General features: G+C 42.3%; 1 protein-coding gene across 1 annotated transcript; it reads right to left on the bottom strand.

Moving 5' to 3' along the window:
* Positions 1-12,163: 12,163 nt before the first annotated feature.
* On the bottom strand, positions 12,164-35,648 carry UPK2 (uroplakin 2). Its single transcript, XM_053691306.1, has 5 exons — positions 35,490-35,648; positions 22,507-22,644; positions 19,865-19,994; positions 13,514-13,590; positions 12,164-12,892 (listed from the first exon to the last, which is right to left on the bottom strand). Exons 1-5 carry the CDS (start codon positions 35,548-35,550, stop codon positions 12,765-12,767), a joined length of 534 nt encoding a protein of 177 aa, XP_053547281.1. The 5' UTR covers positions 35,551-35,648; the 3' UTR covers positions 12,164-12,764.
* Between the last annotated feature and the right edge of the window lie 36,441 nt (positions 35,649-72,089).

Genomic DNA, 72,089 nt, shown 5'->3' on the forward strand with positions numbered 1-72,089 from the left:
AAATTGCTGCCCTACCTACCATCCACGACTCATATCTGCCAGCCTGTCTGCCAGGCCCAAGTAGCCAATTAGTGGCACCAATCACAATTCTTGTAACAGTAATAAAAAAAAACAAAAGCATAATTTTTTGGACTGCAAATATTCAGTCTCTTAGGGCCATTGAATTTCATTTACCTCCTGCCTGCCACTGCCAGCCTTTTGTGCCAGGCCGTCTAGCCAACTATTTACACCAATCATAATTGTTGTCACAGTCAGACAGTATAGTTATTAATTTAAATACAATACCAGAAGTTCGAGTCCGCGGTTCGCGAACCGAAAATTTTAGGTTCGCGACATCACTACTGCCACAATCTCTAGGGATTCCACAAGAGGAGCTACCAATTAGAATTGAAAGGGTGCATAGAATAGGCATTAAGAGACCAGAACATAAACATACAAAAGCCAGACCAATCATAATTAAAGTTCTGAACTTCCAGGACAAGGTCAATATGCTAAGACAGTATCGTAAGCAGCAGGAATTTAAAATAACGAGTAGTAGGATTTTTATGTTTCAAGATTTCTCAGCAGAAACGAGTGGCAAAAGGAGGGAGATGGCACCTTATTGTACCAAACTTATTGAAGCTAAATGGCCAGCTAGGATTTGTGTAGAGGTCCACGGTACAATGAGGAACCTTCTCACGGCCATAGAGGCTAAAAGTTTCTGCCAGGAACATGGATTAGTGTAACCACTAGGCAGGGATCACCGTTAGTCCCAAGTGTAACAGGATGACCCAACTGTTTATTTTTATTTATTCTTTTTTCCACAAATGTATGATTGTATGAGGTTTATATTATCTATGTTTAGAGTGCCAGGGAGGAGGGGGGGAGCGGGAATACAGTCAGAAATCCCGCCCACATATAAATTTAGAGGTGATGAGAATCCTAAAAAGGATGACAAGATAAGGAAAATGGCTGATAAGATCAATATCCTATCCTGGAATGTGGGAGGGATTACCTCCTCCATTAAAAGGAAATCAATCTTAAAACAACTAGGTCACCTCAAACCCAGTATTGTGCTCTTACAAGAGACACATCTCAATCATACTGAAACTGAGAAGCTGAAAAAGTAAATGGGTGGGAGAGGTATTAACTACACCATATTGCGGCAGGAAAAGGGGGGTAGCAATACTTTTCAATAGGAACCTCACTTATAACATAATAGCACAGGAAGTGGACAAACAGGCTAGGTACATAATTTTAAATCTACAACTACACAAACTGAATCTGGTCATATGCAATGTTTATGGTCCCAATAAGATGGACCAGGAATTCTGGGAAGAGCTGAACAACAAACTTATAAAATATATGGGGAAAAATATAATCGTAAGAGGGGATTTTAACCTAGCACCAGTTCCCCTAGTGGATAGATTTAAATGCTGCCACTCTAGAGATAATTAAAAAGAAAGCAGAATCCTGAAAACCTTTACCAAGGGACTCAAACTACAAGATATTTGGAGAAGTCAGAATCCAGATACTCTGGCATCTACATGCCTATCCAAAACATTTAACACATTCTCACGTATTGACCTCTTTCTAATCTCAGAAATCTGTTGGGATTGAATATAAGGGCAGATATTAAAGATATCTGTATTTCAGATCATGCCATTATCACATTAGAGATACATAATACAGCATAAACTAAGGGGGGCAATAACAGATTCAGGTTCCCTATATATCTAGAAGGCAACATACATTTTAAAAATCATATTAATGAAAAATGGAAAGAATATAAGAGGTTCAATAAAGATTATGTAGGGAAATGGGAGATATATTGGGAAGCAGCTAAAGCTTTCATTAGAGGAGTTATTAAAGCCTACATGTGCAAATGGAAAAGGAAAAATAGAGAGAGAGATCGACAATTATCTAATCAATTGAAAAATACCTACAGCGCCTATATTAATAACCCTACCCCCAGGCCTGGATCAAATATAGAAACAGCAAGCAAGAGAGGGATCTTTTTTTTAAAACAAATCAGTATTCAACAAGATAAGAAAGATAGAGCCCTATATAGAGGTTATTATGGGAGATCGGCCAAAAATCTAGCTAAGCTCACCAAAAATAATAGGCAAAGAAACCATATATTTTCAATTAAAATAGGTACGAAGAGAGTAGCTACGACTAAGGAAGTGAAACAGGCAATGTATGACTATTTTTTAGAATTATATACAAATCCCGCAGTGAACAATCAGAGTAAAATAGATTTCTGGGACCAAATAGATGTCAGGAAATTTGAAGAAGAAGACATTGCCTCCTTAAAGCTAGCTATAACAGAAGACGTAATCCAAACGATAAACCAGACAAAAGCCAATAAAACCCCTGGACCAGATATGATTCCTGCAGAATTTTATAAAATGCTAGCTAGTGAAATTTCCCCCATCCTCACAAAACTATATAATATGTATTTCGTTGGAGGGGAAATGCATTCAAAATACTTTGCGGCATCCTCTATAACATTAATCCTGAAAAAAGGTAGAGACCCAGAAGATCCAGGGTCCTACAGACCAATATCATTGTTAAACAATGATTATAAAATACTAACGACCATTATACCAAATAGACTTAAAAAGGTCTTACATAAAGTAATACACCCAGATCAAACTAGATTTATGGTGGGACATAACCCAGCTAGGAATACCCACAAAGTATTTACAATGCTAGAGTACTGCTGGCAACAGACTAAACAGGGTTCAAGAGAATGCAACGCAGATATAGCAGTGCTGGCGGTAGACGCTGAAAAAGCATTCAATTCCATAACATGGGGCCATCTATTTACAGTTATGGATAAGTTTGGGCTGCAAGGAAATATAAATGCTTTTATAAAGTTAATGTACTAGGACCCGACCTCTAATCTAATTAAAAATAATGAAACCATACCGAACATTCAGCTCAAGAAGGGAACAAGACAAGGCTGTCCTCTATCGCCTATGCTCTTTAATCTGTCAATAGAACCTCTAGCTATCAGGCTGAGAAAGGAACTAGATGGCATTAATATCAAACAACACAAGGTAGTATCTCTTTTTGCAGATGATCTTTTAATATTCTTAACCAACACATCGCAGAGTATTAACCAGTTCCTAGCTATAACTAATCAATTTAGTGCATTCTCAGGTTATACGATTAATGCAGTCAAGTCAGAAATTATGTGATTGTGTGGACCAAACATTGAACATAGGGAGTGCCCATTTAGAGACGTAGAAGAGATCAAGTATTTGGAACTTGTTATTACTAAAAACCCTAGACAATGGTACGCTAAAAATCTTACAGTATGCTTAGATAAATGTGAAGCAGACTGTAAGAGATGGACAGCCTTGCCTATTTTGATTTTGGCTAGAATAATGCTAATTAAAACAATATCTTTCCTGCGCATATTATACATACTACAAAATACGCCTTTAATTTTAAAACTAAAAGATATTAACAAGTTTATTAAGATATGTGCAAGATTTGTGTGTGTGTGTGGGGGAAACAAGATGTGCAGCAGAAACATTAAAGGGACATGAAACCCAACATTTCTCTTGTGTGATTCAGATAAAGAATACAATTTTAAACAACTTTCCAACTTACTTCTATTATTTAATTTGCTTCCTTCTCTTCTTATCCTTTGCGGAAAGGTTTATCTAGGCAAGCTCATGAGCAGCAGAGAACCTAGGTTCTAGCTGTTGATTGGTGGCTGCATATATATATATCGATTGTGATTGGCTCACCCATGAGTTCAGTTAGAAACCATTAGTGCATTGCTGCTCCTTCAACAAATGATACCAAGAGAATGAAACAAATTAGATAATAGAAGTAAATTAGAAAGTTGTTTAAAAATGTATTCTCAGGGAACTTCCGGGCGGCGGCCATGATAAGTCGCAGTTTTGTGTGCTGCTCCAGCCTTGATAGAATTGACTTGACAAAACACTGGAATAAGTCGCCATTTGGCAAGAAACTATACTTGTTACAATCAAGCTAATCATCCTCTACCTGACGATCCTAAACTCGTTGAAATTGCTGTTCAGAAAGGACCTCAAGACCTGGCTCTTCGACTGAACTGCAACCCTCAGCGCCTTGAGACCCTTATGGGTGAATAGCCGCGCTTTACAAGAACCCAATAGCACTGGAGCTTACACTGAGGTTGCAGCCTCCAACTAAACCCCCCGTAGAGATTCCTTAGGGCTCTACCATTGCACAACGCCCGTGGTTGCGTTGCAAAAACCTATCATAGAGCTCTTCAAGAACTTTATCTAACTAACTATTCATAGCTATCACCAACATTAATCCCATTATAAATCTGCAAGTTGACTGCAACTGATTGTCCCCTAACATGGATGTGTCTTCCATGGAGGCTGCGCATTTTATCGGAGAATTCAGCAGCTTGCTCTCCTACTATCAAGAGGTCTTCTCAAACGCTCTTAGAAATACACTCCGATCTCCTCCTGAGACTTTTACTATGAGTACATCACTGACCTCTCTTGTCGGTAAACCTTATGAGAGCGGTGAAGCTACAGAGCCAGATGGCCATCTAACACCCTTCCAGATAACCACGCACGGGAGGCCCACATCTTTGCCAGCTACGGAAGCAAAATCAGATGGCGCTGCAGAAAATAAAGGACCCCATGCAGTGCTTACCTCCTGCTATACTAATGATACCGAGCACTTGAGCGGAGATTCAGCAGCCTTTGTGCCGTTCCATGATGGTGTGGCGGTCCAGGAGTGCCTTGCCCCGCTCTGGAGTTTTGCCCTGATGGAGCCGGGTTTGTTGCTGTACGGTCAGACCACTGCAGCCGAGTCTAGAAGAAGTGATCCTGCAGCGTGCATACGGCCCCACTGGGTCACGAGGGGCCACCAGGTATACATTACTCGGCTTCCTGTCGGTGGTCCGGCTAAATCGCTGAATTTGAAGGTGTGCAGTTGGAACATACAGTGGTGGCGCTGAGCCAGCTACGATTTCCTCTTTTGGAACAAAGAACCGCTCACGAATGATCACCTCTGTAGATACAAGGAGACCTGTGAGAAAATTCACTTCAAAGCAGGTGGTGTAACCCTACGTTCAGGAATAGGCTGACAGTCTTGCAATATTATATTTAGGGGCCCAATGTCTAAGTGCCTTGCAACCTGCACCAGCAGTTTTTCATTAGCTGGTCTATGAGATTCTATGGCTGTTTTCAAGTTTCTCAGTGACCCCTAACAGACATACCTGCCATAACTATATTGTCAACCTTCTCTATGAGGACTTCCTATGAAGGCTTTTATTGCCTGAACAAACATGTCCCCCACTGAGATGTCTGCCCAAGTTTATATGTCCATTTCAGTGTACATTTATTATGTTGAAACGTCTCTTCCTATTAGAATTTACAATATGGACAGTGACTCTGATTTAGAACGTTTTACTTATTAGGCAACTGCTAGTCTTAGTAAGTGTTGTGAACCGTGGAGATAACTCTGTTAATTCAGTTTTGAGCTCACCCTCTTCTATTATGTAAGTATGTTGAAAGTATTAGGGGATTTCATCCATATTTTTACACAATACTGCCTGTACATAATAATATGTGAGGTTCATTATTGTGCCAACTGTAATGTAATGAGTCACCTCCCTACCACTAGTGTTTTCAATATTGTCTACCCACACTGGAGCTGCCCTCTATCATTCTGATAATTATATGACTGATTCTAGTTCCATAACATAACAATGTAAGTAAATGCACTGTTATTATTCATTTAGTTTTTACCTAATGTGTATTGGTGCTATACTGTATTTGGGTAACTCTACAGGATTACTTAATATCATAGGTTTACAATCTGGGACTGAGTCTATTATGGCCTCTAGAATTAGGGCTCTTATTATATAAGGTTCCAGCAATTTATTGGTACGGTACTCAGTTGATATAACCAACTCACTCCAAGCATGATGTGTTCTCTTAAGCCCTAATCAAAGCCCAGTAAGATATATGTACTTTTGTATGGGCTATAGCAGTGAGACCATCCTGAACCTTACTCTCCAAGCTTATCATCTTTGTTTTGACTACCTAAATATATGTTTTAGCGGTATTACCAAATCTACTGGTTGCCCCATATATAACTATGAGTCTTGATACTGCCCACACACCGCACATTGAAAGATAACTCATACCCATTTCTGAGCCATCTTCACTATTTATGTAATATATATCCGGTAGTAACCCTCTAAGTCCTCCCATGTAGTCTCTCTATTCCAATTTATTGCCTTTGAAGGGGCTACGCCTTCCTGTTGGAGGCATTTCCTGTGTTGTTCTTGATGTTTATTTAATGGGGGATCCTTGGTTGCATTCCTTTAAATTTAAGTTAAGTATAAAATGTAGGTTTGTCTAGTTTGAGGCCCAAAAGTGGTCCCCTGAGCACCCTTGAAGGTCTCCAATATTATAATCCCTCCTCTGAGTCAGTTAAGTCTTTATGGGTCTATGAGTGGCCCTTTGAAGCTATGGAGGCACATACTGTATATTCCTAAAAATAAAAAAAAAGGTTCCATTCATATTGTACATCTGCCTCACAGTTTTGTATGTCTTCCTTTATTATACTGTATAAGCTTGCACCAACAAAACAATGGATGTACTCAGTGTATATGATATCGACAAATTGTTTAATGTTGATTTTTTATTTTCTCTGAAATAACCTCAATAAAAAGATTTAAAAAAAAATGTATTCTCTATCTGAATCATGAAAGAAAAAATTTGGGTTTCATGTCCCTTTAACACTCCCATTCAAAGCTGGAGGTCTAATGCTCCCTAACATAAAATTCTATAATCTCACAGCGTTAGCTAAATATGCCATAGATTGGATTCTAGAAGGGGACTATGTTACATATATGAAGTTAGAAGCAGATCTATGTGCCCCTTTTGCTTTAAAGGGGCAGTCAAGTCCAAAAAAAACTTTCATGATTTAAATAGGGCATGCAATTTTAAACAACTTCCCAATTTACTTTTATCACCAATTTTGCTTTGTTCTCTTGGTATTCTTAGTTGAAAGCTAAACCTAGGAGGTTCATATGCTAATTTCTTAGACCTTGAAGACTGCCTCTAATCTGAATACATTTTGACCACTAGAGGGCATTAGTTCACATGTTTCATATAGATAACATTGAGCTCATGCACGTAAAGTGACCTAGGAGTGAGCACTGATTGGCTAAACTGCATGTCTGTCAAAAGAACTGAAATAAGGGGGCAGTCAGCAGAGGCTTAGATACAAGATAATTACAGAGGTAAAACGTGTATTATAACTGTGTTGGATATGCAAAACTGGGGAATGGGTAATAAAGGGATTATCTTTCTTTTTAAACAACAAAAATTCTGGTGTTGACTGTCCCTTTAAAAGCCCTTTTGAACTGCGAGGCAAAAAATGTACCTCAAACTATCGCCCAATATATGGTAATTAATAATGTGATAACGGCATGGCATAAGATAGGTAAGGAGGCAGGATTGAATGTATGTGTTTCTGGACTTCTACCAATTATGGGTAGATGGTCCAATAAGGGCCTTACCAATGTGATCCAATGACAGGATACTATACTCCATTCTATCAAAACATTTGAAATATCAAGGAAGGAATTTCAACTACCTAACACAGACTTTTATGCGAACTTCAGGAGACATATGGGAAGGATTGGCAACTAGGAGGCCTAGAAAAAGTTATTAGAATGTCCCAACAAAAGAAATATGCAATCAATACGATATACAGCTTTCAGATGGCATACAAAGCAGAATCTTATTTACAGATAGTCCAGAATAAATGGATGGGAACATATAATACGATCATACCTGCTGAGATAACAGATAGTCTACATACAGCAGTTAAGACTTCCAGCATAACAACCTGGAGGAAATCACACTAGCAAGATGGTACAGGAATAAGGACATAGTATGTTTTAAGTGTGTAGCCAAAGAAGCAGACTTAGAACATTGTCTCTGGTCATGTCCAAAAGTCAGACAGTTCTGGGCAAAAATTCAATACTGGCTAAACAGGATGCCAGACTATAATCTACAACTCAGTAGTAGAATGGTTCTCTTCCTACATCCGTGTACAGACTGGCGAGATAACCCAAAACTAATCAATACGGCGATCCTATTAGGGCGTATGTTAATACTAGCTAAATGGAAAGCAACGCAAGCACCTAGTATAGCACAATTTGGAACCGAGATGATAAATCAAATGAATATGGAACAATACAATATACCTCCGGACTCGGAGAAAGCATTAAAAAAGTTCTTCTACAAATGGCTGAAGGTAATAGAGGCACAGTCAATAAATACCCAGCTACAAATTATCAAGCCCCTAGTAAAGTCTGAGGTGGTAAAATATTGGATAAGCACACATGAACTGCCAAATGAATGGAGTATCTTATTTTGAAAGGGGCTTCCTTCGTTGCAATAATCCCACCCACCCCTCCCCACCTCCCCTTGGCACACCAAAAGGGAATTTGTATTTGGTTCCTCCCAGTACATATTAAGAGTTGGTTGATACTGAGGAAGATGCCTAGGTATCTCTTAAGAGTATAGTCCCACTAAGATGATTACTAGACCTGCATGTATCAAAAGGAAGGGATGTAATGTTATTACATGGGGGAAGCCACGTCAAAGCTAAGCTGTTTGTTTTCCCTGTGCTTGTTTTATGTTTTTTCTCTCATGCTTTGATTGCTAGTTTTCTGTGTTTTGTTGGTTTTCTGTGGAACCTGTAAACAGGAGGAGGTGATTTAGAATTAGACTTGTGCGCAGCGAAAAAATTAGTTTTGGTTAATTTTGGATCGATTCGGATGTTTTCGAATTTCGTTTTCGGATCGATTCGAATTCGGATACATTCGAATGCATTAGTTTCGGATTCGTTCGGATTCATTCAGATTCAAATAAATTCGGATGTATTCGGTTTGGATTCGATTCGTAAATTCGGAAGTTCGGTATGTGTTAGGTGGGATGTGCTGTGTTTTAGACTAGTATTATGTACTGTAATATTAGGTGTAACCCATAGCAGAGTGATATAACCTAATATACAGTACAATACTAGTGTAATTGTGATTAGTCCATGGCCATCCGAATGTTACGAATAAATCCGAACTAATTCGGATTTATTCGTTAGATTCTGTGCTACGGTAATTCAGAAATTCGATTCGATCCGAATCTCCGAATTTGACAAATTCGTCCGAATTTAAATTCGGAACGAATCGAAACGCACATGTCTATTTAGAATGTTATAACTTTAAGCTGTATGATATACAGAAGAACAATGTATAGGTACCATCCCCAACTGTAAATCTTGTATAAAACAATAACAATTATATTTAAAAAAAAAAAAAGAAGTGAGAACTTTGGGGATCTTCTTAAAAAATAGCAGTGGATTTTCTTAAACATAAGAATGTATGTTAAAGCATTTTAGATATTTATTACATTTTAAACACATTTTTCCTATATCTAGAAGATACATTTAAGCATATCTATTAAACCTATATAATGACCTTTGTTGAGATTTGCTTAACATTCTATAATCAGATTACACTGTGTAAATTAATATACAAAGTTCTTTCAATGCATAAAACACCCCATGCCCCCAAGATTTTTCCGCATCTTATCATGCCCCCTGATCCTCTCATCTGGCCCCTTGATTCTCTCCCTCATCTCTCCAGACCCCCCTGCTTCTCTCTCCCATATTTCCTGCTCCTCCTCAATCACATCTCCCCAGTCACCCCCACCCCCAATCACATCTCCCCAGTCCTTCCATCAGTGTAGAAATACAGTGATTGGGTGCAATTTTTTAAACTTACTATGTTATGTATATTTTATTTTTTTTATTCATACTTTAGGTAAGGAACATTATAGTACAATTTAGGGATAGATTTATACTTTAGTTTACATTTTAGAAGGTTAGGAAATTAGTTTAAAATAAATTATATATTTTTTTTGTATAATGAGCACAGACAAAAAGAAAATACAAAATAAGATCTTCACAGGCACCCCTGCCCTTCTCCTCAGCCCCGCATCACATCTCTCCAGCCGCCCCCACCCACCCACAATCACATCTCTCTAGTCGCCCCCACCCACAATCACATCTCACCAACCCCCCCATCACATTTCCCCAGCCTTTCCATCCCCCCACCATCACATCTACCCAGTCACTCTCCCCCAATCACACCTTCCCAGAACCCCAACTTCACATATCCCCTGCCAACCCCCCAATCACATCTTCCCAGAACCCAAACATAAAATTTAATCTTCCAACCCCCCAATCACATCTTCCCAGGACCCCAGCTTCACATATCCCCTGCCACTTGCCAATAACACCTTCCCAAAACCCCAACTTCAAAAATCCCCTGCCAACCCCCCATCACATCTCCCCAGAACCCCAACAAAACATATACCCTGCTATCCCCACAAATCACATCTTCCCAGAACCCCAACATTATATATTCCTCCCGCCATCATTTACCTCCAGTCCTCCGTCCCATAACACCTTCACCGCCTTCTAGACGGGCTGCGGCAGTGCAGCATGATGAGGGGGCTGGGATATCGCTTCCCTCATTGGCTGCCACATGGCGATCCTCCTTCACGCTGCGCCCTGTGAGCGGATGCAGCGTGACGAATGGATGGCTCCGGCAGTAACCTTCCAATTGTCCATTCCCCATCAAGTACTGAGTGAGGTGAGTGTGACGGGACCATACATAACGCTGCTTGTGCACGGAATCAGCGCATGTGGCTTTTACAGTTCACTGTCAACTCGGATGTAAAGCAGCTTTCTAATTAGCGAGTTAGGCAGACACGAGGCCTTAGGCACCCGCCTAACTTGCCTAATTAGGGAGCCGCCTTTGCATACACACACACACTCAGGCAGTAATAGGCAGATACACACACACACAGGCAGGGATAGATAGGCATACACACACTCAGGCAGTAATAGCAGACACACACACAGGCAGGGATATATAGGCACACACAGTCAGGCAGTAATAGCAGACACAAGCACTCACGTGTGAGTTTGTGAAAACTTGCCATTGTCATTATGGAGTAAATGACACATATACATACCCATTACGATTATGCATTTTTTAACAATATGTAAATAAATACAAAAAAAAGGCATAATGTCAAAAAGATTTTTATTTTTTTTATTCAACAGTCCTTAACAAAAAACCTGTTCCTTAGTATGTATAAACCCAATTTTTATAAAGCGCCTTTTTTAGTTAGCTCAGTTAAATGAAAAAATATGTAGATATCATTATGAAAAGACCATGAATAATTTGTCATATGCATAAAACATCACCTCTTTAGTGACACAGATCAGTGAGATAGGAGACTGCTTTCCTCAGGGTGATTCCTCTCCTTTTTACTTTCAGTTTTAGCTCTAAGTAGTTATCCGGTCTTCACACGCCCCCTTTGTGATCTTGTTGCTCCATTAGTATAATTGACATCCAATGCAGCCAATTAACATAACAGCTTCCTTTTATATATATATATATATATATATATATATATATATATATATATATATATATATATATATATATATATATATATATATATTTGTAATGTATATGCTTATGATCTGTGTATTTTAACCTTTGCTATACCAGTAGTTTATCAAGCAAGCACTGCCACTTTAACACAATTTTTTTAAAGTGCTCCCCACTGCTCCCTATTGCGCCCCGGGACACTGCTCGGTCTGCCCGCCCCTAGAAACGGCCCTGCTGGGCCCCGACATCATGGAGCTTATATTTGTTATGTAACTTTTAAACTGTGCAAAAAAAAAGCAAAAATTTAACTCTTCCCCTCTATATTATGAGAGCTAAACTGAAGTGCAAGGTACAGCTGGAATTAAAAGCTTAGGAGCCAACCCATTTTAGGTTTAGCACCCAGGATAGCGCTTGCTTATTGGTGGCTACATTTAGCAAACCAATAAGCAAGTGTAACCCAGGTTCTGAACCAAATTTGGGCCGGCTCTTAAGCTTTTTAAATAAAGATAGCAAGAGAACGAAGAAAAATTGATAATAGGAGTAAATTAGAAAGTTGCTTAAAATTGCATGCGCTATCTGAATCATTATAGAAAACATTTGGGTTTAGTGTCCCTTTAAGGTTAAATCAAAAGCCATTTTAACCAAATTAAACTGAACAGGCAGAACAAACACGTGTGTATTGCCAAACCTTTATTACAAAATTTCACCACACCTCACTCTCACAGCAGCACTGGTACATTTTGATTAAGCATTATGTTTTATTGGCAGTTTATCCCACAAATGGAAGAAAACCCCCAAGGATACCTAATCTTACTGTATTCTGTTGATAATCAAAACCTTTGGAACTTGTAGTGATCCCTGTTTAGCATGAGTTTAGCATTAGGGAAGAGTTTTCATGTCTCACATTAAAATAATTGTATGAAAGGCAGTAATTGTGAGTTAGTAAATATAGAATGCAGTGTTATAAATAGGGACTTAAACTAAGAATGCTTTACAACGAGGGCATATATACACAGTAAAATCAGGTGAATTAATATAAGGTAAAAGATAGAGCATAAATCAACAATGGACGATGGGAAAGGAATTTCATACAGTAAGTGAGATGTACGTGATTACATTTATAACCTTACTCATTCTTTTTAAAAAATAAAAACATCTATTTATTTATAAACTATATAAGGTCAGTATCCAGTGTTCAAAAGTGATCACACAAAAAATAGTCCAAATTCAAAATTCCTTAAAGTATTTGCAATTGACCCATGTAAACGGCTGTTTTTTACTTCCTTCCTCCAAGCACAAGTGTGATAACGAGTCCGATGAGCAGCAAAAACATGGCAACTGATAACAGAACTGTAATGACCACCATTCCACCACTGCGAGCCATTTTATCAGGAACTGTTTGGACTTAGGAAAAATGGGAAAAATGAAATTAGTATGCACCTCTGGACAATGTTGTATGTGCAGTACATGCAATATTACACAAGGTGTCAGTATGTTACATGTGAACATTTAAATGGAATAAAACCCAACTTTTTTCTGTCATGATGCAGATAAAGCTTGTATTTTAAACAACTTTCCAATTTACTTCCAATATCTTATTTGTTTTGTTCTCTTGACATCCTTTGTTAAAAAGGATACCTAAGAAGACTCATGAGGTGCGGAATGGTGACTGTACATACTGTATATGCCTCTTCTTATTGGCTAATCCAGTGCATTCAGCTAAATCACAGTAGTGCATTGGTGTTTCTCCAGCAAAGGATACCAAGAGAATGAAGCAAATTAAATAATAGAAGTAAATTGGAAAGTTATTTAAAATTGTATTTACTATCTGAATCATGAAAGGAAAAAAATGGGTTTCATATACTTTTAATGTTTTAATATCAACACCATGGTACATGTTACCAATGTGATGTGTTCCTTAAATTGTAGTAACTAATTTGTTACCCATGTGAAACAGTAACAACAAACAAACTTATGCTTATACACAGCCGTTTTGTATCAAATCAGCTTTATTTGTATACTCACGGTTTAATGGGACAAATTGTACAGCAGCACCGGTTGCTACGAGGTTATTTGTAGAGTCTTTAATATTATACTCAGCGCTGCAAAACACAGACAAGTGCTATATGTTATATCATAGTATGTTAGACAAATCAAGACATATAACATCTTTTCAGGTACCTTTTTTATCACTATTTATGTTACAGGAAAAGTAACTGATCTCAGATAATAAAGTACTGAGTGACATGAAAGGAAGAATACTCACAAAGGCAAAATCAAATCACAGCTGTGTTAGTTTAGTGCTAGCCTAGGTAACTATAGGAAAAACAAAGAATTAAAGGGATAGTCAACTCCAAAATGTTTATTGTTTATAAACTTTAAAAAGATAGATTATCCCTTTATTACCCATTCCCCAGTTTTGCATAACCAACCTTGTTATATTAATATACTTTTAACCTCTGTGATTACCTTGTATCTAAGCCTCTTTTGACAGCCCCCTGATCACATGACTATTTATTATCTATTGACTTGCATTTTAGCAAATTAGTGCAGTGTCATCCACAACCCACGGGCGTGAGCACAATGTTTTCTATATGGCCCACATGAACTTGCAGTCTCCTGTTGTTAAAAGCTAATAAAAAGCATGTGATAAGAGGCTGTCTGTAGTGGCTTAGAAACAGGCAGAAATTTAGAGGTTTAAATGTTATAAAGTAGATTAATATAACAATGTTAGTTGTGCAAAGCTGTGGAATGGGTAGTAAAGACATTATCTATCTTTTTAAACAATAACAATTTTGGTGTTTACTGTCCCTTTAAAGAGAAGTAAAAGACATACATACAATGTACCTTGGTCTCATAGTTACAACAAACTAAAAACCTTCTCAGTATAAGACATCCCAAAAAAATAAAAATGTAACTGTGCAAGCTGTGCATCTCTTTGTAGGTTTAGTGTATTTCAGTAAGAACTCTGATAAATAACTATTTAAAAAACTGTCTTAGAAGGGATTTAAAGCTATGAAACGCATCCTAGATTTAATAGATCCCCTAAACTAATTCTGCAGCTGTTCCTAATTGCATAAAGATTAGGGTTGCCACCTCAGCCATGTTTTCTTGGATACTTATGAGTTACACATGCTGCAGGGTGTGCAGGGAGGAACATGTATTGTGTTTCTGGACAACACTATATATATTCCACCCTGCAGCATGTGTAACTTATAAGTGTTATGTATTTTAAAGGACGGGTGGCAACCCTAATAAAGATGTCACATAGTGAAGTGGGCACTTGATTCATCTGAAACAGGTGGGAATGATCATAAACAAACTCTGTATTATTATTATTATTATCGGTTATTTGTAGAGCGCCAAAATATTCTGTATGCAATGATTTTCCCTAGAGAATTGTTTAGAAATAAACATAAAATCCCACATTTGTCTTTCATTATTCAGATAGAGAATATGATTGTAAAAAAGATTCAAATTGACTTCTATTATTGAATTTGCTTCTTTCTCATGTTATTCTTTGTTGAAGAGATACCTAGGTAGGTCGTGTGCACATGCCTGAGGCTACTACATGACAGAAAATAATACTGCTATATAGTGCTAATTTATAACATTTGTGCAAAACCGCTGCCATATAGTGTTCCAGACACGTGCACACTCCTGAGCTTACACCCCCTGCTTTTCAACAAAGGATAACAAGAAAATGAAGAAAATTTGATACTAAGTAACTTGGAAAGTTGTTTCAAATTGTATATTCTATCTGAATCATGAAAGAGAAATGATGGGGTTTTTGTCCCTTTAAAGGGACAGTCTACACCAAAATTGTTACTGTTTAAAAAGATAGATAACGCCTTTACTATTGATTCCCCAGCTTGCACAACCAACATTGTTAGATCAATGTACTTTATAACATTTCAACCTCTACATTTCTGCCTGTTTCTATGCCACTACATGCAGCTTCTTATCACATGCTTTTGTATTTGCTTTTCACAACAAGAGAGTGCTAGTTCATGTGTGACATATAAATAACATTGTGCTATCTCCTGTGGAGTTGTGCAGGAAGCAGCACTAATTGGCTGAAATGCAAGTCTGTATATAGCCCTAAGACACAGAGGTTTAGATACAAGGTAATCACAGAGGTAAAAAGTACATTAATAAAACTGTGTTGGTGATGCAGAACTGGGGAATGGGTAATAAAGGGATTATCTATCTTTTTAAACAATAAAACATTTATAGTAGACTGTCCCTTTAACTCCTGGTTGCTGCTAAATGTAATGTTATTTTACAAACCTTTAAACACAGGTGGCTCAGGGTAAATAGTTTTAAGGAAAGAAAGAATTGAATTGCCCAGAATATAAATGTGATGAAATAGCCACATAGGATTTTGGAAATTATGATATTGTGTCTACAGATAATATTAATTTAAAAAATGTAATAATCCATTCTAACTGCAGCAATAGCTAATGTGTTTAACGAATCACTGTTGATAGGAGATTTTCAGATGTTTGGAAAATGTCTAATGTTGTATTTTATCAACAAAAGGACAATAGAGAGAGCTTTGGTAAATATAGACCCATGATTTTGACGTTATTAGTGAGAAAATCAATTTAAACAATTTTAAAGGACAGAGGCATTGCCTTACATAAAGTCAAACAACATACAGGATCAAAGACAAGATTTTGTTTCTACAGGATTCTCTTTTTATATTTATGCAAATTGCTCTTGGGTCTCCCTAAGAGTAAAAGGGGAAACCAGACGTGGACTCCTTGCACACATGCCCTTAGAGAGATGTGACTGCACCTCACTGACGAGGCCCACAGAAGGCCGAAACGATCGTCTGGGGTTGTTGTTTCTCTTGTTCAGAGAATAATTGCCTGGTATTTCTGTGCTGGACTGTCATTGGGCAGGGTCAGACTGATATGCTACAGGATATTTTTTCTCTGTGAAGGGGCATAGTGTGCTAAAAGAGTATGCACCCTGAGTGGCACCCTAAAACGAACAGCCACATAAGTTTTTCCAGCTTTTGTTCTGTCTCAGCTGAGTGCATCTCTCTCTCTTTTTATGTTTCTACAGGAAGACCATGTAAGAGCAATCAGTAATTTAATATTAATTACATTATTAAAATTTAACAAAGCTGAGTATGAAAGCGTATTTCCCAAAACAAGGGGTAATGATCTCAAGAAGGGTAGTATAGTATTTTTTGTACAAACTTCTTTACAAAAAGTGTGATTGATTAATTTAATGGCACCTTGTCCCATGCACGTGCCAGGCTGCATAACAGTTAGAGTACCTGGTTTAAGATACTAAACACAATATTTTTCTCCAATGATTCATAAAGAGCATGCGATTTTAAGCAACTTTGTAATTTACTCCTATTATACATTTTTCTTCGTACTCTTGCTATCTTTATTTTAAAAAAAAGCAGGATTGTAAAGCTTAGGAGCCAACCCATTTTAGGTTCAGCACCCTGGATAGCTGAACTAATAAGCAAGTATAGCCCAGGTCTGAACCATAAAGGGTCCGGCCCCTAAGCTTTACATTCCTGCTTTTTAAATAAAGATAACAAGAAAATGAAGAAAATTGATAATAGGAGTAAATGAGAAAGTTGCTTAAAATTACCTGCTCTGTCTGAATAATTAAATAAAAAAATGGGTTTAGTATTCCTTTAAGTATTATACATTCTTGGTCAAATCCAATGCTATTGCTGCACATCAAGGGGTTTTGTAAATAATTAGATATATCCATGTCAATAAAAATACAAAAAATGAAGGCTGCATTAATGCTCTGATTGTTGACAAAGATTTCATTTAAACTCTTTACCCCATAAACATTTGTATAAAAAATAGGGTTGCACCGATACCATTTTTTTAAGACCGAGTACAAGTACCGATACTTTTTTCAAATACTCACCGATACCAATTACGGATAAAATTTTTTATGTCATGACAGTTTACCAAGCACAATACAGAATAATGATTTAAGATCGTTTCTTTATAATTATGAACTGTATCTCAAAAGACATTTTAAAATAATAAAACAATTTAAGGGGTGATTACTGGATGCAATTGGGTTGTAGGGTGCCTATATAACTCATCGATCTGACATTTGTACTTAAAGGGACAGTCAACACCCAGGAAAACTTTATCCCATACCTTAGATCCACAAAAAAAGATGCGCCTGCACCGCATCCCATATTCAATACCACTAACGTTATATGTCTAATCATTAAAAGCCCATACAGTTTTCAGCGGTAGATATGGCTGCCAAACTCCTCCCCCTCGTCCTCCATCCCCTTCTTTTTTTAATTCAATCCTCGTTCACAGGGATGCTGTTCTATTGCTAATGCGCATGCGCATTATAATTTTAGTCCGCTCGCTATTAGAAATAGAAAATGTCTCTGTGAAGGTGTGTAAAGAATCTAGCCGAGGATTTGATTCTGATTGGTGGATGACTTTAAGAAGAAGCCTCCTACGTAACAGTGGGGGGAGTTTGGCGACCATATCTACCTCTGAAAACTGTATGTTCTTTTGAAGATTAGAAGCATAACGTTAGTGGTATTGAAGATGGGATGCGGTGCAGGCGCATTTTTTTTGTGGATCTAAGGTTTGGGATAAAGTTTTTCTGGGTGTTGACAGTCCCTTTAATACAAAGTATTCTAATTTAATTCTGAAAATAATATTAGGGAAGGAGTATCCCAGTAATCCCCTTTGATAAAAATGGGGCATTTGCATTCTACTGACTCAACAGAAAATAGGGCTGGTCTTCATATTTTTCCAGGGCTGCTTTTTATTCCCAGTCCAGCCCTGGCTAAGGATGTTCCTCAGAGTACAGTATGTTTTGAGCATAATTGTGCAAGATGAGAACTAGCAGTATAACAGGCACTCTAGCAATTAGAATATTTTTTCAAAATTTAGTGGCAAATTCTTATTAAGTAACAGAAGCATCTCTGCATGTTCAGCTATAAGTCTGTTTCTGCTATCATTAAGGACGTTTGACGTTAAGCTGAACAGTCTTTCACTTTCACACTACGGCATGGGTCAGAAAGATATTTTTGCCCCATTAAATCTCAGTTTATTAACTGCCCAGTACTTCAGGGGTTTGTCTGAATGAGGTACAGTGATCTCTCCCAGGTAGGCTTCCAACTGTAAAGTAGCAGCTTTTGGGGCACTGCTCTGACGTACAATAATACAAATAACAGCAATTTGTATTGGCAGAACAGAAGTGAACAATTTTTAGTTAAGTCTCCACTCCAGCTTAAAATGAAATGGGAACATGCAGTTTGAAAAACGCCACAAGATGGCGTATGGGTAGGAATAGGAGGTATCGTATCGGTGCATTTGCACAAGAACAAGTACTCATACAAATACTTGGTATCTGCACCGATACCGATACTAGTATTGGTATCGGTGCAACCCTAAAAATTGCACTTATTTATGTAAAATGAAGAATTTCTGATTTGGCAGGTGTAATGCATTAAGCACTGATTGGTTTATAGACACTGTTTCAAGAATTATATATTTATGTGGTTAATTTATTGTTTTGGTATTATTTGTCGTATAGATTTTCTATGATATACAATCTTGTAATTCAGCTCTTATGTAAGTTGTACTGTTATAGTTCTAGTAGAAATTATCTTTAAAAAAAAAAAAAGTATTGATTAGTCACAGAATTTCACATTTTTAGTAAATCAAACATTTAAACTCAGATATTTCCCTTGTTTTATGAATGTATCTCTGTGAACTGTAAACCTGGGAACCCATAAAAACATAACCATTTGTATCATTTAAAAAAAAAGAAAAAGAAAGAAAATACCAGGTCTAAATAATGCTTTATGAGATGAGGATCATATTAAAGGGACAGTAAAGTCCAATTGAAACTTTCATGCTTTAAAGCATGCACAGTTAAACAATTAAATGTACTTCTATTAGTGAATGTGCTTTGTTCACTAGGTATCCTTTGTAATTGAAGAGTAAATCTGGTAAGGCTGATAGAAGTTTAGGAGTGAGCACATATCTTTAGCATTCTATGGCAGCAGTGTTTGTAACTATGTAGAACATTGCTATAAAACCTAGGTAGACTGATAGGAGCTTAGGAGCATACACATGTCTTTAGCATATAATGGCAGCAACATTTGTAACCATGTATAAGATTGCTATAAACAATGTTGCAAACACTGCTGCCAAAAGAATGCAGCTCACCTAGGATTACTCTTTAACAAAGGATACCAGGAGAACTAAGCAAACCCGATAACAGGAAATGGAAGTAAATTGGAAAAAAAAAAAAATTCCATGCTCTGTCTTATTTATTCAAGCTTAATTTTGACTTTGCTGTTTCTTTAATTTAAACGTAAAATGTTAAGGTAGGACTGGTACTCACGTATAGTTTCCTCCAGGCGATAGGTTTCTTATACGGTAGCCCACATTTCTGCTTAGCTGATTCCCAGAAATTGAATCGCTGGGTATAATAATATCCCTTCTTAAGCGGCACTGTGGTACTATGAACGTTTCTGCAGAAGACAAGTCACAAGTAAGATTAACGTGTTTGCAATATTTCAAGTAAGAACAATATGATATGAATGCAAAACCAAAACACTAGAACCAATGGCACTCTCCCTTATATCTATTTACAGCTAGGACCTATCTAAGCCTCTAATGTGTCATGGCTAATGTGTTATACAAGAGAGTGGTACTGTGATCCAATCCATTACCAATTCACAAGGGAAACCCTTATAGCGGTACACTGATGGATTCAAGGCTAGAATGACGAGTTAAAAGTTAACATTTATTAAATTGTTTAAAAATTGAGAATAAAATTTCCATTTGAACCCCGGAACAATTTAGCCATGTCTGATTGGAACTTAGACTCTCACATATCTCTTTTGATGCAGTAACAAGCATATTGCATGTGTAGGCTGACATGTATACAGTATGTTCTATCTTTGTGTTTGTGTGTGTGTATGCAAGTGTGTGTGTACATGTGTATATGTGTACAGGGAGTGCAGAATTATTAGGCAAGTTGTATTTTTGAGGATTAATTTTATTATTGAACAACAACCATGTTCTCAATGAACCCAAAAAACTCATTAATATCAAAGCTGAATATTTTTGGAAGTAGTTTTTAGTTTGTTTTTAGTTTTAGCTATTTTAGGGGGATATCTGTGTGTGCAGGTGACTATTACTGTGCATAATTATTAGGCAACTTAACAAAAAACAAATATATACCCATTGCAATTATTTATTTTTACCAGTGAAACCAATATAACATCTCAACATTCACAAATATACATTTCTGACATTCAAAAACAAAACAAAAACAAATCAGTGACCAATATAGCCACCTTTCTTTGCAAGGACACTCAAAAGGCTGCCATCCATGGATTCTGTCAGTGTTTTGATCTGTTCACCATCAACATTGCATGCAGCAGCAACCACAGCCTCCCAGACACTGTTCAGAGAGGTGTACTGTTTTCCCTCCTTGTAAATCTCACATTTGATGATGAACCACAGGTTCTCAATGGAGTTCAGATCAGGTGAACAAGGAGGCCATGTCATTAGATTTTCTTCTTTTATACCCTTTCTTGCCAGCCACGCTGTGGAGTACTTGGACGCGTGTGATGGAGCATTGTCCTGCATGAAAATCATGTTTTTCCTGAAGGATGCAGACTTCTTCCTGTACCACTGCTTGAAGAAGGTGTCTTCCAGAAACTGGCAGTAGGACTGGGAGTTGAGCTTGACTCCATCCTCAACCCGAAAATGCCTCACAAGCTCATCTTTGATGATACCAGCCCAAACCAGTACTCCACCTCCACCTTGCTGGCGTCTGAGTCGGACTGGAGCTCTCTGCCCTTTACCAATCCAGCCACGGGCCCATCAATCTGGCCCATCAAGACTCACTCTCATTTCATCAGTCCATAAAACCTTAGAAAAATCAGTCTTGAGATATTTCTTGGCCCAGTCTTGACGTTTCAGCTTGTGTGTCTTGTTCAGTGGTGGTCGTCTTTCAGCCTTTCTTACCTTGGCCATGTCTCTGAGTATTGCACACCTTGTGCTTTTGGGCACTCCAGTGATGTTACAGCTCTGAAATATGGCCAAACTGGTGGCAAGTGGCATCTTGGCAGCTGCACGCTTGACTTTTCTCAGTTCATGGGCAGTTATTTTGCGCCTTGGTTTTTCCACACGCTTCTTGCGACCCTGTTGACTATTTTGAATGAAACGCTTGATTGTTCGATGATCACGCTTCAGAAGCTTTGCAATTTTAAGAGTGCTGCATCCCTCTGCAAGATATCTCACTATTTTTGACTTTTCTGAGCCTGTTAAGTCCTTCTTTTGACCCATTTTGCCAAAGGAAAGGAAGTTGCCTAATAATTATGCACACCTGATATAGGGTGTTGATGTCATTAGACCACACCCCTTCTCATTACAGAGATGCACATCACCTAATATGCTTAATTGGTAGTAGGCTTTCGAGCCTATACAGCTTGGAGTAAGACAACATGCATAAAGAGGATGATGTGGTCAAAATACTCATTTGCCTAATAATTCTGCACTCCCTGTATGTGTACGTGTGTGATTACATGTGTGTGTATGTATGTAAGTGAGTGTGTATATGTGTATGTGTGTGTTTACATGTATGTGTGTGTGTATGTATGTGAGTGAGTGTATGTATGTGAGTGTGTGTGTACATGTGTATATGTGTATGTGTACATGTGTGATTACATGTGTGTGTATGTATGTGAGTGTGTATACATGTGTGTGTATGTATGTTAGTGTGTATATGTGTACGTGTGTGATTACATGTGTGTGTATGTATGTGAGTGTGTATACATGTGTGTGTATGTATGTGAGTGTGTGTGTATATGTGTATGTGTACATGTGTGATTACATGTGTGTGTATGTATGTAAGTGAGTGTGTATACATGTGTGTGTATGTATGTGAGTGAGTGTGTATATGTTTATGTGTGTGTTTACATGTATGTGAGTGTGTAACATGCAAAAGAGTTAATAAATTAAATTCCATACCGGTTAAAATGGTACTGCTGCTGTTCTTTACTATGAGTTCTGCAGTTTTTCCATCATATGTACATGGAGGAAAGGCAATTATCACAGTTGAAGTGAGTGGATTTATTACAAGGCCATCTGCTTTCGTTGTATTAAACGCTGCATGAAAAGAAAAGATTTTATACATGAATGTGAATAAAAAGCAATAGTCCATTACTAACATTCACAGGGAAACTCAATCGACTAATTATGAATAAGGTGATTTAATCAACTGTCACCCACCCCACCAAGATTACAGAGTCATAACATAATTTGGGGTCAGATCATTGGTAAAGTAACAACCATTGCCCCCCTAAGTCCTAACCCTTCTGTCTCTGCTTATTTTTGCTGTGTATTTATTATTGTGTTTGCCTCCTGTATATCTCTGTGGGATCTGGAACCTGTTGACATGTTACAAATAAAGATCATGATAATGAACTGTGTAGTTCAGAGCTCTCAAATGCCCCCCCAAACAAACAAGAAACTTCTTACTTGCGTATGAAGCTGCTCAGGTGTATAATAGTAATGAGCTGGAGCCAGACTTTTACTCAACGCTACATCATTAATCTCCACTCAGTCAAGAATATATGGATAAAAAAATATTTTAGGGGTAATAGGAGATACAAACTATTTAATTTTAGATTGGAGAAAGGAGAGAATGAAAAATGTGAGTTATGAGACACATAAAATTTTTGGGATTTTGCTAAAATGTCCTATTTATAATGAAACAGCTCTAAAATGTGCCTAACCCCTGCAAAGTGAATAAACACACAGTTAAAGTCATATCCAGAGCAGCAACGCCCTACTGGGCAAATTTTGTGAGCCAATGACAAGAGACAAATTTGTGTAGCCATCAGTTAGCAGCTAGCTCCCAGTACATCGCTGCTGCTTAACATATGTACATATGCTTTTCAACCAGCTATCTCCCAGTGGTACATTGCTGCTGCTGAGTATATGTACATATGCTTTTCATGTAAGGATACACAGAAATTAGTTTAAAAGTCCCTTTAAAGGGACATTATACACTAGATTTTTCTTTGCATACATGTTTTGTAGATGATCCATTTATATACAACTTTTGTTTTGTTTTTTTAAATGTACAGTTTTGCTTATTTTTAAATAACATTCAGGTAGATTACAAGTTTTGCGCTATAGAGGGTGTGAAACGAATGCAACAAAAGTTGCGTTATTTCACCCTCCGTAGCGCTGCCATTACACGTTTTGAAACAGCCGCTTTGTGCTTGCGATATGGTTGCGATGAACTCCATACCGCACAAAATACAAGCGCTGTTTTGATGTGCTTGTGCACGCTTTCCCCATAGACATCAATGGGAAGAGCGTGTTAGAAAAAAAACTAACACCTGCGATCGCGGAATGAAAAGCTCCTTAACGCAGCCCTATTTATGTCTATGGGGAAAAAAAGTTACGTTTAAACCTAACACCCTAACATAAACCCCACGTCTAAACACCCCTAACCTGATACCCCCAACATCGCCGACACCTACATAATGGTTTTATCCCCTAATCTGCCACTCCCGATATCGCCACCACTATACTAAAGTAATTAACCCCTATTCCCCCGCACCCCAACATCAGCCACACTATAATAAAGATATTAACCTCTATTCTGCCGCTCCCCGACATCGCTGCCACTAAATAAAGCTATTAACCCCTAAACCTCTGGCCTCCCACATCACTACCACTAAATAAACCTATTAACCCCTAAACCACCAGCCCCCCACATCGCAACAACCTAAATTAAACTATTAACCCCTAAACCTTACCCTAAACCTAATCCTAACCGTAACCCTAACCTTAACACCCCCTAACTTTAACAAAATTAAAATAGAGCTAAATTAAAGTTACAATTATTAACTAAATAATACCTATTTAAAACTAAATACTGTATATACTTACCAGTGAAATATAACCTAAACTAGCTACAATATAACAAATAATTTATATTATCCCAGGACATACTTGAAAACGAGAGAAATCTCAATGTATCCTTCCTGGTAAAATATTTTATAAATAAATAAATAAATAAATATTGTAGCTAGCTTAGGTTTTATTTTTATTTCACAAGTAAGTTTGTATTTATTTTAACTAGGTAGACTAGTTAGTAAATAGTTATTAACTATCTACTAACTACCTAATTAAAATAAATACAAACTTACCTTTGAAATAAAACCTAAGCTGCTTTACACTAAAACCTAACATTACAAAAAAAAAAAAAAACCTACCATTACAAAAAATAACAAACGAAATGATCAAAAACAATAAAAATTATTCCTATTCTAATACCCTTTAAAAAAAACAAAAAAAACCCACCCCAAAATAAAAAACCCTAATCTATAATAAAGTACCAAGGGCCCTTAAAAGGGCCTTTTGTAGGGCATTGTCCTAAAGATAACAGCTCTTTTCTTACAAAAGAAAAACAACCCCCCCTAACAGTATACAAACCCCCACCCCCCAAACCCACAAAATAAAAATAAAGTAAAACCTAATCTACCCATTGCCCGGAAAAGGGCCTTTGTATGGGCATTGCCCTTAAAAGGGCATTCAGCTCTTTTGCTGCCCATTAAAAATAAAAAATGGCTATTCTAAAAAGAAAAACCCACCCCAAAACGAAAAAAAAAAAACATTACACAAAATAAACGAATTATCCAAAACAATAAAAAATATTCCTATTCTAATACCCATTTTAAAAAATAAAAAAAAAAACACCCCAAAATTAATGAAACCTAATCTATAATAAACTACCAATAGCCCTTAAAAGGGCCTTTTGTAGGGCATTGCCCCTAAAGAAATCAGCTCTTTTTCAAAACAAAAATACAAAGACCCACTAACATTACAAACCCCCACCCCCCCCAACCCACAATATAACAAAAAATATCTAAAAAAACCTAATCTACCCATTGCCCTGAAAAGGGCATTTGTATGGGCATTGCTCTTAAAAGGACATTTAGCTCTTTTTCTTGCCCTTAAAAGGGCATTTAGCTCTTTTAAGAAATACCCAACCTCTAATCTTAAAAAAAAACCACCAGAAAAAACCTTAAAAAAACCTAACACCAAACCCTCTTAAGATACTCACAGTTGCTGAAGTCCGGCTTGAAGGATCTTCATCCCGGCGGCTCCATCTTCATCCAGGCGGCTCCATCTTCATCCAGGCAGCTCCATCTTTATCCAGGCGGCGTCTTCTATCATCCTGAAGTCTGGAAATTCAAATCAGCCAATAGGATGAGAGCTACGGAAATCCTATTGGCTGTTCAAAACAGCCAATAGGATGAGAGCTTCTGAAATTCTATTGGCTGTTCAAATTAGCTAATAGAATTTCAGTAGCTCTCATCCTATTGGCTGATTTAAATTATTTCCAAAATCAAATCAGCCAATAGGAATGCAAGGGACACCATTATGAAAAGGCTCCCTTGCATTGAAGATTCAGTATATGGCAGCGACCGTATGAAGAGGATGCTCCACGCCGGGTGTCTTCAGGATGGACCTGCTCCGCGCCCCCGGGGTGAAGATAGAAGATGCCGCCTGGATGAAGATAGAAGCCGCCGCCTGGATGAAGACTTCTCGCCACCTGAATGTCCGGACTTAAGAAACTAAGTGGATCTTTGGGGGTTAGTGTTAGGATTTTTTAAACTTTTTGGGGTGTTTTTTTTTTTTTTTAGTTTAGGTTTTGGGCTTTTCTTAAAAGAGCTAAATGCCCTTTTCAGGGCAATGCAAAAGAGCTAAATGCCCTTTTAAGGGCAATGCCCATACAAATGCTCTTTTCAGGGCAATGGGTAGCTTAGGCTTTTGTTAGAGTTAGGTTTATTATTTTAGGGGGTTGGTTGAGTAGTGGGTTTTACTGTTGGGGTTTTTTTTGTGTTTTTTTACAGGTAAAAGAGCTGTTTAGTGTACTTTGTAACACTTTAGTTATGAGTTTTATTTAACAGGTTTGTTGCATCAAACTCATAACTACTGCTCTCAGATGGCGGTACGGATCTTGCGTTATAGGGTGTAACGCCAGCTTTTTAGCCTCACCGCAAAACTCGTAATGGTTGCTCTATGGAAGTGCCATGAAAAAACGTCATTTTTACGAGTGCGGGACTGACGTTGCGTTACAGGCTAAAAGGCTTACCGTACAGGTAATGGCTGCGTTGCTGTTTTAACACTGAAATTTTTCAGCGTTAAAACATGAACGCACAACTCGTAATCTACCTGACTGTGCTGATTTTCAGACTCCTGACCAAGCCCTAAAGTTTTAGGAGAATACTGATGTATACTATTACCTACTCCAGCTTGCTCCTGTTTGTGTAAAGAGTCTTTTCATATGCAGAGGAAGGGGGAGGGGGGGAGTTTGTGCTTTTTATTTGCTATAGAACCACTACTTGCAGTGGCTGTTTGAGCTAATCCTTTCAACAGAGCTAAACTGGTAGCTTTTAAGTAAGTTTTTAAACGGTTTTATACTGGATTTTTAGATCAGTGTCTGTGCATATTATTCTTTATAGTAGTGTCTATTACATGCAGTTAAAGAAAAAACATAATTTATGCTTACCTGATAAATTCCTTTCTTCTGTTGTGTGATCAGTCCACGGGTCATCATTACTTCTGGGATATAACTCCTCCCCAACAGGAAATGCAAGAGGATTCACCCAGCAGAGCTGCATATAGCTCCTCCCCTCTACGTCAGTCCCAGTCATTCGACCAAGAATCAACGAGAAAGGAGTAACCAAGGGTGAAGTGGTGACTGGAGTATAATTTAAAAGATATTTACCTGCCTTAAAAACAGGGCGGGCCGTGGACTGATCACACAACAGAAGAAAGGAATTTATCAGGTAAGCATAAATTATGTTTTCTTCTGTTATGTGTGATCAGTCCACGGGTCATCATTACTTCTGGGATACCAATACCAAAGCAAAAGTACACGGATGACGGGAGGGATAGGCAGGCTCATTATACAGAAGGAACCACTGCCTGAAGAACCTTTCTCCCAAAAATAGCCTCCGAAGAAGCAAAAGTGTCAAATTTGTAAAATTTGGAAAAAGTATGAAGCGAAGACCAAGTTGCAGCCTTGCAAATCTGTTCAACAGAGGCCTCATTCTTAAAGGCCCAAGTGGAAGCCACAGCTCTAGTGGAGTGAGCTGTAATTCTTCCAGGAGGCTGCTGTCCAGCAGTCTCATAGGCTAAACGTATTATGCTACGAAGCCAAAAAGAGAGAGAGGTAGCAGAAGCTTTTTGACCTCTCCTCTGTCCAGAATAAACGACAAACAGGGAAGAAGTTTGGCGAAAATCTTTAGTTGCCTGCAAGTAGAACTTGAGGGCACGAACTACATCCAGATTGTGTAGAAGACGTTCCTTCTTTGAAGAAGGATTTGGACACAAGGATGGAACAACAATCTCTTGATTGATATTCCTGTTAGTGACTACCTTAGGTAAGAACCCAGGTTTAGTACGCAGAACTACCTTGTCTGAGTGAAAAATCAGATAAGGAGAATCACAATGTAATGCTGATAACTCAGAGACTCTTCGAGCCGAGGAAATAGCCATTAAAAACAGAACTTTCCAAGATAACAATTTTATATCAATGGAATGAAGGGGTTCAAACGGAACACCCTGTAAAACGTTAAGAACTAAGTTTAAACTCCATGGCGGAGCAACAGCTTTAAACACAGGCTTGATCCTAGCTAAAGCCTGACAAAAGGCCTGGACGTCTGGATTTTCTGACAGACGCCTGTGTAACAAGATGGACAGAGCTGAAATCTGTCCCTTTAATGAACTAGCTGATAAACCCTTTTCTAAACCTTCTTGTAGAAAGGACAATATCCTAGGGATCCTAACCTTACTCCAGGAGTAACGTTTGGATTCGCACCAGTATAGGTATTTACGCCATATTTTATGGTAAATCTTTCTGGTAACAGGCTTCCTAGCCTGTATCAGGGTATCAATAACCGACTCAGAAAAACCACGTTTTGATAAAATCAAGCGTTCAATTTCCAAACAGTCAGTCTCAGAGAAGTTAGATTTTGATGTTTGAATGGACCTTGTATCAGAAGGTCCTGTCTTAGAGGTAGAGACCAAGGCGGACAGGATGACATGTCCACTAGATCTGCATACCAAGTCCTGCGTGGCCATGCAGGCGCTATTAGAATCACTGATGCTCTCTCCTGTTTGATTTTGGCAATCAATCGAGGAAGCAGCGGGAAGGGTGGAAACACATAAGCCATCCCGAATTTCCAAGGTGCTGTCAAAGCATCTATCAGAACCGCTCCCGGATCCCTGGATCTGGACCCGCAGTGAGGAAGTTTGGCGTTCTGGCGAGACGCCATGAGATCTATCTCTGGTTTGCCCCAACGTCGAAGTATTTGGGCAAAGACCTCCGGATGAAGTTCCCACTCTCCCGGATGAAAAGTCTGGCGACTCAAGAAATCCGCCTCCCAGTTCTCCACTCCCGGGATGTGGATTGCTGATAGGTGGCAAGAGTGAGACTCTGCCCAGCGAATTATCTTTGATACTTCCATCATTGCTAGGGAGCTTCTTGTCCCTCCCTGATGGTTGATGTAAGCTACAGTCGTGATATTGTCCGACTGAAACCTGATGAACCCCCGAGTTGTTAATTGGGGCCAAGCCAGAAGGGCATTGAGAACTGCTCTCAATTCCAGAATGTTTATTGGAAGGAGACTCTCCTCCTGATTCCATAATCCCTGAGCCTTCAGAGAATTCCAGACAGCGCCCCAACCTAGTAGGCTGGCGTCTGTTGTTACAATTGTCCAGTCTGGCCTGCTGAATGGCATCCCCCTGGACAGGTGTGGCCGATAAAGCCACCATAGAAGAGAATTTCTGGTCTCTTGATTCAGATTCAGAGTAGGGGACAAATCTGAGTAATCCCCATTCCACTGACTTAGCATGCACAATTGCAGTGGTCTGAGGTGTAGGCGTGCAAAAGGTACTATGTCCATTGCCGCTACCATTAAGCCGATCACCTCCATGCATTGAGCTACTGACGGGTGTTGAATGGAATGAAGGACACGGCATGCATCTTGAAGCCTTGTTAACCTGTCTTCTGTCAGGTAAATCTTCATTTCTACAGAATCTATAAGAGTCCCCAAGAATGGAACTCTTGTGAGAGGAAAAAGAGAACTCTTCTTTTCGTTCACTTTCCATCCATGCGACCTTAGAAATGCCAGAACTAACTCTGTATGAGACTTGGCAGTTTGAAAGCTTGAAGCTTGTATTAGAATGTCGTCTAGGTACGGAGCTACCGAAATCCCTCGCGGTCTTAGTACCGCCAGAAGGGCACCCAGAACCTTTGTGAAGATTCTTGGGGCCGTAGCCAATCCGAATGGAAGAGCTACAAACTGGTAGTGCCTGTCTAGGAAGGCAAACCGTAGATACCGGTAATGATCTTTGTGAATCGGTATGTGAAGGTAAGCATCTTTTAAATCCACTGTGGTCATGTACTGACCCTTTTGGATCATGGGTAAGATTGTCCGAATAGATTCCATTTTGAACGATGGAACTCTTAGGAATTTGTTTAGAATCTTTAAATCTAAGATTGGCCTGAAAGTTCCCTCTTTTTTGGGAACCACAAACAGGTTTGAGTAGAACCCTTGTCCTTGTTCCGACCGCGGAACCGGATGGATCACTCCCATTAATAACAGATCTTGTACACAGCGTAGAAACGCTTCTTTCTTTATCTGGTTTGTTGACAACCTTGACAGATGAAATCTCCCTCTTGGGGGAGATAATTTGAAGTCTAGAAGGTATCCCTGAGATATGATCTCTAGCGCCCAGGGATCCTGAACATCTCTTGCCCAGGCCTGGGCGAAGAGAGAAAGTCTGCCCCCCACTAGATCCGGTCCCGGATCGGGGGCTCTCGGTTCATGCTGTCTTTGGGGCAGCAGCAGGTTTCCTGGCCTGTTTGCCCTTGTTCCAGGACTGGTTAGGCTTCCAGCCTTGCCTGTAACGAGCAACAGCTCCTTCCTGTTTTGGTGCAGTGGAGGTTGATGCTGCTCCTGTTTTGAAATTCCGAAAGGGACGAAAATTAGACTGTCTAGCCTTAGCTTTGGCTTTGTCTTGAGGTAGGGCGTGGCCCTTACCTCCTGTAATGTCAGCGATAATTTCTTTCAAACCGGGCCCAAATAAAGACTGCCCCTTGAAAGGTATATTAAGTAATTTGGACTTAGAAGTAACATCAGCTGACCAGGATTTTAGCCACAGCGCCCTACGTGCCTGTATGGCGAATCCTGAGTTCTTAGCCGTAAGTTTGGTTAAATGTACTACGGCCTCCGAAATGAATGAATTAGCTAGTTTAAGGACTCTAAGCCTGTCCATAATGTCGTCTAGCGTAGATGAACTAAGGTTCTCTTCCAGAGACTCAATCCAAAATGCTGCCGCAGCCGTAATCGGCGCGATACATGCAAGGGGTTGCAATATAAAACCTTGTTGAACAAACATTTTCTTAAGGTAACCCTCTAATTTTTTATCCATTGGATCTGAAAAAGCACAGCTATCCTCCACCGGGATAGTGGTACGCTTAGCTAAAGTAGAAACTGCTCCCTCCACCTTAGGGACCGTTTGCCATAAGTCCCGAGTGGTGGCGTCTATTGGAAACATCTTTCTAAATATTGGAGGGGGTGAGAACGGCACACCGGGTCTATCCCACTCCTTAGTAACAATTTCAGTTAATCTCTTAGGTATAGGAAAAACGTCAGTACTCGCCGGTACCGCAAAGTATTTATCCAACCTACACAGTTTCTCTGGTATTGCAACGGTGTTACAATCATTGAGAGCTGCTAAGACCTCTCCTAGTAATACACGGAGGTTCTCCAATTTAAATTTAAAATTTGAAATATCTGAATCCAATCTGTTTGGATCAGAACCGTCACCCACAGAATGAAGCTCTCCGTCCTCATGCTCTGCAAGCTGTGACGCAGTATCAGACATGGCCCTAGTATTGTCAGCGCACTCTGTTCTCACCCCAGAGTGATCACGCTTGCCTCTTAGTTCTGGTAATTTAGACAAAACTTCAGTCATAACAGTAGCCATATCATGTAATGTTATCTGTAATGGCCGCCCAGATGTACTAGGCGCCATAATATCACGCACCTCCCGGGCGGGAGATGCAGGTACTGCCGCGTGAGGCGAGTTAGTCGGCATAACTCTCCCCTCGCAGTTTGGTGAAATTTGTTCACATTGTACAGATTGACTTTTATTTAAAGTAGCATCAATACAGTTAGTACATAAATTTCTATTGGGCTCCACCTTGGCATTGGAACAAATGACACAGATATCTTCCTCTGAGTCAGACATGTTTAACACACTAGCAATAACTTGCAACCTGGTTATAATCTTTTTTAGCAAAAACGTACTGTGCCTCAAAGAGGTACTAAACGATTAAATGACAGTTGAGATAATGAACTGAAAAAACAGTTATAGCATCAAACTTTAAAACAACACAACTTTTAGCAAAGGTTTGTTCCCATTAGTAAAATAACAATAATTAAATTTGACATAAAAATTACAGATTATTCACAGTCAATATAAAATTCTCACAGCTCTGCTGAGAGAATATACCTCCCTCTAAAGAAGTTTGAAGACCCCTGAGATCTGTCAGAGATGAACCGGATCATGCAGGAATATAAGAGTAGCTGACTGGAAATTTTTGATGCGTAGCAAAGAGCGCCAAAAACGGACCCTCCCTCTCATACACAGCAGTGAAGAGAAACGAAACTGTCACAATTAAAAGCAAACAACTGCCAAGTGGAAAATAATGCCCAGATATTTATTCACTCAGTACCTCAGCAATGTAAACGATTCTACATTCCAGCAAAAACGTTTAACATGATAAATACTTATTAAAATGATTAGTGACCTTTAACAGAGTAGTTCCGGTGAAATACCATCCCCAGAATACTGAAGTGTATACATACATGTCATTATAACGGTATGGCAGGATTTTCTCATCAATTCCATTCAGAAAATAAAAACTGCTACATACCTCAATGCAGATTCATCTGCCCGCTGTCCCCTGATCTGAAGCTTTTACCTCCCTCAGATGGCCGAGAACAGCAATATGATCTTAACTACTCCGGTTAAAATCATAGTAAAAAAACTCTGGTAGATTCTTCTTCAAACTCTGCCAGAGAAGTAATAACACGCTCCGGTGCTATTGTAAAATAACAAACTTTTGATTGAAGTCATAAAAACTAAGTATAATCACCATAGTCCTCTCACACATCCTATCTAGTCGTTGGGTGCAAGAGAATGACTGGGACTGACGTAGAGGGGAGGAGCTATATGCAGCTCTGCTGGGTGAATCCTCTTGCATTTCCTGTTGGGGAGGAGTTATATCCCAGAAGTAATGATGACCCGTGGACTGATCACACATAACAGAAGAAATTGGTGTATACTGTCCCTTTAAGTTGAAAACCACTGCCCTACAAGTCATGTGATCACTGCAATAAGATTATGTAGCTGATTAGGTTCAAGGGATCTGTAGAACAAGACACAGCTATATCTTAGCTTTTATCACCCTTACAATTTCACTAACACAAAAACCCTCATTTAAAAAAGTGTAATTCTCTTTTTACATAATGGGCCCCTGTAGCTAGAAATTTGTGGAACACAATTAGGAGCTCAACTGCGCTAAACTGGGGACTTTCCAAACAAACTCCACCCAGATTGTCTATACTCTGCCCCAGAGGTCACCGAGATGCTTGCCTTTTTCCAACCCTTTACATCTGGCCTCATATTATGTTGTTTTTTAATGATTAGTTTTTTAAGTTTATTTTAAGGTGTCAACATTGTAGGCAATATAATATTCATGAATGTGTTTAATTCCCTTTTCTTTCAAAATTAACTATCCCTTTAATTCTTTGAGTGTATTTTGTACATAAAAACTAATGAAATCTTTAGATTTTTGCTCTGAAATATTACATTACAGTTTGCTATTATTTACATTATATTATTTTTATCTCACATTTTTCAAGACCAGACTCTGTTGTTAGTCTTTGTATTTTATTTCTCAATTGATTTTTCAATATATTTGAATATCAAAAATACATCAAAATGACATTTTACTTTTAGGTAATCCAAATATATGGCTAAATGTAAAACCCATTTCTAAAGCCTTGAATCCTACTATACTGATATACGGTATATGTAAATTCAATAGCAGCATGCAGTTCACTGTAAAATAGTTTTTCCTTTATTGTGTTCCTCAGGATTTGGTATATACAAAATGTATGAGAAATTGATCATTCATGCTTCTTTTTGCAAAATAAATAGCTGGAATTGCTTGTTTAAAGGGACACTAAGCCCATTTTTTCCTTTAATGATTCAGATAGAGCATGCAATTTTAAGCAACTTTCTAATGTACTATTATCAATTTGTCATCGTTCTCTTACTTTCTTTATTTAAAAAGCAGGAATGTGATGCCTAGGAGCGGGCCCATTTTTGGTTGAGAACCTGGGTTATGCTTGCTTATTGGTGGCTAAATGTCAGCCACCAATAAGCAAACACTACCCATGGTGCTGAACCTAAAATGGGCTGGCTGCTAAGATTTACATTCCTGCTTTTTAAATAAACATAACAAGAGAACATAGAAAAATTGATAATAGGAGTAAATTAGAAAGTTACTAAAAAAGTCATGCTCTATCTGAATCTTGAAAGAAAAATGTGGGTTTAGTATCCCTTTAAAAAAAGCCCATCAAAATAGGGTATGCTTGCAGACAGATCAGATCTTATCTTATCACTCAAATGCTTATTTTTCTTATCTATGTCTCTGTACAATACTTAGAAAGAACAATTAAAAAGTAACATTTAGTGTTTTATCTCTTCCACCTCCCACTGGGAGTGTAATTTCTTCTGCTGGCTGTGTTTACACAGTTTGTCAATAGCCTATACCTAGGTATAGAAACTGTCAGTATTGTTAGGGATATTACAGGCTAAATCAGCTATTTTACATGCCAATATAAAAGCTAAGTAACTATTTGTAAACAATTTCATACACTCCAGCAGCGAAAATGGATCATTGTGAACAAATTAAAGGGGGACGTTTTTGTGTGTGTTTAAGGTGGGCTACTGTAACACTGTCTAAAAAATGACTTGATTGCCTCTGCTTATGTGGGATTGATTAGTCTTTTGAGCTGTATTTCCATACTGTGGGACTGGCAGTGGCAGATCTAGGTGGTGTTGGAGATGGCTATGCACCACAATCATTATCACAGAACCCCCATTTCCCAAACTATAAATAATATCTATATATTAGCATGGCTTTTTTACATGTTATCTGCTCTGCCAAAGGCAAGGAGAGAGTTAAATTGGAAATAAGGATGTAAGTAAAAACAGCATGCACCAGTTGCAGAAAATATAACCCCCACCCAAGTATCATCCTCCTCCCTTTATACATAGCTCAGTGGCAACATTAGTTAACCCCACTCCCAGTGCCTAGATCAAAGCTTTCTGTATAATGAGTTGTGATATGACAACAGGGCATTGGGTTGACAACAGGGCATTGGAGTGACAACAGGTGGCACCCTTATGATACTGCCAACATCAAGAAATGGTTCTAATTATAAAACAAAATATGTGGAGAGTCTAACAAAGAGTACCATAAAGTTCCATACAAAGAACTGAGGGTGGTATTAGAGTTTATACTACTTGTGTCCCTTTCTCTCTATTTACCTTTCTTTTAGTTGTGGTTAGAATAAAAGACATGAAAACAAGAATTAACCGTGCAAAGTGATGGATACCTTTGAGAACTGGGGGTTCTACAATGATGTTTGTGGTACACCCCCCTATGGCAGTACATAAAACATAGAGCAAGGAGAGAAGAATAAAATAAACAAACTGACATAAACTGTTACTTATAAATAAACCACAGATACTCACTACTGATGCAAAGAAATCATTTGATAGCAAGCACCCCTAAATTGCACATGAAATCTCCCACAGCTATGCCCCCCTAAACTTACTATCAACGGCAGAGGTGGTGGAGATGAGAAGCAGCGCGGTGATGAATCCTAGGACATGCATGGTGACACCAAATGTGACTACACAAGTCTATGTCTGCATACACAATAACTGATTCACATTTACTTGTCCCACAGGTAAGCTCCCACCTTCCATCCATCACAGCTAAGTGACCAATCACAGTAAAAGAGGTAGAGGAATGTGGATATTCTGGATATTCATCTCTGTATCTCATACCACTCCTTTACCCCATACATAGCGTGACCCCTGCAGCAGCCACCTTGCACATATCCTGCAGCCTTAGGTATTGTAGCACTCTCTTACACCACTACATATACAAATAGCATATATATATATATATTTATATATATATATATATATATATATATATATATATATATATATATATATATACATACACACACACACACACACACACACACATATATATATATATATATATATATATATATATATATATATATATATATATATATATATATATATATATATATATATTATATTATATTATATTTATCAGCCTTAAAGTGCAAATAAATTAAAACTTAACTTGAAAAGGTTAGGTAGACCTGAAATGTATACAAAGTACTGATGCAACAGCAGTACCAGTGTCCTCCATTTCACACACTGATACAGTACATCATGACATGAACATATAGCACAGGTAGCAGCAGTGCCAGCATCACCCTTACACACTGATACACCATGACATGTATACACAGCACAGGTGCAGCACAGACAGCAGCAGTGCCAGCCTCACCCTCACACACTTATACACCATGACATGTATACACAGCACAGACAGCAGCAGTGCCAGCCTCCCCCTCACACACTGATACACCATGACATGTATATACAGCACACGTACAGCACACACAGCAGCAGTGCCATCCTCCCTCTCACACACTGATACACCATGACATGTATACACAGCACAAGTGGCTCCTGTAAGCGGTGCAAAGCTTAGCTGGAGGGAGCTTTGACCGCGGAGCACAATGTAGGCTGAGGTTGAGAGGAAGTGGGGGAGGAGCTGCAAGGTGATAAAGCCTTGCGGTTGAGCGGGAAAGCCAGCAGTTGTTGTTAGTAAAAGTTGGTGAAGCATCTGCCGGCTGAAGGAGGCTGCAGAATCGAAGGGACCTACCTGGCTATCTGAGCAGGTCCAAGCATTGCTGGGGGCTCCGGTAGAGGCTGTGGCGGTGCAGGAGCGGTCGGTTCCCAGGAAGAGGTCCACCAGGCAATCCAGGCCTCCATCGCGTCTCAGCCCTGAGGTCAGCAGGAGGGCGTCGTCGACAAGGAGATCCGGTCCGGTTCCGGTTAGGAGGAGTGCGGAGGCAGCGGTATTGGCGGGTCCGGCGGGTGTGGGTCCAGTGCCGATGACGTCATCACCCGGTGTGAGCGGCAGTGATCCGGAGCGGAGGTCCGTTGCTGGCCTGGCCACTAAATCTGGAGGTAGGGGTAAGGTGGCTCACGGCCTGGCAGGGCCTGATCTGGGGGGAGAGGGGCCTTCTGGGAGGTGCCGTGACGGACAGGGTGGCTCCCTGGTTCCTGGTAGTGGGGAAGCAGTGAGCAGTGGTAGTGAGGGAGAGGAGGGACTGGCCACGACAGCATTGGTGGTTGGTGGTCCCAAGGTCAGGCAGAGTGAGTTAGGCCTGGGTTCTCTCCAGCTTAGTCCTAGGTGTCCTAGCCAGTTTAGTGGGGGTGATGTGAGTTGGGCAGTGAGGTCACAAGGGGGGGGGGGCTTGTTGATCTGGAGTATGGGTCTGGGGAGGAATGTGAGGAGTTGGAGCTGGGCCCTGGGGAGATGGACTTATTTTTAAACTCCTCTGATGAGGAGTGTGTTCCTCCCTCCCCTGGGTCCTCCAGTAGGAATGTTAGCCGTTTTGGGGGGTCAGCTGAGAGGGTTTCTGTGGGTCCTAGGCCTGTGTCTGTTCACCATGCTGTGGGGGGAGGGGGTACGGCCAGGTTCAGGGAGGAGGTTGGGGTGTGTGGCTCACATGTTAGCTTTTCTCTTCCAGAGCATAGCCCATCTGAACGACGGCCAGGGCCTCAACCTGGCCCATCTTTGAGGGAGGATGTCTTCGACGGCCTTGAGGAGGATTTCTCTGGCTTGCACGGCTCCTGGACGGATTCTATTCGTTTGGAGCCTGATGACGGTCCACAGCAGGATGTGCGGCCTGTTGGGCATAAGGAGGTGAGGTGTGGTGTCTCGGGCGGGGTTTCAGAGCTGGCAAGGGAACAGAGTGGGGCCCGGGTGTATACGGCGGCCACTCAAGGGGGTATAGGTGCCAGGGGTCGGCCACATAGGCCAGGAGGACGGGGAGTTGTACATAGGGAGGGGTCAAGAAGACGGCCTGTGGTGGACGTTGATTGGCCTGGTAGTGAGGGTGGGGGAGCTCCCAAGAGGGGTAGGGGAGTTGGTACGGCTCGGAGTAACAGCCGGCAAAGAGGGGGAAGGGGTAGCAGATCTTTTCCTCCCCTGGATATGTATTCACGTTCTACTGTTTTTCAGGATCAACCACGGCAGTTGGCACAACAGGGACGGCCAGCTGTCACTTCTACTGGAGGTGGTCGAGAGATTACGGGGCAACGCAGCAGCGGGCTCCAGGCAACTTTCAGCTGTCCTTCAGGCATCAGGACTACGGAGAGCACTTCAGCAGGTGAGACAGGGTTGTTGAATGTGGGGGGGAGTGATGTTACATTGTGTGGTGTTAGGAGTGTGGATTGTGACTCAGTGACAGGGAGTGTAGTGGAGGGATTGAAAGTGTTGTTAGCTAAATTGGAAGGAGTTGGCCCTGCGCAAAGGGTTGGAGTAGAGAGGGCGTGGGTCCCTGTTGACAGGTCGGCGGGTGTATCAGTTGTGGAGAGGGTGGAGGACTGCAGTGTGGCGGTCCCTGGTGTCTCAGGGGGTGGTGGCGCGGTGGTGGCGCAGACTTCCGGGCCTATAGTGGGGTCTTCCGGGCTGGTCTCGAGGCAGGGTGAGGGAGCTGAGTTGAGGGTGGCTGATACAGCAATGTCTCGGTCGTGTCTCTGCTCAATCGGGCCGTTGGGGATGCACTTGACCTCTGAGGTGAAGGAAAAGATATATAAGAGGGAATTTATTGAATTTTTCTCTCTTCTCCCGCTTGAGCAGTCTTTCGAGATCCCGGAGGACTCTAAGAAAGACGTGGCCAAGAAAGAGGAGGAGGAGAGGAAAAAGAGATATCGGAAGTTGCCGAAAACATTTTCTAACTGGTCTCAGGCATTTTTGATATATGCTAATGTGTTTGCGAGTAAATTTCCTGACCAGGGTGCAGCGCTTTTTTGTTATCTTGATGAGGTGTCTTCTGCTCAGCGGACGTATGGGGGTATGGCTTGGTGGTCATACGACGAGCAGTTCAGGCAGCGCTTGTCAGTTAAGCCGGAAATGCGGTGGGACGACCGTGACATGGGGTTGTGGCTAAAAATCATGACGCCTCTAAGATCTTCCCAGTCCTTTCGATCAGGAGCCGGTGGCGCCTCCATCGGGGGATCCCCTGCCACGGTCAGAAAAGGTTGTTGCTTTGCCTATAATGAAAAGTTTTGCAAGTGGGGAGCTGCGTGCAAGTTTAAACACGAGTGTTCAGGGTGTGGGGGGGCACATTCCTATGCGAAGTGTTTCCGTAAGGGTAAACCAAGCGGGGTTGGGGACGCGTCTGACAAAGGGGGCGACCCCGGTGAGACTCGCCGCGATGGAGCCTTGGCTCGCCCTGTACGCTAGGCGGAAGGGTTGTTTTGATAAGGCGGCGTTGCTTTTTCACGGTTTTCAATTTGGCTTTGTGATTCCATCACAAGGGGGTTGTGGGGTTTTTAAGGGTAACTTAAAGTCGGCTCGTTTGTGGCCTGGGGTAGTCGTTGAAAAACTAATGAAGGAGGTTGAGTTAGGTAGAATGGCGGGCCCGTTTGATCGCCCTCCTTTGGTTGATTTGCGGATATCACCTCTTGGGGTGGTTCCTAAGAAGGAGCCTGGTAAATTCAGGCTCATTCATCATTTATCATTTCCAAAAGGGGGATCTGTTAATGATGGCATTCCTCAGGAGTTGTCGTCTGTTAAGTACGCGTCGTTTGATCAAGCGGTTAACCTAGTCAGGGAAGCTGGTGCCGCTGCTTTACTGGCTAAAGTAGACATTGAGGCAGCTTTCAGACTGCTACCTGTGCACCCGACTTCGCAGCATCTGTTGGGTTGTTGCGTGGATGGTGCCTACTATGTGGATTTGTGTTTGCCCATGGGGTGTTCCATATCCTGCTCGCTGTTTGAGCAGTTTAGCACTTTTCTGGAGTGGGTTGTTTCTGAACGGGCGGGCCTTTCGTCATTGGTGCATTATCTTGACGATTTTTTGTTTGTGGGTCCGGCGGGTTCAGAGGATTGTATACTCTTACGGGATGCCTGTTATCAGGTTGCGGCCGATTTCGGTGTGCCCATTGCATTTGAAAAGTCTGAGGGGCCGGTGACATCCCTTGAGTTTTTGGGCATTACCATTGACTCTGTGGCCAAGGAATGTAGATTGCCTAGGGATAAGGTTTCTGATTTGGTGGAGGTCATTGACCGTTCGTTGTTATTGAAGAAGGTTACGCTTCGAGAGGTGCAATCCCTGGTGGGAAAGCTGAATTTCGCGTGTCGAATTATTCCTATGGGGAGGGTTTTCTGTAGGAGATTATCTTTAGCTACGGCTGGTGTGAATAAGCCGCATCATTTTGTTCGGCTTTCCAGGGAGCTTAAGGATGATTTGAGGGTTTGGAGACAATTTCTGTTAGGTTTTAATGGCTCAGCGTTAATTCAGGCAGTGAGGGTCTCTAATGAGGAGCTGGGTTTGGTGACAGATTCGGCCGGTGGTTGTGGTTTCGGTGCTTATTTCCTGGGCAGATGGTGTGCAGCTCGGTGGCCCGAGGAATGGTTTTCCTTGGGTCTGGTGAAGAATTTGGTGTTTCTGGAGTTGTTCCCTATTGTGGTTGCCCTGTTTGTCTGGGAGGGAGAGTTGAGGAATCGGGCCGTTGTTTTTTCTTCAGACAATATGGGAGTTGTGTATGCATTGAATACACTGACGGCTACGTCTCTGCCTGTGTTGAGATTGTTGCGTTTGCTTGTCCTGAAATGTTTGCGAATGAATGTTTGCCTGAAGGCCAAACATATTCCTGGTGTCTGTAATTCAATAGCAGACTCCCTCTCTCGGTTTCTGTGGCAGCGTTTCCGGGAATTGGTACCACATGCAGACGAGGATGGATGCCCGTGTCCGAGTTTCTTGTGGCGACTTGGGGTGGAGGACTGGCTGGACTGGTGAAGAACTCATTGGCACCAGGTACTTGGGCAGCTTATTCAAGAGTGTGGTTGGAGTGGGAGACTAGGTTGTTGTCCCAGGGTTTACGTGAAGGGGAGGTTGATGGTACTGGTGCGTTGCTTGACTGGATGTGGGAATGGGGTGTTTCTCAGTTGTCACATTCCGCTATGGACAGGCGTTTGGCGGCATTAGCTTTCCGCTTCAAACTCTTGGGTCTGGGAGATATTACCAAAGGTTTTTGTGTTCGTCAGGTGCTGAAGGGCTTGAAGAAAGGGTTGGGTGGTCCCTTCCCTGACCATAGGCGACCTATTACTTTTTCGCTGTTGCAGCAGGTGTATATGGTGTTACCTTTGGTGTGTTTGTCTGATTTTGAGGTGTGTTTGTTTAGGGTGGCGTTTGTTCTGGCTTTCTTTGGAGCCTTTCGTATTTCGGAGTTGGTTAGTAAGAATTTGGTTTCTATGGGGGGTTTGGCTTTTTCGGATGTGGCGTTGTTTGATTACAAGGTGGAGATATTTTTGAGGAGGAGTAAGACTGACCAGCTGGGTAAGGGCAGAACGGTGGTCCTTTTTCCGAGTGGTCTGGAAGTGTGTCCTTGGCGATGTTTGTTTGAGTATTTTCAGGTACGTCCGGTTATGGGGGGTTCGTTGTTGGTTCATGTTGATGGTAGGCCGTTGTCGCAATTCCAATTTCGGGCGGTTCTTAACAAATCATTGTGCAGGTTGGGTTTTAATAGCAGGGATTTTGGGTCACATTCCTTCCGCATAGGGGCGGCAACTGAGGCTTCGGTGAGGGGTTTATCTGATTCAGTGGTTAAAGGCATTGGCCGGTGGTGTTCCGCCCGCTATCGCCGGTATGTTCGCCCTGATTTAGGAGTTTAGGCTGGTGGTGTTGTTATTCTCTTCTTTGTGTTTTAGGTGTCGATCGTTTGTGGCTTGTTGGCCATTCTTTCATTTATTGGGCTCGAAGAGCGGCTGCAGCCAAAGTGGATGGATTGCAGTTGGGTATCCCTAAGTCGAGATGTGAGGTCAAATGGTTTGGTGTCAGGGGGCTACGTTGGGACAGGTTGTTGCCGCTAGTGGTGGATTATTGCAGACGCTACCAGCATCCAACGGTGTTGTTGATCCACGCGGGGGGCAATGATCTTGGTTTTCTGCCTCAGAGGGAATTGGTGAGAAGCATGAAGAGGGACATTGGAAGGCTTGTGGAGTTATTCCCTAAGATGAGAATTGTATGGTCGGACATTTTACCTAGGATGGTTTGGAGGGCGGCTTGGGACCCAGTGCGCCTTGATAAAAGCAGGCGAAAAGTTAATAAGTTGATGGGGTCATTTGTCAGGAGACTTGGGGGCTCGGTGGTTCATCATCCAGACTTAGCTGAGGTTGGTCAGGGCGAATTTTATTTACCTGATGGAGTGCATCTTAATGATTTTGGGCTGCAGTTGTTCTTGCTCGATTTTAAAGAGGCGGTTGGTTCTTTGGTGGGGTTGGCGGGACTGGACTGAAGGTGTCAGGCCAGTCGGTGGCGGGGGTGCTAGCCCTTACATTTACAGTAATTTATGGCCAAATTGTTCATGTGGTATTTGCATCCCTTTGGGGGTTATTCAAGATGGGGTCTCTAAGGGCAAGGGGTTCTTTAGAGACTTATGTTGATTATTGATAACGGGCTCAATCAAGTTGCACGGTTGGGTCCAGTGGATGGAGTGACGGCCAGATAAATATATATTTAGGTCTAGCACCGCTGTTATGTGTAATGTGTTTACAATTTATTTGCACTGTTATTTATTGAGTTATTAAAGTTTTATATGGTTATTTATTAATAAAGGAGCTGCGGCCAATTTATACCAATGCTAAGTCTGTGGTCTTATTTATGGGTAATTTTATTTGAGTATGTCATTGTAATATTTGTGTTAGGAGCCGTAAATTAGCGACATAAAAGGTCAAGTGGCTCCTGTAAGCGGTGCAAAGCTTAGCTGGAGGGAGCTTTGACCGCGGAGCACAATGTAGGCTGAGGTTGAGAGGAAGTGGGGGAGGAGCTGCAAGGTGATAAAGCCTTGCGGTTGAGCGGGAAAGCCAGCAGTTGTTGTTAGTAAAAGTTGGTGAAGCATCTCCCTCCCGCCCGTCCCTGTTTTTTATGTTTGCTGGGATTGTTTTTTCTTGTGTGATTGTCGCAGTTGGTAGGCGGGGGTGCTAGCCCTTACATTTACAGTAATTTATGGCCAAATTGTTCATGTGGTATTTGCATCCCTTTGGGGGTTATTCAAGATGGGGTCTCTAAGGGCAAGGGGTTCTTTAGAGACTTATGTTGATTATTGATAACGGGCTCAATCAAGTTGCACGGTTGGGTCCAGTGGATGGAGTGACGGCCAGATAAATATATATTTAGGTCTAGCACCGCTGTTATGTGTAATGTGTTTACAATTTATTTGCACTGTTATTTATTGAGTTATTAAAGTTTTATATGGTTATTTATTAATAAAGGAGCTGCGGCCAATTTATACCAATGCTAAGTCTGTGGTCTTATTTATGGGTAATTTTATTTGAGTATGTCATTGTAATATTTGTGTTAGGAGCCGTAAATTAGCGACATAAAAGGTCAGGTACAGCACACACAGCAGCAGTGCCAGCCTCCCTCTCACACACTGATACACCATGACATGTATACACAGCACAGGTGCAGCACAGACAGCAGCAGTGCCAGCCTCACCCTCACACACTTATACACCATGACATGTATACACAGCACAGACAGCAGCAGTGCCAGCCTCCCCCTCACACACTGATACACCATGACATGTATATACAGCACACGTACAGCACACACAGCAGCAGTGCCATCCTCCCTCTCACACACTGATACACCATGACATGTATACACAGCACAGGTACAGCACACACAGCAGCAGTGCCAGCCTCCCTCTCACACACTGATACACCATGACATGTATACACAGCACAGGTACAGCACAGACAGCAGCAGTACCAGCCTCCCCCTCACACACTGATACACCATGACATATATACACAGCACAGGTACAGCACAGACAGCAGCAGTGCCAGCCTCCTTCTCACTCACTGATACACCATGACATGTATACACAGCACAGGTACAGCACAGACAGCAGCAGTGTCAGCCTTCCTCTCACACACTGATACACCATGACATGTATACACAGCACAGGTATAGCACAGACAGCAACAGTGCCAGCCTCCCCCTCACACACTGATACACCATGACATGTATACACAGCACAGGTACAGCATAGACAGCAGCAGTGCCAGCCTCCCTCTCACACACTGATACACCATGACATGTATACACAGCACAGGTACAGCACAGACAGCAGTGCCAGCCTCCCTCTCACACACTGATACACCATGACATGTATACACAGCACAGGTACAGCACAGACGGCAGCAGTGCCAGCCTCCCCCTCACACACTGATACACCATGACATGTATACACAGCACAGGTACAGCACACACAGCAGCAGTGCCAGCCTCCCTCTCACACACTGATACACCATGACATGTATACATAGCACAGGCACAGCACAGCACAGACAGCAGCAGTGCCAGCCTCCCTCTCTCACACTGATACACCATGACATGTATACACAGCACAGACAGCAGCAGTGCCAGCCTCCCCCTCACACACTGATACACCATGACATGTATACACAGCACAGGTACAGCACACAGCAGCAGTGCCAGCCTCCCCCTCACACACCGATACACCATGACATGTATACACAGCACAGGTGCAGCACAGACAGCAGCAGTGCCAGCCTCCCTCTCACACACTGATACACCATGACATGTATACATAGCACAGGTACAGCACAGACAGCAGCAGTGCCAGCCTCCCCCTCACACACTGATACACCATGACATGTATACATAGCACAGGTACAGCACAGACAGCAGCAGTGCCAGCCTCCCCCTCACACACTGATACACAATGACATGTATACACAGCACAGGTACAGCACAGATAACAGCAGTGCCAGCCTCCCCCTCACACACTGATACACCATGACATGTATACACAGCACACGTACAGCACACACAGCAGCAGTGCCATCCTCCCTCTCACACACTGATAAACCATGACATGTATACACAGCACAGGTACAGCACACACAGCAGCAGTGCCAGCCTCCCTCTCACACACTAATACACCATGACATGTATACACAGCACAGGAACAGCACAGACAGCAGTAGTGCCAGCCTCCCTCTCACACACTGATACACCATGACATGTATACACAGCACAGGTACAGCACAGACAGCAGCAGTGCAGCCTCCATCTCACACACTGATACACCATGACATGTATACACAGAACAGGTACAGCACACACAGCAGCAGTGCCAGCCTCCCCCTCACACACTGATACACCATGACATGTATACACAGCACAGGTACAGCACAGACAGCAGCAGTGCCAGCCTCCCTCTCACACACTGATACACCATGACATGTATACAAAGCACAGGTACAGCACAGACAGCAGCAGTGTCAGCCTCCCCCTCATACACTTATACACCATGACATGTATACACAGCACAGGTACAGCACAGACAGCAGCAGTGCCAGCCTCCCTCTCACACACTGATACACCATGACATGTATACACAGCACAGGTACAGCACACACAGCAGCAGTGCCAGCCTCCCTCTCACACACTGATACACCATGACATGTATAAACAGCACAGGTACAGCACACACAGCAGCAGTGCCAGCCTCCCTCTCACACACTGATACACCATGACATGTATACACAGCACAGGTACAGCACATACAGCAGCAGTGCCAGCCTCCCCCTCACACACTGATACACCATGACATGTATACACAGCACAGGTACAGCACACACAGCAGCAGTGCCAGCCTCCCCCTCACACACTGATACACCATGACATGTATACACAGCACAGGTACAGCACACACAGCAGCAGTGCCAGCCTCCCTCTCACACACTGATACACCATGACATGTATACACAGCACAGGTGCAGCACAGACAGCAGCAGTGCCAGCCTCCCTCTCACACACTGATAGACCATGACATGTATACACAGCACAGGTACAGCACACAGCAGCAGTGCCAGCCTCCCTCTCACACACTGATACACCATGACATGTATACACAGCACAGGTACAGCACAGACAGCAGCAGTGCCAGCCTCACCCTCACACACTTATACACCATGACATGTATACATAGCACAGGCACAGCACAGCACAGACAGCAGCAGTACCAGCCTCCCTCTCTCACACTGATACACCATGACATGTATACACAGCACAGACAGCAGCAGTGCCAGCCTCCCCCTCACACACTGATACACCATGACATGTATACACAGCACACGTACAGCACACACAGTAGCAGTGCCATCCTCCCTCCCACACACTGATACACCATGACATGTATACACAGCACAGGTACAGCACACACAGCAGCAGTTCCAGCCTCCCCCTCACACACTGATACACCATGACATGTATACACAGCACAGGTACAGCACAGACAGCAGTAGTGCCAGCCTCCCTCTCACACACTGATACACCATGACATGTATACACAGCACAGGTACAGCACAGCAGCAGTAGTGCCAGCCTCCCTCTCACACACTGATACACCATGACATGTATACACAGCACAGGTACAGCACAGACAGCAGCAGTGCCAGCCTCCCCCTCACACACTGATACACCATGACATGTACAGGGAGTGCAGAATTATTAGGTAAATGAGTATTTTGACCACATCATCCTCTTTATGCATGTTGTCTTACTCCAAGCTGTATAGGCTTGAAAGCCTACTACCAATTAAGCATATTAGGTGATGTGCATCTCTGTAATGAGAAGGGGTGTGGTCTAATGACATGAACACCCTATATCAGGTGTGCATAATTATTAGGCAACTTCCTTTCCTTTGGCAAAATGGGTCAAAAGAAGGACTTGACAGGCTCAGAAAAGTCAAAAATAGTGAGATATCTTGCAGAGGGATGCAGCACTCTTAAAATTGCAAAGCTTCTGAAGCGTGATCATTGAACAATCAAGCGTTTCATTCAAAATAGTCAACAGGGTCGCAAGAATCGTGTGGAAAAACCAAGGCGCAAAATAACTGCCCATGAACTGAGAAAAGTCAAGCGTGCAGCTGCCAAGATGCCACTTGCCACCAGTGGCCAAACTGGTGGCAAGTGGCATCTTGGCAGCTGCACGCTTGACTTTTCTCAGTTCATATTTCAGAGCTGCAACATCACTGGAGTGCGCAAAAGCACAAGGTGTGCAATACTCAGAAACATGGCCAAGGTAAGAAAGGCTGAAAGACGACCACCACTGAACAAGACACACAAGCTGAAATGTCAAGACTGGGCCAAGAAATATCTCAAGACTGATTTCTCTAAGGTTTTATGGACTGATGAAATGAGAGTGAGTCTTGATGGGCCAGATGGATGGGCCCGTGGCTGGATTGGTAAAGGGCAGAGAGCTCCAGTCCGACTTAGACGCCAGCAAGGTGGAGGTGGGGTACTGGTTTGGGCTGGTATCATCAAAGATGAGCTTGTGGGGCCTTTTCGGGTTGAGGATGGAGTCAAGCTCAACTCCCAGTCCTACTGCCAGTTTCTGGAAGACACCTTCTTCAAGCAGTGGTACAGGAAGAAGTCTGCATCCTTCAAGAAAAACATGATTTTTATGCAGGACAATGCTCCATCACACGCGTCCAAGTACTCCACAGCGTGGCTGTCAAGAAAGGGTATAAAAGAAGAAAATCTAATGACATGGCCTCCTTGTTCACCTGATCTGAACCCCATTGAGAACCTGTGGTCCATCATCAAATGTGAGATTTACAAGGAGGGAAAACAGTACACCTCTCTGAACAGTGTCTGGGAGGCTGTGGTTGCTGCTGCACGCAATGTTGATGGTGAACAGATCAAAACACTGACAGAATCCATGGATGGCAGGCTTTTGAGTGTCCTTGCAAAGAAAGGTGGCTATATTGGTCACTGATTTGTTTTTGTTTTGTTTTTGAATGTCAGAAATGTATATTTGTGAATGTTGAGATGTTATATTGGTTTAACTGGTAAAAATAAATAATTGAAATGCGTATATATTTGTTTTTTGTTAAGTTGCCTAATAATTATGCACAGTAATAGTCACCTGCACACACAGATATCCCCCTAAAATAGCTATAACTAAAAACAAACTAAAAACTACTTCCAAAACTATTCAGCTTTGATATTAATGAGTTTTTTGGGTTCATTGAGAACATGGTTGTTGTTCAATAATAAAACTAATCCTCAAAAATACAACTTGCCTAATAATTCTGCACTCCCTGTATACACAGCACAGGTACAGCACAGCAGCAGCAGTGCCAGGCTCCCCCTCACACACTGATACACCATGACATGTATACACAGCACAGGTACAGCACAGACAGCAGCAGTGCAGCCTCCCTCTCACACACTGATAGACCATGACATGTATACACAGCACAGGTACAGCACAGCCAGCAGCAGTGTCAGCCTCACCCTCACACACTGATACACCATGACATGTATACACAGCAAACATACAGCACAGACAGCAGCAGTGCAAGCCTCCCCCTCACACACTGATACACCATGACATGTATACACAGCACAGGTACAGCACAGACAGCAGCAATGCCAGCCTCCCCCTCACACACTGATACACCATGACATGTATACACAGCACAGGTACAGCACAGACAGACAGCAGTGCCAGCCTCCCTCTCACACACTGATACCCCATGACATGTATACACAGCACAGGTACGGCACAGACAGCAGCAGTACCAGCCTCCCTCTCACACACTGATACACCATGACATGTATACACAGCACAGGTACAGAACACACAGCAGTGCCAGTCTCCCCCTCACACACTGATACACCATGACATGTATACACAGCACAGACAGCAGCAGTGCCAGCCTGTCCCTCACTCACTAATATACCAGGACATGTATACACAGCACAGGTACAGCACTGACGGCAGCAGTGCCAGCCTCCCCCTCACACACTGATACACCATGACATGTATACACAGCACAGGTACAGCACATACAGCAGCAGTGCCAGCTTCCCCCTCACACACTGATACACCATGACATGTATACACAGCACAGGTACAGCACAGACAGCAGCAGTGCCAGCCTCACCCTCACACACTTATACACCATGACATGTATACATAGCACAGGTACAGCACAGACAGCAGCAGTGCCAGCCTCCCCCTCACACACTGATACACCATGACATGTATACACAGCACAGGTACAGCACAGACAGCAGCAGTGTCAGCCTCCCCCTCACACACTGATACAACATGACATGTATACACAGCACAGGTACAGCACACACAGCAGCAGTGCCAGCCTCCCCCTCACACACTGATACACCATTACATGTATACACAGTACAGGTACAGTACAGACAGCAGCAGTGCCAGCCTCCCTCTCACACACTGATACACCATGACATGTATACACAGCACAGGTACAGCACAGACAGCAGCAGTGCCAGCCTCCCCCTCACACACTGATACACCATGACATGTATACACAGCACAGGTACAGCACAGACAGCAGCAGTGCCAGCCTGTCCCTCACTCACTAATATACCAGGACATGTATACACAGCACAGGTACAGCACAGACGGCAGCAGTGCCAGCCTCCCCCTCACACACTGATACACCATGACATGTATACACAGCACAGGTACAGCACAGACAGCAGCAGTGCCAGCCTCCCTCTCACACACTGATACACCATGACATGTATACACAGCACAGGTACAGCACAGCAGCAGCAGTGCCAGGCTCCCCCTCACACACTGATACACCATGACATGTATACACAGCACAGGTACAGCACAGACAGCAGCAGTGCAGCCTCCCTCTCACACACTGATAGACCATGACATGTATACACAGCACAGGTACAGCACAGCCAGCAGCAGTGTCAGCCTCACCCTCACACACTGATACACCATGACATGTATACACAGCAAAGATACAGCACAGACAGCAGCAGTGCCAACCTCCCTCTCACACACTGATACACCATGACATGTATACACAGCACAGGTACAGCACAGACAGACAGCAGTGCCAGCCTCCCTCTCACACACTGATACCCCATGACATGTATACACAGCACAGGTACGGCACAGACAGCAGCAGTACCAGCCTCCCTCTCACACACTGATACACCATGACATGTATACACAGCACAGGTACAGAACACACAGCAGTGCCAGTCTCCCCCTCACACACTGATACACCATGACATGTATACACAGCACAGACAGCAGCAGTGCCAGCCTGTCCCTCACTCACTAATATACCAGGACATGTATACACAGCACTGACGGCAGCAGTGCCAGCCTCCCCCTCACACACTGATACACCATGACATGTATACACAGCACAGGTACAGCACATACAGCAGCAGTGCCAGCCTCCCCCTCACACACTGATACACCATGACATGTATACACAGCACAGGTACAGCACAGACAGCAGCAGTGCCAGCCTCACCCTCACACACTTATACACCATGACATGTATACATAGCACAGGTACAGCACAGACAGCAGCAGTGCCAGCCTCCCCCTCACACACTGATACACCATGACATGTATACACAGCACAGGTACAGCACAGACAGCAGCAGTGTCAGCCTCCCCCTCACACACTGATACAACATGACATGTATACACAGCACAGGTACAGCACACACAGCAGCAGTGCCAGCCTCCCCCTCACACACTGATACACCATTACATGTATACACAGTACAGGTACAGTACAGACAGCAGCAGTGCCAGCCTCCCTCTCACACACTGATACACCATGACATGTATACACAGCACAGGTACAGCACAGACAGCAGCAGTGCCAGCCTCCCCCTCACACACTGATACACCATGACATGTATACACAGCACAGGTACAGCACAGACAGCAGCAGTGCCAGCCTGTCCCTCACTCACTAATATACCAGGACATGTATACACAGCACAGGTACAGCACAGACGGCAGCAGTGCCAGCCTCCCCCTCACACACTGATACACCATGACATGTATACACAGCACAGGTACAGCACAGACAGCAGCAGTGCCAGCCTCCCTCTCACACACTGATACACCATGACATGTATACACAGCACAGGTACAGCACAGCAGCAGCAGTGCCAGGCTCCCCCTCACACACTGATACACCATGACATGTATACACAGCACAGGTACAGCACAGACAGCAGCAGTGCAGCCTCCCTCTCACACACTGATAGACCATGACATGTATACACAGCACAGGTACAGCACAGCCAGCAGCAGTGTCAGCCTCACCCTCACACACTGATACACCATGACATGTATACACAGCAAAGATACAGCACAGACAGCAGCAGTGCCAGCCTCCCCCTCACACACTGATACACCATGACATGTATACACAGCACAGGTACAGCACAGACAGCAGCAGTGCCAGCCTCCCCCTCACACACTGATACACCATGACATGTATACACAGCACAGGTACAGCACAGACAGCAGCAGTGCCAACCTCCCTCTCACACACTGATACACCATGACATGAATACACAGCACAGGTACAGCACAGACAGACAGCTGTGCCAGCCTCCCTCTCACACACTGATACACCATGACATGTATACACAGTACAGGTACGGCACAGACAGCAGCAGTACCAGCCTCCCTCTCACACACTGATACACCATGACATGTATACACAGCACAGGTACAAAACACACAGCAGTGCCAGTCTCCCCCTCACACACTGATACACCATGACATGTATACACAGCACAGGTACAGCACAGACAGCAGCAGTGCCAGCCTCCCTCTCACACACTGATACACCATGACATGTATACACAGCACAGGTACAGCACAGCAGCAGCAGTGCCAGGCTCCCCCTCACACACTGATACACCATGACATGTATACACAGCACAGGTACAGCACAGACAGCAGCAGTGCAGCCTCCCTCTCACACACTGATAGACCATGACATGTATACACAGCACAGGTACAGCACAGCCAGCAGCAGTGTCAGCCTCACCCTCACACACTGATACACCATGACATGTATACACAGCAAAGATACAGCACAGACAGCAGCAGTGCCAGCCTCCCCCTCACACACTGATACACCATGACATGTATACACAGCACAGGTACAGCAAGGACAGCAGCAGTGCCAGCCTCCCCCTCACACACTGATACACCATGACATGTATACACAGCACAGGTACAGCAAGGACAGCAGCAGTGCCAACCTCCCTCTCACACACTGATACACCATGACATGTATACACAGCACAGGTACAGCACAGACAGACAGCAGTGCCAGCCTCCCTCTCACACACTGATACACCATGACATGTATACACAGCACAGGTACGGCACAGACAGCAGCAGTACCAGCCTCCCTCTCACACACTGATACACCATGACATGTATACACAGCACAGGTACAGAACACACAGCAGTGCCAGTCTCCCCCTCACACACTGATACACCATGACATGTATACACAGCACAGGTACAGCACAGACAGCAGCAGTGCCAGCCTGTCCCTCACTCACTAATATACCAGGACATGAATACACAGCACAGGTACAGCACTGACGGCAGCAGTGCCAGCCTCCCCCTCACACACTGATACACCATGACATGTATACACAGCAAGGGTACAGCATATACAGCAGCAGTGCCAGCCTCCCCCTCACACACTGATACACCATGACATGTATACACAGCACAGGTACAGCACAGACAGCAGCAGTGCCAGCCTCACCCTCACACACTAATACACCATGACATTTATACATAGCACAGGTACAGCACAGACAGCAGCAGTGCCAGCCTCCCCCTCACACACTGATACACCATGACATGTATACACAGTACAGGTACAGCACAGACAGCAGCAGTGTCAGCCTCCCCCTCACACACTGATACAACATGACATGTATACACAGCACAGGTACAGCACACACAGCAGCAGTGCCAGCCTCCCCCTCACACACTGATACACCATTACATGTATACACAGTACAGGTACAGTACAGACAGCAGCAGTGCCAGCCTCCCTCTCACACACTGATATCACACACTGATACACCATGACATGTATACACAGCACAGGTACACCACAGACAGCAGCAGTGCCAGCCTCCCCCTCACACACTGATACACCATGACATGTATACACAGCACAGGTACAGCACAGACAGCAGCAGTGCCAGCCTGTCCCTCACTCACTAATATACCAGGACATGCATACACAGCACAGGTACAGCACAGACGGCAGCAGTGCCAGCCTCCCCCTCACACACTGATACACCATGACATGTATACACAGCACAGGTACAGCACAGACAGCAGCAGTGCCAGCCTCCCTCTCACACACTGATACACCATGACATGTATACACAGCACAGGTACAGAACACACAGCAGTGCCAGTCTCCCCCTCACACACTGATACACCATGACATGTATACACAGCACAGGTACAGCACAGACAGCAGCAGTGCCAGCCTGTCCCTCACTCAGTAATATACCAGGACATGTATATACAGCACAGGTACAGCACAGACGGCAGCAGTGCCAGCTTCCCCCTCACACACTGATACACCATGACATGTATACACAGCACAGGTACAGCACATACAGCAGCAGTGCCAGCCTCCCCCTCACACACTGATACACCATGACATGTATACACAGCGCAGGTACAGCACACAGCAGCAATGCCAGCCTCCCTCTCACTCACTGATACACCATGACATGTATACACAGCACAGGTACAGCACAGACAGCAGTAGTGCCAGCCTCCCTCTCACACACTGATACACCATGACATGTATACACAGCACAGGTACAGCACAGACAGCAGCAGTGCAGCCTCCCTCTCACACACTGATACACCATGACATGTATACACAGCACAGGTACAGCACAGACAGCAGCAATTCCAGCCTCCCTCTCACACACTGATACACCATGACATGTATACACAGCACAGGTACAGCACACAGCAGCAGTGCCAGCCTCCCTCTCACACACTGATACACCATGACATGTATACACAGCACAGGTACAGCACAGGTACAGCACACACAGCAGCAGTGCCAGCCTCCGCCTCACACACTGATACACCATAACATATATACACAGCACAGGTACAGCACAGACAGCAGCAGTGCCAGCCTCCCCCTCACACACTGATACACCATGACGGGTATACACAGCACAGGTACAGAACAGACAGCAGCAGCGCCAGCCTCCCTCTCACACACTGATACACCATGACATGTACACACAGCACAGGTACAGCACAGACAGCAGCAGTGCCAGCCTCCCTCTCACACACTGATACACCATGACATGTATACACAGCACAGGTACAGCACACACAGCAGCAGTGCCAGCCTCCCTCTCACACACTGATACACCATGACATGTATACACAGCACAGGTACAGCACAGAAAGCAGCAGTGCCAGCCTCCCTCTCACACACTGATACACCATGACATGTATACACAGAACAGGTACAGCACATACAGTAGCAGTGCCAGCCTCCCTCTCACACACTGATACACCATGACATGTATACACAGCACAGGTACAGCACAGACAGCAACAGTGCCAGCCTCCCTCTCACACACTGATACACCATGACATGTATACACAGCACAGGTACAGCACACAGCAGCAGTGCCAGCCTCCCTCTCACACACTGATACACCATGACATGTATACACAGCACAGGTACAGCACAGGTACAGCACACACAGCAGCAGTGCCAGCCTCCGCCTCACACACTGATACACCATAACATATATACACAGCACAGGTACAGCACAGACAGCAGCAGTGCCAGCCTCCCCCTCACACACTGATACACCATGACATGTATACACAGCACAGGTACAGCACAGACAGCAGCAGCGCCAGCCTCCCTCTCACACACTGATACACCATGACATGTACACACAGCACAGGTACAGCACAGACAGCAGCAGTGCCAGCCTCCCTCTCACACACTGATACACCATGACATGTATACACAGCAGCAGTGCCAGCCTCCCTCTCACACACTGATACACCATGACATGTATACACAGCACAGGTACAGCACAGACAGCAGCAGTGCCAGCCTTCCTCTCACACACTGATACACCATGACATGTATACACAGCACAGGTACAGCACAGACAGCAGCAGTGCCAGCCTTCCTCTCACACACTGATACACCATGACATGTATACACAGCACAGGTACAGCACAGAAAGCAGCAGTGCCAGCCTCCCTCTCACACACTGATACACCATGACATGTATACACAGCACAGGTACAGCACACACAGCAGCAGTGCCAGCCTCCCCCTCACACACTGATACACCATGACATGTATACACAGCACAGGTACAGCACAGACAGCAGCAGTGCCAGCCTCTCTCACACACACTGATACACCATGGCATGTATACACAGCACAGACAGCAGCAGTGCCAATCTCCCTCTCACACACTGATACACCATGACATGTATACACAGCACAGGTACAGCACAGACAGCAACAGTGCCAGTCTCCCTCTCACACACTGATACACCATGACATGTATACACAGCACAGGTACAGAACACACAGCAGTGCCAGCCTCCCTCTCACACACTGATACACCATGACATGTATACACAGCACAGGTACAGAACACACAGCAGTGCCAGTCTCCCCCTCACACACTGATACACCATGACATGTATACACAGCACAGGTACAGCACAGACAGCAGCAGTGCCAGCCTGTCCCTCACTCACTAATATACCAGGACATGTATATACAGCACAGGTACAGCACAGACGGCAGCAGTGCCAGCCTCCCCCTCACACACTGATACACCATGACATGTATACACAGCACAGGTACAGCACATACAGCAGCAGTGCCAGCCTCCCCCTCACACACTGATACACCATGACATGTATACACAGCACAGGTACAGCACACAGCAGCAATGCCAGCCTCCCTCTCACTCACTGATACACCATGACATGTATTTACAGCACAGGTACAGCACAGACAGCAGTAGTGCCAGCCTCCCTCTCACACACTGATACACCATGACATGTATACACAGCACAGGTACAGCACACACAGCAGCAGTGCAGCCTCCCTCTCACACACTGATACACCATGACATGTATACACAGCACAGGTACAGCACAGACAGCAGCAGTGCAGCCTCCCTCTCACACACTGATACACCATGACATGTATACACAGCACAGGTACAGCACACACAGCAGCAGTGCCAGTCTCCCCCTCACACACTGATACACCATGACATGTATACACAGCACAGGTACAGCACAGACAGCAGCAATTCCAGCCTCCCTCTCACACACTGATACACCATGACATGTATACACAGCACAGGTACAGCACAGGTACAGCACACACAGCAGCAGTGCCAGCCTCCGCCTCACACACTGATACACCATAACATATATACACAGCACAGGTACAGCACAGACAGCAGCAGTGCCAGCCTCCCCCTCACACACTGATACACCATGACGGGTATACACAGCACAGGTACAGAACAGACAGCAGCAGCGCCAGCCTCCCTCTCACACACTGATACACCATGACATGTACACACAGCACAGGTACAGCACAGACAGCAGCAGTGCCAGCCTCCCTCTCACACACTGATACACCATGACATGTATACACAGCACAGGTACAGCACACACAGCAGCAGTGCCAGCCTCCCTCTCACACACTGATACACCATGACATGTATACACAGCACAGGTACAGCACAGACAGCAGCAGTGCCAGCCTTCCTCTCACACACTGATACACCATGACATGTATACACAGCACAGGTACAGCACAGACAGCAGCAGTGCCAGCCTCCCCTTACACACTGATACACCATGACATGTATACACAGCACAGGTACAGCACAGAAAGCAGCAGTGCCAGCCTCCCTCTCACACACTGATACACCATGACATGTATACACAGAACAGGTACAGCACATACAGTAGCAGTGCCAGCCTCCCTCTCACACACTGATACACCATGACATGTATACACAGCACAGGTACAGCACAGACAGCAACAGTGCCAGCCTCCCTCTCACACACTGATACACCATGACATGTATACACAGCACAGGTACAGCACACAGCAGCAGTGCCAGCCTCCCTCTCACACACTGATACACCATGACATGTATACACAGCACAGGTACAGCACAGACAGCAGCAGTGCCAGCCTCCCCCTCACACACTGATACACCATGACGGGTATACACAGCACAGGTACAGAACAGACAGCAGCAGCGCCAGCCTCCCTCTCACACACTGATACACCATGACATGTACACACAGCACAGGTACAGCACAGACAGCAGCAGTGCCAGCCTCCCTCTCACACACTGATACACCATGACATGTATACACAGCAGCAATGCCAGCCTCCCTCTCACACACTGATACACCATGACATGTATACACAGCACAGGTACAGCACAGACAGCAGCAGTGCCAGCCTTCCTCTCACACACTGATACACCATGACATGTATACACAGCACAGGTACAGCACAGACAGCAGCAGTGCCAGCCTTCCTCTCACACACTGATACACCATGACATGTATACATAGCACAGGTAGAGCACAGACAGCAGCAGTGCCAGCCTCCCCCTCACACACTGATACACCATGACATGTATACACAGCACAGGTACAGCACAGAAAGCAGCAGTGCCAGCCTCCCTCTCACACACTGATACACCATGACATGTATACACAGAACAGGTACAGCACATACAGTAGCAGTGCCAGCCTCCCTCTCACACACTGATACATGTGCACAGACAGCAGCAGTGCCAGCCTCTCTCACACACACTGATACACCATGGCATGTATACACAGCACAGACAGCAGCAGTGCCAATCTCCCTCTCACACACTGATACACCATGACATGTATACACAGCACAGGTACAGCACAGACAGCAACAGTGCCAGTCTCCCTCTCACACACTGATACACCATGACATGTATACACAGCACAGGTACAGAACACACAGCAGTGCCAGCCTCCCTCTCACACACTGATACACCATGACATGTATACACAGCACAGGTACAGAACACACAGCAGTGCCAGTCTCCCCCTCACACACTGATACACCATGACATGTATACACAGCACAGGTACAGCACAGACAGCAGCAGTGCCAGCCTGTCCCTCACTCACTAATATACCAGGACATGTATATACAGCACAGGTACAGCACAGACGGCAGCAGTGCCAGCCTCCCCCTCACACACTGATACACCATGACATGTATACACAGCACAGGTACAGCACATACAGCAGCAGTGCCAGCCTCCCCCTCACACACTGATACACCATGACATGTATACACAGCACAGGTACAGCACACAGCAGCAATGCCAGCCTCCCTCTCACTCACTGATACACCATGACATGTATTTACAGCACAGGTACAGCACAGACAGCAGTAGTGCCAGCCTCCCTCTCACACACTGATACACCATGACATGTATACACAGCACAGGTACAGCACAGACAGCAGCAGTGCAGCCTCCCTCTCACACACTGATACACCATGACATGTATACACAGCACAGGTACAGCACACACAGCAGCAGTGCCAGTCTCCCCCTCACACACTGATACACCATGACATGTATACACAGCACAGGTACAGCACAGACAGCAGCAATTCCAGCCTCCCTCTCACACACTGATACACCATGACATGTATACACAGCACAGGTACAGCACACAGCAGCAGTGCCAGCCTCCCTCTCACACACTGATACACCATGACATGTATACACAGCACAGACAGCAGCAGTGCCAGCCTCCCTCTCACAAACTTATACACCATGACATGTATACACAGCACAGGTACAGCACACACAGCAGCAGTGCCAGCCTCCGCCTCACACACTGATACACCATAACATATATACACAGCACAGGTACAGCACAGACAGCAGCAGTGCAGCCTCCCCCTCACACACTGATACACCATGACATGTATACACAGCACAGGTACAGCACAGACAGCAGCAGTGCCAGCCTCCCCCTCACACACTGATACACCATGACGGGTATACACAGCACAGGTACAGAACAGACAGCAGCAGCGCCAGCCTCCCTCTCACACACTGATACACCATGACATGTACACACAGCACAGGTACAGCACAGACAGCAGCAGTGCCAGCCTCCCTCTCACACACTTATACACCATGACATGTATACACAGCACAGGTACAGCACACACAGCAGCAGTGCCAGCCTCCCTCTCACACACTTATACACCATGACATGTATACACAGCACAGGTACAGCACAGACAGCAGCAGTGCCAGCCTTCCTCTCACACACTGATACACCATGACATGTATACACAGCACAGGTACAGCACAGAAAGCAGCAGTGCCAGCCTCCCTCTCACACACTGATACACCATGACATGTATACACAGAACAGGTACAGCACATACAGTAGCAGTGCCAGCCTCCCTCTCACACACTGATACACCATGACATGTATACACAGCACAGGTACAGCACAGACAGCAACAGTGCCAGCCTCCCTCTCACACACTGATACACCATGACATGTATACACAGCACAGGTATAGCACAGACAGCAGCAGTGTCAGCCTTCCTCTCACACACTGATACACCATGACATGTATACACAGCACAGGTACAGCACAGACAGCAGCAGTGCCAGCCTCTCTCACACACACTGATACACCATGACATGTATACACAGCACAGACAGCAGCAGTGCCAGTCTCCCTCTCACACACTGATACACCATGACATGTATACACAGCACAGGTACAGCACAGACAGCAACAGTGCCAGTCTCCCTCTCACACACTGATACACCATGACATGTATACACAGCACAGGTACAGAACACACAGCAGTGCCAGCCTCCCTCTCACACACTGATACACCATGACATGTATACACAGCACAGACAGAAATCATGACCCCCCTCCGTACACACACACACACAGCACCACACTAGAACACCATGAAGTGTTTACAAAGAAATTGCTTATTTTATAAACCTGCATTCCACCATATTTGGGAATGTAGTTCTGCCAGTTCCAGCAGCATTGTTACCTAGAAATGTCACAGGGCACAGTAAATAACTTACATACTTCAGAAAGAAGCAGCAGTTGGACAAATGGGGGATTGCGTGGAGAATGTCACACTGTCTTCATATAACACATAGCAATTTCTGCATTCTGCACATCATGCATGGTATATTTCAGCCTAGAATGACTAGGCCTATGCCTAGGGCAGTATGATTAGAGAGGGCAGCACAATTTAAGGGGTAGCTCTATGACATGATGCCTCCGCACCCATGATTTCTCCACATATTTTATTTATTCATTTTGTCGTTGATAAAGAAAAGGCAGCACACTTGATATCTGCAAAAAACGGATGTTTAATCCAGCATGTTCATAAAGATACACAGTGCAATGGAGGAAATAGGGGGCATGTCCTTACGCGTTTCGTGCCGCATAGGATGACTATGACTAAGTGCCGCACGGTACGACTATGACTAAGTGCCGCACGGCACGAAACGCGTAAGGACACGCCCCCTATTCCCTCCATTGCACTGTGTGTCTGTGTATCTTTATGAACATACTGGATTAAACATCCGTTTTTTGCAGATATCAAGTGTGCTGCCTTTTTCTCTTTCTTTATTCATATTGGGATTGTTTGGTCCTTTTTTCATGTGCCTGCACCTTTCGCTCACCATATACTCTCATTGAGCAAGCTCGTCAAAGTTTATTTGTTCCTGTGACCAGAGCCCGGAGATTGAGAAGCGATCCTCGCTGGATCACCTGTAGCCACGCCTCCCCCTTCTTTCTACATTTTGTCATTGATCCCTGGATGTCTAATGGAGCTCAGTGCATCTGTGGCTTCCATTTTTTAGAAATATATGAGGTAATTATAAGCTAAAGTTGTTAGGTGTATGTTGGTGTTGCCTCCCAGTGCCCACATCAGCATAAAAACAATATACACCACTGTGCATTTACATAGACACCTCTCTGTGTTCCATTCACCTCTGCAAGTCACAAACACATAGCTTCTACAGGACATGTGTACAGCTTATCACACGATTGTGTTGAATGTGTTATTTGCCCAGCCCTTTGCATGTTGCACACATTATAATCCCCAGGATATAAACACACATTTGTTAAATACTACTGGGCATATCACACACTGCTCAGGATGTCACACACTCTACTCTGCAAGTCACATATCTCTGCATGGCACACACACAAAACCATACAGACACTTATTACTAATACTGTGCCAGACTGCAATGTCGTTTAACCAGTTCTGTTCTTGTAGCCCAGTAAGCCACTTTTTATGTTGGCCATTCAGGCAATCTGCATTCCAGGGATACTATGTTATGAAAATAACAAATCTTTCTAATCCCAGTTGTTTTAAAATCAACCCGAACAATGTTTCTGATTTTAACTATGATAAGGACCTCAGTTATTCATCATATGATAAGCGTTGAAAGGTATGGAGAGGCCCTTATTATCATGATGTGAAATATCAATTTTTAAGCTCCCATACGTGTTGTATAAGTTCAAAAGCATCTCAAAGACAGATCGTTACAATAACCTGGAGATATGTCATGGCAACTCTTAGGTCCTGAAATTAAAACTACTATTTAGAGAGGCAAAATTACCATCTATTTACTCTAAACCCAGTGAGCACATACCTGAGCCGTAACACACACCCTTCCTCTTAGCCATAATAATAGAACCCTTTCCTATCACACCCAAGATACCACAACCAAACACAGGTGAGATCATTTATTAAGATCCATCAGCTCTACATGGTTCCTCATAAGATTCCTGAAAGGGCAATTGTGGTATAAATCAACATCTGGTGTCAAAATTAGTAGTGATCAAACCTCAAATTAGAACCAAATTCCTTGTGGTCTCTGTTATCTATATGCCCCTCAGAGGACTTCAGATTTTACCATATTAACCTGAAACTACTGTCAACCATATGCCTTAATTAGATCTCATATCAGTCTCAGCTCAGTGTCCAACTCATATGTTACTAGACAGCCGGCTGAAAGACTGGACTATCTGGTTCAATAAGTGACTCTTGACTCTTCACAACCCTAACTGTAAGACAGGTACCAGTCTTTTTAAAATTGAAGAGCCATATAACCTTGGGTAACTTATATTATTGAATCTCCAAACATAATTGTTGTTTAACCCAACTCAGCCAAATTTATGATAAATTTGAGACACCTCTTTAATTAATTAATTTCTCTACTGTAGATCAGTGGCAGTTCGGGGGGGGGGGGGCAGTTGTTGGTTCTAAGCACTCTCATTTATCACTGTAAAACCACCCAACTTCAAAAGTGCCAGCTGTCTTTAAGTTTTGAGGCATAGCATACCAACTTTATTTATCATTATCAAATATAACAAATATAAAATAACTTTTTAAGTCAAGAATAACAATTCATCCTCAAGCCCACAAAGATAGACGGTAAAACAAGGTAAGATGAACAACACTGTGTAACAAAATAAAATATGAAGTACAATAATTAAGTGAAGATACATATACAGTAATGTTAATCCTGATCAGACATTGCTTTTTTAGCTCTCCTTTACTTGCTGAGAAAAGTGAGTGAAGTGAAGCAGGAAATGGATATTAGAAAACACAGGAATAGGTAGTAGAATAGGTCTGTGGTCATATTTTTATTTCTAAGCAATCCCTATATATTTACAATTCTTTACTGAAGACAACCATTGACATGTCTTGATTTTGTTTTCCCCTTTATCCCCCACCCTGCCAGATACATGGAATTTGTCTCATTAATATTTCTCCCAACAAAGAAACACAACTGCTTACTGCCCATAATGTACAGAGCATGTAAACACTGTTCTACCATGAACCCACACAAATAAATGATTTAATTAAAGTGAAGGTAAAGTTTAGGTAATCCTAATATATCTCATCATTCTTTTTCCATTGGATAACCTAATCACTAACTTTATTCAATAAAAAAATAAATGCAAATATTTTAATTTGATTCATTGCTTTTCTTGCTGTTCCGTCGATAAACCCTCCCAACCACTATTTCCGGATTTTTTAGTGCTATGACGTATAGAGCGGTCCCACCCGCTCTATACGTAATCTCAGAAGTGCCTTCATGGTGAGCGCTGCAAATGCGCATGCACGATTCTGATCTTACATCCCCAATGCGCATGGGTTAATCGCGGGGAAAACATAATATTGAATGAAGAGCTTTATTCATTCATTACTATGTTACGTGAAAGACGCGACTATTAGCAAAAAAGAATGTAGCGCATGCGCAGTGCATCTAGGAGAGGGATGACGTAGGGTCACGGCCGCCTAACGGCCAGAATTTCAACTGGATAAAAAAACGTCAATCAAAAAGAAAGAAAAAAAGAAAAAAAAACGGGACGAATTTTGAAAAATGAAAATAAAAAGTTAGATTACGGGATATGTAAGTAAAAACCTAAAAAATGATGACTTAAAGTCCTATTCAACTTTAAAAAATATTTGAATTCTGGATCGTTGACAAGTTAACTTTACCTTCACTTTAATTTATGGCCAGTATGCATATAGTGATTTACCCCATATTGCAAGTTATCCTCATAAAGCAGTTATTTAAAACTTTAAAATGTACTTATATTATCAAATTGTATTTGTTTTCTTGTTTTCCTTTGTTGACAGCAGGAAGATAAGCTCAGGTGTGTGCACATGCCTGCAGCAGTTTTGCAACAATGTTGTACATTAGCAAGGGCACTAGATTGCAGCACTATTTCCTGTCATGTAGTTTTCCAGATATGTGCCACTACCTACCTAGGTATCTTGTCAACAAAGAATAACAAGAGAACAAAGTAAATTTGATAATAGAAGTAAATTGGAAATTAAAAACAAACTTTAAAAAAAGTTCTTCCTCTGATCCTTTATATATTCCCACTAGTTGTCCCACTTCTATAAGAGGTCCGGCTTAAAATAAACAATATCATATAAAAATGACCACACCAAAAAGAAAACGGATATAGATTATTATTATTATCATTTATTTGTATAGTGCCACAAAATTCCATAGTGCTGGATGATAAACATAAAAAGTCCTTAAAGGATTCCAAAACTTTCTTTTTTTGCACCAACTGACCATCAATTTCATATCCTACACGTTTCTATATCTTCACATACCTATTTTTACTGTCCAACAAAGTTTCTGAACATTATAAAAACTAATTTTTATTTTCTGCGATGACATCATATCAGCCAACTCTCAAATATGGGTTGTGCACGATCCAACTAACTTTCCAATAGTATTTAGTTTTCGTGCATCTCATTAATTTGCGATTTCATCACAATGTGCAGGACAATCGATTACATAGGTTGTCCTGTTCTCACTGAATATGGCTTGTTAGCAATCCAAGCTGTATACGGTTTCACTGCTCCTTATCTCTAAACCTGTTTTATTGCTGTTAAATTATATTTTAACCCGTATTTATATGGATTGCTGAATGTTAATTTAATCTTTTATTTCAGCATATGATTTATATAATGGCTAACATAATCTTCTGGGAATGTATAATAATCTTTAGGATGGTATTTGCTAATATATGAATCATCACTATAATATCCCACAAATTCTATGTTTTAGCATGATTAATATATATATAATCTAAATATATCATCCACAAAAATATAAGTTTAATTCATAATTATTGCCAGGTTTAAATCAATACAGTTTAAATGCTCGTTATTGTTAGGGAGATTCTCGCAGCGCAGCGCTCCTGTTATATTCAGCTTTGTCATAAGCTCTGTATGATCTCGATAAAGCGGGTCTGCAGGTTTACTTGGAGTGACGTATAGTATGACGAGTACTGGATATTGTGCATGCGCATATCAGCAAAAATCCGCCATCTTGATAACCTGGGTTATCGGTCTCGATTGTACGAAGCAAAGTTATTGACGGTGGTGGGTTCGGAATTCAATACATTTTCAGAAGAGAATTGCTCAGAATGGGTAAAAATAAGAAACGCAATGCTAATTACAAAACAATTGGAAATATATTGATATGGCAATTGCAGATCACTTTTTTTCTTGGTTTAGTGTCCCTTTAAGTTCCTTTGCGTGTTTGGTGGGGAGTGATTTCCAATTTATGTTCACTTTATGAAGCGCTGGAGATGCTCACAGACCAAAACGTGCTGTTTCATACATTTCTTGTAAATATAGAAAGCCAAAACATAAAAAAGAGATCACATCCGTGACTTAAAGTGATAATATTTATTCACCATAAAACGCTTGATAGAAGTGCACTCACCAGAAGGGCAGCATTCATATGCTCATCAAAAATATAAATGTTCACTGAAAGTTTCTTTGGTACTCTTTGTTTTGCCCAATCCAATGACCGCTGCCATTTTACTGCCATGCGCTGTCGTGTCTGGACCTCAAGTGTAGGCAAACCGTCAACAAATGAAGTATCCTACTGCTTGTCCGTCACCTTATGCATTTTCGTCTGTGGCTACACAGACTTTCTCAAGGGTATGCTGATGGCCATTGATACATACGGCTAGATTACGAGTTTTGCATTATGGCTTATAACGCTGCTTTTTCACTACCGCCGGTATTAGGAGTCTTGCAGGTACAGCTGTCCCGCACACTTTTTTGGCCGTAATGCAACGTAACTACCGCACCTTTCAAAAAGTCCTTTTTAAATGGGACTTCCATACCGCTGGTATTACGAGTTTTTCCTGGGAGGCCAAAATGTGAGCGGTACACCCTATACTGTCAAGATTCATTCCGCCATCTAAAGTCAGTAGTTATGAGTTTTACGTTACAAAGCTGTAGCATAAAACTTATAACTAAAGTGTTACAAAGTACACTAACACCCATAAACTACCTATTAACTACTAAACCAAGGCCCTCCCGCATCGCAAACACTAAAATAAAAATATTAACCTCTAATCTGCCTCTCCGGACATCGCTGCCACTATAATAAACATATTAACCCCATAAACCGCCGCATTCCCGCATCGTAAACACTAGTTAAATATTATTAACCTCTAATCTGCCGCCCCCAACGTCACCGCCGCCACTATAATAAAGTTATTAACCCCTAAACCTAACGCTAGGTCTAACCCTAACTTTAATATAATTAAAATAAATCTTAATAAAAATTACTATCATTAACTAAATAATTCCTATTTAAAACTAAATACAAACTTACCTGTAAAATAAACCCTAAGCTAGCTACAATATAACTAAAAGTTACATTGTAGCTATCTTAGGTTTTATTTTTATTTCACAGCTAAGTTTGTATTTATTTTAACTAGGTAGATTAGTTAGTAAATAGTTATTAAATATTTACTAACTACCTAGTTAAAATAAAGACAAATTTACATGTAAAATAAAACCTAACCTGTCTTACACTAACACCTAACATTACACTACAATTAAATAAATTACATTAATTAATTACAATTAACTACAAAAAATAAAACTAATTACACCTAATCTAATAGCCCTATCAAAATAAAAAAGCCCCCCCAAAATAAAAAAAAACCCTAAACTAAACTGTCAATAGCCCTTAAAAGGGCCTTTTGCGGGGCATTGCCCCAAAGAAATCAGATCTTTCACCTGTAATTTTTTTTTTTACAAACAACCCCCCCATCAGCCAATAGGATTTTTTCACCTTTAATTCCAATTGGCTGATAGAATTCTATCAGCCAATCGGAATTCAGGGGACGCCATCTTGGATGACGTCATTTAAAGGAATCTTCAGTGTACGGCTGGGACCGCATGAAGAGGATGCTCCGCGCCGAATGTCTTGAAGATGGAGCCGCTGCGCATCGGAAGGATGAAGATAGAAGATGCCGTCTGGATGAAGACTTCTGCCCGTCTGGAGGACAACTTCTTGCCGCTTGGATGAGGACTTCTCCCGGCTTCGTTGAGGATGGATGTCCGGGTTTCAAAAACTGTAAGTGGATCTTCGGGGGTTAGTGTTAGGTTTTTTTAAGGGTTTATTGGGTGGGTTTTATTTTTAGATTAGGGGTTTGGGCAAGGAAAAAAGAGCTAAATGCCCTTTAAAGGGCAATGCCCATCCAAATGCCCTTTTCAGGGCAATGGAGAGCTTAGGTTTATTTAGATAGGGCTTTATTTGGGGGGTTTGGTTGTGTGGGTGGTGGGTTTTACTGATGGGGGGGTTGTTTGTAATTTTTTTTTACTGGTAAAAGAGTTGATTTCTTTGGGGCAATGCCCCGCAAAAGGCCCTTTTAAGGGCTATTGACAGTTAAGTTTAGGCTAGGTTTTTTTTTATTTTGCGGGGGCTTTTTTATTTTGATTGGGCTATTAGATTAGGTGTAATTAGTTTAAATATTTGATCATTTCTTTATTATTTTGTGTAATTTAGTGTTTTTATTTTTTGTAATTTAGTTAATTGTATTTAATTAATGTAATGTATTTAATTGTAGTGTAAGACAGGGTAGGTTTTATTTTACAGGTAAATTTGTATTTATTTTAACTAGCTAGTTAGTAAATAGTTAATAACTATTTACTAACTAGTCTACCTAGTTAAAATAAATACAAACTTAGCTGTGAAATGAAAATAAAACCTAAGATAGCTACAATGTAACTATTAGTTATTGTAGCTAGCCTAGGGTTTATTTTACAGGTAAGTATTTAGTTTTAAATATGTATTAGTTAGGTAATAGTAAGTTTTATTTACATAGTAACATAGTAACATAGTAGATAAGGTTGAAAAAAGACTGAAGTCCATCGAGTTCAACCTATACAAATCTAAAATACTTACAAAAAGCTCCAGTTAAGCTTAAATAACCCCATTAAAATGTGACCCATTTAATACTAGCAATCATATCCATGAATTTTGTTTATATACAGAAATTTATCCAGACTATTTTTAAATGTATCTATGGTATTGGCATTCACTACCTCCTTTGGTAATGAGTTCCACAATTTTATTGTTCTTACAGTGAAAAAACGTTTCCGTTGCAGGAGATTAAATCTCCTTTCCTCCAACCTTAAATTATGACCTCTTGTCAGAACCAATTTTCTTGGAATAAAAAGAGCTTCTGCCATCTCTGTATATGGGCCTTGAATATATTTATATAAAGTAATCATGTCACCTCTCAAGCGCCTTTTTTCTAAAGAGAACAGACCCAGTTTGGCTAGCCTCTCCTCATAGGTTAATTTCTCCAATCCCCTTATTAGCTTTGTGGCCCTTCTCTGAACTTTTTCTAGTTCTGCAATATCTTTTTTAGCAATCGGTCCCCAGAACTGCACTCCAAACTCAAGGTGAGGTCTTACCAGGGCTTTATATAATGACAGAATTATGCTTTCCTCCCTTGAATCAATGCCTCTTTTAATACATGCTAGTATCTTATTAGCCTTTGAAGCCGCTGCCCTGCATTGTGCACTCATTTTTAGCTTGTTATCTATTACTACTCCCAAATCCCTTTCCTCCTGTGTTTGGCTAAGTCTTGTCCCATTTAAAAAATACATAGCCTGCTTATTTTTACTTCCAAAATGTAGAACCTTACATTTTTCCGTATTAAATCTCATTTTCCATTCACTTGCCCATAGTTCTAATTTTCGCAAATCCCTTTGCAAAGAGAGTTCATCCTGCTCTGACCTAATGACCTTACTTAACTTAGTATCATCTGCAAAAATAGAGATGTCGCTATTTAATCCTTGCTCCAAGTCATTTATAAAAATATTAAAAAGAACAGGGCCCAGTACTGATCCCTGGGGGACGCCACTGATTACCTTTGTCCAATCTGAGTATGATCCATTTACTGCTACTCGTTGCTCCCTATCTTTTATCCAGTTATTTATCCATGAGCTAACATTTTCAGCTATTCCCAGTCCCTTAATTTTGTGCATTAATCTCTCATGTGGCACTGTATCGAATGCCTTTGCAAAATCTAAGTATATCACATCAACTGATTCCCCTTTATCTATATTTTTACTTACTTCCTCGTAGAATCTAATTAGATTAGTTTGACATGATCTATTTCTCCTAAAGCCATGCTGATTAGAACTCATAATCTTGTTTACATGAATATGCTCATCAATATAATCCCTTATAATCCCTTCAAATATCTTCCCCACTATTGATGTCAGACTAACTGGTCTATAGCTTCCTGGATCATCCCTGCTTCCCTTTTTGAAGAGTGGCACCACATCAGCTTTACGCCAATCCTGGGGTACCATGCCTGAGGATAATGAGTCTTGAAAAATTAAGAGTAAAGGTTTGTCTATAACAGTGCTAAGTTCACTTAACACCCTTGGGTGTATTCCATCTGGGCCTGGAGTTTTATTTACCTTAATATTTTTTAGTTTTTTCCTGATATCCTCTAAACAAAACCCAGTTAGTGGTATGGACTGGCATGTTCTATTCTGTTCCAAAGTATCATTCAATGGTTCCTCTCTTGTGTATACTGAAGAAAAAAACTGGTTTAGTACCTCAGCCTTTTCCCTGTCATTATTTATCATGCTACCCTCCACACATTTTAATGTACCTATATTATCCTTCTTAGATTTTTTGCTATTTATGTACTTAAAGAACCTTTTAGGGTTAGACTTAGAATCCTTGGCAATTAATTTTTCATTTTCAATTTTGGCTAATTTGATTGCTTTTTTGCATGCTTTGTTACATTCCTTATAAATATTGTATGCTGAGTCTGTACTATTTTCTTTTAATAATTTAAATGCCCTACGTTTTTTCCTAATTTCTTTTAACACATTTTTATTTAGCCATAACGGCTTATTTTTTTTATTTTTATTTTTATAACCATATGGTATGTATTGATATGTATATTTATTTAACAAATTTTTAAATATTATCCATTTATCCTCTGTATTTTTATTAGAAAATACATTGTCCCAATTTATATTATTTAATGATTTCCTTAAATCGTTGAATTTTGCTTTCTTGAAATTAAAAGTCTTAGTTAAGCCTTTAAAACACTGCATATGAAAAGAGATTTCAAATGTGACCATGTTATGATCACTGTTACCCAAATGTTCTTTAACTTCTATGTTTGATATTATATCTGTATTGTTTGATAGCACTAAATCCAATATAGCTTTACTCCTAGTTGGCTCCTCTATTAATTGTGACAAGAAGTTATCCCTGAGAACATTTAGATTTATTTTAATTATATTAAAGTTAGGGGTGTTAGGGTTAGACTTAGGGTTAGGTTTAGGGGTTAATATATTTATTTAGTGTTAGTGATGTGGGAGGCCAGAGGTTTAGGGGTTAATAACTTTAGTATAGTGGCAGCGGCGACATTGGGGGCGGCAGATTAGGGGTTAATAAGTGTAGGTAGGTGTTGGTGGCGACGTTGGGGGCGGCAGATTAGGTGTTAATAAGTGTAGGTAGGTGGCGCGCGATGTCGGGGGCGGCAGATTAGGGGTTAATAAGTGTAATGTAGGTGGCGGCGATGTCGGGGGCAGCAGATTAGGGGTGTTTAGACTCGGGGTTTATGTTAGGGTGTTAGGTGTAAACATACATTTTCTTTCCCCATAGAAATCAATGGGGCTGCGTTACATAGCTTTACGCTCCTTTATTGCAGGTGTTAGGCTTTTTTTAGCCGGCTCTCCCCATTGATGTCTATGGGGAAATCGTGCACAAGCACGTAAAACCAGCTCAAAACAGTGCTGGTATTTGGGTGCAGTATGGAGCTCAACGCTGCCATATTGCCTGCTAATACTGAGTTTTTGCAAACCTGTAATAGCAGCGCTATAGGGAGGTGAGTGGTGGAAATAACTCGCAAGTTATTGCCGAGCCGCTTATAACGCAAAACTCGTAATCTGGAAGTTAATTTGTTGACAGTTTGGTGACAGTTTACCTACACTTGAAGTCCAGATATGACAGCGCACGGCAGTAAAATAGTGGCAGTCATTGGACTGGGCAAAACAAAGAATACCAAAGAAACTTACAGAGAGCATTTACTGTATATGTTTGATGAGCATATGAATGCTGCACTTATGGGGAGTGCACTTTTTTCAAGCCTTTTATGGTGAATAAATATCACTTTGAGTCATGGGTGCACTCTCTTTTTAATGTTTCGGTTCACTAGAAGTAAACTGGAAACTTTTTAAAATTAAATTCTCTATCTGAATCATGAAAGTACAAAACACAGTGCAGTGAATTAACCCTTAGGCAAGAGAGTACCCCACACAGTGCAGTGATTTATCCCACATACACCCAGCATTCCAAACATTGCAGTGATTTAACCCTGTTATAGCCAGTAACACAAACAGATCAGCAATTTAATTTATTTGCACCAGGGCACACATTTACCCTTTAGCAGTTGGGGCAAAGAGGTGACTTTAAAATGTGTCAGATGACTATATTGGGGTTCTGTATTCCCCTTTCTAACGGCCTCCTTGCATCAGCCATTTGTTTTTGTTTATTTCCTTTTCTACACAGATTTTGTATTTGTGTGGAAAAAATATTCATTCTTACTTCAAATACAAATAATACTTTGTTTTCTTTGTATTTCATCCAGACTACTGTCTTCATCTTGTTTTAGGGCTTATTAAATGTCCCCCTATATAATGCCACTATAGATCCCAAATATAATGTTAGGTTAGGTGTCATAGCAAAGAAGAAAAAATACAGAAACCAGATTTCCAACCTGCTCCCAAACTGGAGTCTCAATTTGGCAATGAGCTGTTTAACCAGTAATAGACACAAGTGAAGATTCATATAAATCTGAATCGTTTTGTAGAAAGGGTTAACCTTACTCCCAACAGTCTATAGATTCAAGAAAAACAAGTATTTCAAAACCTGGTAAGGGGAGGACAATGGGTTCCTTAGCTACCTTGAAAGAAGACCTGAAGCAATCCTTGAAAAATGTCTTAACGCACAGAGGATGTAGTTTCATCTATGCATAAATGTAAATCTCAGTTCTAAAAGTCTGACATGATTATGGATAAACTACCAACTCCATTTTACAGAATGTTCCCCTGTTGTGCTGCTTTCCATACACGTTATATATCCTGCCACAGAAAGTGAAACAACCTGACATTTAACCAGACCCCCTGATACTGACCTGAGGCCACATACTCTTGGTTT

This window comes from Bombina bombina, chromosome 8 (genome assembly GCF_027579735.1).
Source record: "Bombina bombina isolate aBomBom1 chromosome 8, aBomBom1.pri, whole genome shotgun sequence".
NCBI classification, from domain to species: domain Eukaryota; kingdom Metazoa; phylum Chordata; class Amphibia; order Anura; family Bombinatoridae; genus Bombina; species Bombina bombina.

Bases quoted from the DNA above. Each gene is read 5' to 3' on its own strand.
- UPK2 (XM_053691306.1), bottom strand. From the start codon at position 35,550: ATGCATGTCCTAGGATTCATCACCGCGCTGCTTCTCATCTCCACCACC. The intron at 13,591-19,864 runs GTGAGTACCAGT...TGTGTTTTGCAG, and splicing joins TCGCCTGGAGGAAACTATAC to CGCTGAGTATAATATTAAAG. The intron at 12,893-13,513 runs GTGAGTATACAA...ATTTTTCCTAAG, and splicing joins ACAATTTGTCCCATTAAACC to TCCAAACAGTTCCTGATAAA.